Genomic DNA, 72,089 nt, shown 5'->3' on the forward strand with positions numbered 1-72,089 from the left:
GCTATCAAGGCGATGCATTATTTACCTCTTATACCTAGGCTAAAGATGTTATATACGTCGATGAGTTCTGCTCCTCATATGAGATGGCACTTTGAAAATAGAAGACCACATGGTGTTATATGTCATCCTTCAGATGGAGAAGCTAAGAAGCACTTTGATAGGACATATCCAGATTTTGCTAGTGAACCAAGGAACATTCGGTTAGGTCTGTGTGCGGATGGCTTCACGCCTTTTTCTGTATCTGTGACACTGTATTCATGTTGGCCTGTCTTTCTTACACCTTAAAATCTACCAACCGAGTTGTGCATGACTAGTCTATATATATTCTTAAATTGTATTATTCTCGGTCCACGTAAACCGAATAGTTTAATAGATGTATATTTGCAACCTTTGATTGATGAGCTTAAACAATTGTGGTACGATGGTGTTGAAACATATGACATATCAACCAAGCATAATTTCAATTTGCGTGCTAATTTAATGTGGGCAATTAACGATTTTCCAGCGTGGAATGTTGTCTGGGTGGATGATTGCTGGGAAGCTAGCTTGTCCTTACTGCATGGAAAATAGTAAAGCGTTCACTTTGAAACATGGCCGAAAGCAACCATAGTTTGATTGTCATCGTCAATTCTTGCCTAGAAGGATGAAAAATGCATTCAAAAAGAATAAAATGGAATATGATTCTCCACTTCCGATACTTTTAGGTGAGGAAATTTGGGAGAGGGTCCAGAACTTCAGTAAAGTTACTGAAGCTCCACCTTATAGATTCCCCGGATACGGTGTTACTCATAATTGGACGAAACAAAGTATATTTTGGGAGTTGCCTTATTGGAAGGATAATCTTCTCCGTCACAACCTTGATGTCATGCATATTGAGAAGAATTATTTTTACAATTTGTTCAACACAGTGATGGATGTTAAAGGTAAGACAAAGGATAACCCAAAGGCTAGAATGGACTTACAAGAATATTGCAGGCAGCTTGAATTATACTTGCAGACAGCAAACAATGGTAAGATATCAAGCCCAAAGCAAGTTACACATTCACTTTGGAGGAAAGACAACAAATTTGTGATTGGGTAACGAAATTGAAGATGCATGAGGGTTATGCGTCAAATTTTGGGGGAAAAAGTTGATATGGAGGTAGGGAAGTTGAGCCATTTGAAAAGTCATGACTGTCATGTTTTCATGGAGACCTTAATGCCTATTGCATTTTGTGATTTGCCTGAAAGAATCTGGAAACCCATCACAGAGATTAGTTTGTTTTTTAAAGACTTGTGTTCTTCCACATTAAGGGAAGAAAACCTACTCCGGATAGATCGGAACATTCGTGTAACGTCTAGTAAGATGGAAAAGATATTTACATGTGGGTTTTTTGATGTGATGGAACACCTTCCAATACACCTTGTACACGAGGCACGACTTGGAGGGCCTGTTCAATATAGATGGATATATCCCTTTGAGAGGTAATATTATAAGTTTGATGTAATTTTCTGTTTTATTTGAATGTTCTTGGCTAACCTGAAATTATGTAAGACAATTGGCAAATGCAAATAATTTGTTAAGCAGAGGAATATGATTAAAGGATCTATATGTGAAGCTTATCTTGCAATGGAAACTGCTCATTTTTGTTCTAATTATTTTGAGAGTAATGTGCCATGTGCTAGGAATAGGCCCAACAGGCACACGGTCGACCTTATGAATGATCCATTATATCCTTCTATGTCCATATTCAATCAACCAAGCCGATGTTCTAAGGATGTTAGAAAGAGAAGTTTGAGTGATATGGAGTACAAGTCACCTACACTTCATGTGTTGCTAAATTATCCCGAAGTTGTACCATTTCTCAAGTAAGTATTGATTTAGTAGTTATCAAAATATAAAATTTACTGTGATTACATCTCAATGCAACTACTAAAAATATTTGATGTGTCATAGTCATTTCGTGGGTCAATTTGGCCATGATGTTGTATATACGACATTTGATATGTGATTCAAACAATTTGTAAGTTTATCCTTAAAATATTCTAACACTATGTAGGTAAACAATGTTTGGAAGTTATGCTAACTTATGAATTTTTTTAACAATATGTAGGTGAATGATCCAAATAATGGTGTAAATCAATTTTTGAAAGATATATCTTGAGGATCTGGGCTTCAGGTCACAACAATGTCTAATTACGTTGTGAATGGTTATAAGTTTCATATAGAGAATTGCTCTAAAAATAAAAATAGCAACAACAGTGGGGTGTGGGTTCAAGGTGGCGAAGGCAACCAAGTTGGAGATATTGATTATTATGGTGTGCTCAAAAAATAATAGAACTAGAATATACAGGTTGGCCATATAAGAAACTGATACTCTTTGGATGCAAATGGTTTGACCCATATCCAACAAGAGGTACAAGAGTACACAATCAATACAACATAATTGAGGTTAATCATACGAGGGAGTATGATCGCTATGATCCTTTCATAATTGCACATAATGTTAGGCAAGTGTATTATGCTCCTTATCCATTGTGGCAGAATAATTCTGATTGGTGGGTTGTAATCAAAACTAAGCTTGTAGGTAGGGTGGAAGTCAAGAATGTGTTAGATGTTGCATATCAAAACGATATCTCCAGTGTTCACCAAATAGTGGACGAACTTTTAGAAAATGATTTGGAACATCCTGAACACACATTGGAAGAAGTTGATATAAATGAAGTAAGAATTTTTGAAAATGAGGAAGAAGAATCAACTGATGAAGCTCAAACTAGTGAGGAAGAAAATTCTCTGACGAGGAACAATACGTCGATGAGCTTTAAAAAGTTGGTTTCTTTAATAACTATCATTTATAGCTAGTTTCTTTATATGTTTCAATCTAAATATGTATTATATTATGCAGATGACAGGAAAGGGTCGAGGTAACAATGACCCTAGCGGTTCTCGGGGTCGAGAAAAGGCTAGAAAACCAAAGAGGAGGGTAGAAGATAATACTCAATCTTTTCCACCCTCTTCTGATGTGCCTATGCCTATGCCTATGTCTTTGCCTCCACCCCAGGGCTATTCTGAGCTGCCACAACATCACACACCCTATACCTTCGTGCAGACACTGGGTCTTTCGTCACAGGGCCATAGGACTATACGTCCGACATACAGTCCACCTGCTTCACTACCATGTGGATCACACCCATCAGCATCACATGGATCACATCGATCCATGTCACATCCACATGGAACACAGTCATCAGTGTCACAGCCACTCGGGTCACAACAATCAGTATCACATCCACTGGCGGTCCATACAGCTATGTCGCAGTCACATGGATCACAACCATCTTCATCAGGGACTCTATCTATTTCAGGCCTTCGACTGTGAGATACTAGCTCTGACCCTCCTACACCTTTCACACATGCATCTGATATACATGTTTCGGATGGTGATGCTGATGCTGACAAGAAGGTGCATTATGATTAATATGGCATGATCATCATAGTCCCTGAGGGTGATATGTAAGAGTTATTTGTTATTTTTACGTTTATTATTTTGTACAGTTTTTACTAAGATATTAATGTGTTTTTTTATTAAATTGCAGGGTCATCCCGAGTAATATTACTACGAGGATAATCACAAAAGCAACTAGAAAGCTTTATGATGGCCCTTATGCGTCTTGGAGTGAATTTTCATTCTCGCTGAAGGAGCAAATTTTCAATGAATTTAAGGTATAAATGTTCTTTTAAGCAGTATAATTATTTATATTTATGATATTTCCATATAATATTTAACTTTTGAAATACAAAGCAAGTGTGTATGGGAACACCTCTATAGCGCGGACGTGGCTGCAAATTTTCATCTCAAAGCTCGCAAGCGGTTGTCACATACTATCTGTCACACCTCCTTTTTTCCTACACCCAGGAAAGGGTATAAGAGAGTTTTTTCCAACTTAAAGTGACAATCGAAACGGGATTCATTTATTATTAAAAATTCAGAGTCGCCACTTGGGATAATTTATGGTGTCCCAAGTCTATTTTTTTTTACATCTTAATGTTGACAATTTGTTCAACTTCACATACTTCTTTAAATTTCAAAATATGAACATGGTGCTACATGAGCTTGAAATCTAAATGTAAACAAAACAATACCTGCTGGTTACAAGTCATGAGCCAAGAAAAAAAAGAAAAAAAACGAGACAGAGTCATGAACATACTAAAATAACGTTAACATTTGCAAATCTCAATTCACTCAATCAAAGAAACATCATTCATGCGAACAGATTAAATACGAAAGAAAATTTATCAAAAGAACCAAATCAATTTGATTCTGCTTCAATAAAGATGCTCCAACATTTTTTAACTCAAGAGCTTGAATTACATACCTACAAGAGAGTGAATTCAAATGAATAAAATCTGAAGGTTGTAGAGTCAATACAACATCAACAACAAAATCTCTATCAACTCTTCTTCAAACCCAAGATTCAAGGCCCGAAATATTGAAAGAAAAATTTAATGCAAATTTTCAACCTAAATTTCTCTCCTCCCCCTCTCTTTTTTTTTCTTTCTATTCTCAAATTTTCTCTTCTATTTATAGCAAAATTTTTGAGATTTTTTTTTAAAAATATTCTATTATTTTATTATTTTTTAATTAAAAGAAATCCTACTTACAAATTGCTTTTATTTTTTCTTTATAAAAAGAAATCCCACCTTTCTTTACTTTTATTTTTTAAATTCCAACTTTAATTACTTTTATCTTATTTAAAATCCCACTTTTTTTACATTTTAAAAGAGAATTCCACTTATTTAACTTTTCTTAAAAAAACAATCCACTTTCTTTTGCTTTTCTTTTAAAAATGCTACTTTCTTTTACTTTAAATTTTTTAAATTTTCAGATACCTTTATATTTGTTTTTTAATTCCAACTTTCTTTTACTTTTTATTTTTTTAAAATTTCCACAAAACTTTACTTTTATTTTTTTATTTTACTACTTTCTTTTACTTTTTAAAAGAGAATTCCACCTACTTTTACTTTTATTTTTTTTATTCAATACTTCCCTTTTTCTTATTTTTTTAAATCACTCCTGAAAATTTAAAAAAAATTAATATTTTTTCGGAATTTTTTTATTATTTTAAAATAAAAATAAAAATAAAATAATATTAATAGTAATAATTCACCTTTTAAATTTTGTATTTTTACCCTATAATAAAAAGTGTAACAAAACTAAAAATTGTAGGTTAAAACCCCTAAAATATTTACATAGAAGAAGTGATAAAAAATTAAATATCATCAAAAATTAGGTGCTCACACTATCTCCAAAGCTAGAAAGTTGAACCAGAAGCCTGATTGGTTGCTTCAGAATTTATGGGAGGATTTTCAAAGGCAATGGCTTACTGCAAAGTTCTTAGAGAAGAGCGAAAAAAGAAAGAAAGCTCGCACATCTGAGAAGGGAGGATCCTTGCACACTGGAGGTACGATCAGCCTAGGGACAATAAAAAGAAGAATGATACGTAATTGTTTAATTTATTTTAATTTTCAAAGTATATCTATTCTATTTATTAACTAAAATTTATGAGTTTTCAGGAAAAGAAGTTGGGGCGTCCGATGAACCAAGATGAGATATTCAAGGAGACTCATATTGTGAAGAAGAAGAAAGAGACGAATCAAGAAAGGTGGGTCGAGGGACGAGCCTCGACTATACATGTAAGTTTTCACTTTTCATTAAGTATTTTGATTTACTTTTATATAAATTTTGAAATACTAATTCAAATGTAATTTTTCTTATAGGGTCACTTCACAACTGAAGTGGAGGAATTCATACGCAGTCAGCCACCTAATGAGTCGGGTGGGCCAATCCAACCTTCGGACGAGGATGCTAAAAGAATGTGGACGGAGGCTGCAGGCGGTCCAAAATGGGGGAAGGTATACGGGTTTCCTACTAAGAAATTCCATCGTTGTAAGTGTGAAATGCAAGGAATAGGGACTTTCTCGCAAGCCGAGAAACTTGATAGAGAGAGCCTCTCCACTATGCGGGAGACTGTGACAAAGCTCACATCCGAGCTAGAGGCCAAGGAAAGAGAAAAACTTAGAGATGCTCAGTACATTAGCGTGGTCTCTCAGTGCCAGGGCATGCAACAACATCTCAAATCTCTCCTAGCTTCTGGAGGTTTTCCAATTCCCCGGTCTCATGACTCATCGCTAGAGGCTCGCCTTCTCCGTGCTCGTTCCTCCCGTCCTCCCGTAATCATTCTTCCCATACTAGACAAGTAGACCCTCCTGGATACCGTCTTGCTGATGAAAGTTCATCAGACGGTGATGATAATGATGTACAAAATACTCATTGACTTTTATACACTTTGAACTAGACAAATAGAATCGATTTTCGAATTGGCTTGTAATAAGAGTTAAGTTAGTTTGGTTAGCTTAATATGGTAGTTCTATTGAACTTTATACTTTGTTGGTTTTAATGTTGGTTTTAATGTTGTTTTTGTGTTGTTGTTGTTGTTGTTGTTGTTGTTGTTGTTGTTGTTGGTGGTGGTATTGTTGTTGTTGTTGCTTGTAATAGAGATTTGGTATGACTGGCAGGTGGTGTAGCTGCCAAAACATGCAGTTTTTGCCAAAATAATACTCAGAAAAGCGACCAACTTTGGTCGTTTGTTGGTCGCTTTTCTATTAAAAAAAATTATTTTCTGGGCAATAGCGAGCAAAGTTGGTTGCTAATTAACCCAGATTTCTCAAAAAGTGACCAACTTTGCTCGCTATTCCATTAAAAAAAAATCTGGAAATATAGCGACCAACTTTGGTCGCTTATATTTTTTTAAAAAATTAGATTCTTGAAATTAGCGACCAACTTTGGTCGCTTATTTTTTTTTAAAAAAAATTAATAAAAAAGCGACCAACTTTGGTCTCTATTTTCCAGATTTTAAAATATAATATTTGGATTAGAGAACAAAGTTGGTTGCTTTTTTTTTTATTAATAATAAATAAATAAAAACGTATTTTACATAAGAGACCAACCTTGGTCGCCAAAATTATATTATTAAATTATTAAAGCGACCAAAGTTGATCGCTATAGTCTTTACCTAGAATATTTGGTCCCTAAAATAAAGGAACCAGCAATATAGCGACCATGCATGTTTGGATGCTTTTTGGTCGCGTTTAGACCTATAAGCGACCAACGTTGGTCGCTTTTTGTGGTCGTTTTTTACCGAATTTCTAGTAGTGAATACGGTTAAAATTATGGGTCTGAATTTAATATTTTTGAGATTTTAGTAGGTTTTTAGTACATATATATCCATATTTATATCAAAAGTTCTAAGTTCAGAGATGAACTGGCCGTAGCCAAAAAGGCCTCTGTGGTCCGGTCGACTCTGCTCTTGCTACCACTTTGCACACTTAGGAAAATAATTCTTTTTGACAAGAATGGGTTGTTGTAGTGGTGATCAACAACTTCTTGGTTGGAAGAGGTTGTGAGTTCTAGTTACACCGAGAGCGAGGTGGGAATTCTTGGACGGAGGAAGCCGAGGGTCTATCGAAAACAACCTCTCTGTCCCAAGGTAGGGGTAAGGTCTGCGTACACATTATCCTCCCAAGGCCCTATTAGTGAGATTATACTGGATTGTTGTTGTTGTTGAATATACGTCGCAATAAAAACTATGGTCAATCATAATAGGATTTTCAAAAGACCATTTCAATAAGTTTGTTTAGCTGAATAATTTTTCATTTCCTGGTTTAAACCTTTGATTCGAATTTAATTTATTTACACCCTAACCAAATTCACAATTTTCAAATGCCCAAATGGCTGAAATTTTAATGTTGTAATAATTTTATGGTAATAAGTGAGAGAATGATCACTAGTATTGACTTGACTTGGGGCGTGCTAAAATTTCAAAGGCACAAAAAGGGGATTCATATCATTTTCGATGTATAGTGGAGGTAAGCCAACAAATCCACGTCCCATTTGATTTTGAATATTCAAAAACTAAAAATAAGAAAAAACGTCAGCACATTATAAAGCGAAGACTTCAGACTCCATTCTCATGGAAACTCTATTCAATGGAACTACTCGAATGGTACATTCTAAGTACATCATATGTTAGTTAACATTTCGGAATTATTAAACATATTCAAGGCCAGGGGCCGCCGAGCCAGCGTTCTGGCTACTGGTTCGTTCGACGAACTCAAGTTTTAATTCAAACTTTATATTTGTGTTGAACAATTTATTGATTATTTTCTATTTAATAATTTAGAACTCAATAACTTAAAATGCTTACTCGAACCAACAACAATAACAACAACAAACCCAATTTGTTTCCATAAATGGGGTCTAACGAAGGTAGCATGTACGCAGACCTTATCCCTATTTCATAGAGATAGAGAGGTTGTTTCAAGGAACCCATAAACTTAAAATCCTAGTTGCACCTTTGTTGATCAAGGCAGTCTGATCCAGAAATTCTAACCAAATTAAAGGTGATAAAATATAACATCATATGTTTGTCGCTATACTAGAATCTTTTCTTATGTCAAAGGGTTTCAACAATTTGTGTCAATAATTCAAAAAAATTATTTTTGTCCTATTTGCACATTAAAAATTTTCGAGATAAAGGAAATTTAAGAATCCCTTGGGATCATGTAGCTTCGCCTCTCTAGCCAAATCAACTCTCGACGTCATCTTGCCTCCAATCGTCGATGTAGCATATAATAACTATTTTTGTGTGTGTGAAGTTACTAATTTTGAATATTGAACTTATAATAGGTTCAATGAAAAAAATCGAAAAGCTAAACTGGTCCATTAAATTTAAATTCTGAACTCCACTCAGCCTGTGTATGCCTCCTAGTTCATTCATTGAATGTATACTAGGGTCAATCTTTCATCCTATAATATTCCAAGAATAATTCCATCAAGACTTTACTTACTCCTATCCTAATATGGAAACTTAAAAAGCATGACGCACCCAAGTTGGGTTTTGCTTTTTCAAAAGTCTATACCTACTAATTAACTTGATAAACCTGCAACTTATAATCCTTCTAATTAGTTAGAAAAAGTTTGTTATTCTTTGTAGAATCGTGTGGTTCTTCACGAATAGTCATTTCTAGGTAAGCTTCATGGACTCTAACTAGGGTTTTTCTCTTTTACATTAATTAAGATTAAACCTTAGACCAATCAGAAATAGCAATTATAAGCTGTAATTACTGGTGTATATAACTTTCAATGGTTATTCTTTTCTTTGTTAGATCAACTTCCTTAGCTTCTCGTTGAAAATTAGAAGAAAAATTAAGGGATAATATTAATTATCTCTTCTTTCATTCATTTTTTCGTTTATAAGATTTTTAAATTGAATTAATTTTTTGTGCGTGTTTAAAATTAGTATTGTAGATAACCTTGACATATTAGAAGAAAGTATTAATTAGAAGACAAATTAATTTCTGAACGGATAGATGGACATAAGGTATATTTAGCCCTGGCCAATAGTTTAGGAGCAGTTTAGACCTTTTTTATTTGTTTAGCTAGATTGAACTAATAATAAAATGGCATATAGAATTTAAATTTTAAAAAAAATTAAATTCAAATTGACCGTTATAATAAGCCGAAAAGATGACGTTGATGGTAATTTTGGACGGATAGATGAACGGAGGATATATATAGCCTGGCGAATAGTTCAGGTGTAGTATTGATCCTTTTCCGACTAATTAATTAGGTAAACATAAGAAATTAATAATATTTTAATCCAGTTTCTTAGGTGATAAGTAGTAGTAAGATTTTGGATTAAAAATATCACTTCGATGTCTCATTCTGACTGAAATATGGAACAACATGAATCATGAATATAGCAGACAAATCATTCATTAATTCAGAAACTTTTTCACATGCCTCATTATTTCTAAAATAAAAATTCCATGCAAGAAAAAGTTGCGGCTTATTTGGTTAACTGTCAAATGTTAATTACATTCGGGGAGAAAAGATTATTGGTTTAACGTAAAATACAAGTCAAGAAAATGATGGTTCCAATTGTGGGGTAAAAGTGATTAATTCATTGACTCCTTCACTCAAAGATTCCAGATAATAACAACAACAACCCAATATAATCTCACTAGTGGGGTCGGGAAAGAGTAGTATGTATGCAGATCTTACCTCTACTCTGGGGTAGAGAGGCTGTTTCCAAATAGGCCCTCGGCATCCTTCCTTCCAAGAACTCCTCACCTTGCTCTTAGAGTGAAAATAAGCCAAAAAATAATGAAGAAATTAATGGTCCCCAAGCATCACAAATTTGTACGTTAGAAACTCTCAAGTGTGTTGACTCCCAATTATGTGGCTTAGGAAACAAATTTAGTCCCCGTTTGTCCATTAAAAAAATTGAAAATAATTTTTTTTAAAAATGTGTTTGTCCATGAAATTTTACATGTTTTTTAAAAAAATTGGGAAATGAGTTTTTCAAAAATCAAAAAATGATTTTGACCACTTTTTCAAATTTTCAGAAAAAACTTTTTTCCCTACTCATAAAACTGCAATATTTTTTCAAGTGAAATGCATGTCCAAACGTAATTTTAAATTCCAAATACTATTTTTCAACTTAACTCCAAATACTATTTTTTTTCAAAAATTACAATTTTATGTCCAAACTCCTACTTAGTTTCTAGAAAATCAGACTAAAATTAATGTTGTTGTCAATTTAAATTTTTTCCTAAAAAGAACCAACTCAAATTTTCTCCATAAAAACATTTTCTTAAAAAAAGTTCAAGCATACAACCTTTTATCCTCAAAATAAATTTCTTTAGATTACAATAAACGTAATTCATACAACATATTAGATTCTTCTTTTTGTTTTAGAACAGTGTGAAGACAAGAGGAAGATTCCAACGTAGATTGGGCACAAGAGATGTGATAATTTTAATATCCCTTTCATCTTTTATTCATTATTAATTTTTGTGTGGCAATAGTGCAATCAAAGTGTCCAACTTTTGACACTTTTATTTCCCCCATAGAGCCATATAGTGACTGGATTGGACTAACTTATGGAAGAAGATCTCCGTTTAAAAAAAAAAAACTGAAAAAATAGAAAAGAAAATGTACGTGGATGAAGGGATAAATCCTAAAAATAATTACTCGTCTTCTTCCTTTTGTATATTACTAGAAAGAACACGACCAAAAGACACTTCCATATGCTTCGAAATGAGAATCTTGAGAATACGTAATCATTCTCTCTCTAAAGTTTTATGACACTCTTTTCATTTTTAAATATTTCAAAAATTTGACAAATATTACTCTACTAATATTTATAAAACTTTAACAACGATAAAAAAATTAAATTGACTATATTTTAGAATTATAAACTTGATGTATGTTTTATGTGTTAAAATAAATTTAACTATCAATTTAATATTTTTCCCATTACTATAACTAGTATTTACAAAAGTTAAATTATCTCTTAAATTATATGTGTTCAGTCAAACACCGCTATATATTAAATTGGACGAAGGAAGTGCTTTCATCTCTTTGGAGAAATTATAAAATTAAAAGAACAAATTTGAATATCACAAATTGAGCAAAATGCATCATCAAACTAAAATAAAAATAAAAGACATCATCGTTTCTAGCAAATTTACATATTTGTCAACGTCAAGATTGTGGTGAAGTGGTAAGTACTTCTTCATCCTTAAATCAAGATCTCTTGTTCGAGCCCTGAGTGTAGAATCAACTTTGATAGAAAGGATTTTACCTCTAAGGTAGAATTTTCTGGTGTGAATCCAGATAATTAGTCGAACCCTCAAAGCAGATAGCGAACACCAAATATAACACAAAAAAAACATATTTGTTAACCCTCATTAAACACTAGCAAACCACAGATTATAACAAAAAAAAAATGTGAATCTATCTTATCGTCAATGACATTTGGTGAGCTAAGATAAGATCCTTAATTATGCCGATTAATCATAATCACAAAGAAATTGAAGATCAAGAGAGTTGGTGGACGTTTGACACTCTAAAAAGGAATTTTGAAGCTTCCATAATGGGCCCACAGAAAATCGTGGGCTTTGTAGTCACTTGGATTCTAGAAGCCCACCTACTCATGATCAAATTCAAAACTTCCAAACCAAGGCTGATGTAAAGAGTAAGAACAAAAACTTACTGCATCTGCTCCTTTTTTTTTTTTTGTAAAAATCAATGAATATACATATGGGCCTTTTAAATTCGGGTAAAAGTGGGCATGACTCCTATGAATGACAAGATGCGGGAGGCAAGACTCAGATGGTTCGGGCCCGTGCGGAGGAGAAGTCCTGATGCACCGGCGAGGAGGTGTGAACATGGCAGGTACGAGAAGAGGTAGAGGGACGTCTAAGAAATATTGGGGAGAGGTGATCAGGCATGACATGTCACAACTGTAAATTTTTGAAGACATGACCCTTGATAGGAAGGTGTGGAGATCGAGCATTAGAGTTGTAGATTAGGAGGTAATCAAGCATTTTTCTTCTTCGAACCCGGGGTGAGGTTAGTTTGATAGGGTTGATCTTAGACGGCTAGCGATTAATGTTTTGTTCACACTATCCTTCCGTTTTTCATTGCGTCGGGCCTATTTACTGGTTATTGTTATTGCATGCCATTTATTTTATAGTTCTTATGTTGTTGTTATTATGTCTATAGTTTCTGTTGACCGTACTGATATATTGTCACTTCTCGGCTTTTTCGTCTTCTTGAGCCGAGGGTCTATCGGAAACAGTGTCTCTGCCCCACTGGGGTAGGGGTAAGGACTGCATATATTACATTCCCTAGACCCCATTTGTGAGATTTTACTGATTCGTTATTGTTGTTGTCATCGTCGTCGTTGTTATATACATATTTATCATTTATTCATATTTGCGTGTTGAATAATTTTTACTTTAATTTTGACCTACTAAGGTTAAATTGTTGTGCTTAGATGTAAACATCGGATCAGAAGGAGCATTTCTCTTTAGTTAGTTATGACTTAATGACTTAAACTTTTTTGCATGACAAGACAGTTTGAGTGCATGCATTTTTGTATTATTTAGCAACTTATTCAAGCCACTCATTTTGCCTTTCGTTTTCAATTTTCTTTTTTTCTTAAATCAAATTTTGCAGGCCTTTTTGAGCATCTTTATGTAGATCCCTGTATCTTACATTTTCTCGTGATTTAGTATTAAGATTATTCTTTTTCTTTGTCATGTGTCTATCTATGTACATAAATATATGCCGGGGCGGGGTACAGTAGTGTGTGCGGGTTCTCTCAATGACTTTTTCCGGAATTTTATATTTGTATTGAAAATTTACTGTTTCTATATAAATATATCGCGCCGAACCCAATAGGAAAAGGGATCTGGGTTCAATGGAAAGACATGCGGGTTCGATTACCTTGAAAGTAGAGGGTTATTTAATTTTGTGCTTTTTACAACATTATTTTTTTCTTCAAAAACACAAGCTAAACAACAACTCCAAACGAAAAGCCTATTGTTTCCTTTAGAATTACCTTTTTTCCTTATCAATAAGCAAAAAATAAACTTTTTCCTTTTTAATAAACGTTCTATAGTTTGCTTGTCATTGTATATTTGCTTTAGGTCAAGGTCCTTTCTTAAAATTTTGAATCCATACACTTTAAATGCTAGCTCCGCCTCTAAATATATGTGAATTTTTCGTCCTACGATCGTTCGCTACTAAATTTAAAATTAAATTGATGAACTGTGTGACTTTATCATTTAAAAATTTGAGACTCTTAAATAGTATATATTTTTATATACTTAAATAAAACTGTTTAACTATGTGATCATGATGGTGAGAAATAGTGAGGGTCATGATATATTCGTAGTAAAATAGGTAAGAAGATTAACTGTCTTTTATAATGATTGATTAGTCTGCTTCACACTCTTCCTTTTCAAATGTTTGTAATTAGTTTTACATTGAAGTTAGTTTAACAATGTTATTTGTAAGGTAATCTACCAAATTAAATGTTTCATATATACACCCAAGTCAAAGACATGCTACTTTAGTCTTTAGTATCGTTTGATGTCGATTATTAGTGAAGGAATAAGAGGGGCCAAAACTTTGACAGTAAGCCTCAAAATTGAAAATCATCCATTGGCAATTACTTCCTTGGGTTATTTTTACTTGTTCATAACGAATTTTGCATTCTCTTAAGAAATAATAAATGTACATATTTTATTATAATACCCATAATAATAATAGTAGTAATATTTGAAAAAGTCTTTGGGAAAGAATTTAAGAAATGAGTAGTTAACGATAAGAATAAAACATGATTTTTTTTTCTTGATTTTCTAAAATGAGCAAGTAAAAGTGAAATGTATTTTTATTATAGTGGACCAGTAAAAGTGAACGAAGAGAGAGTAGCTTTTGAGAGATCAAATATCTCTAATCAAATCTTATCTCTACTAGGATATTTTACAAGAAAACCAACATAGGGTTGTGCAAGCTAAAAACAGAAAAATTCTGATGCAGTAAAAATATTGACTTATTCATTTATATTTGAGGCACTTGAGACAATTAGAAAGGAATATTGAAAAAGAAGAGGAAAATATAAGCCAGTTGGCCTAAGATGATGACATTATAATACATAAAAGTAGTAAAATTCCACATTCATGAAGACGTACATGCACATGCATTATTATTAGTTGAGGTAAGGTTTAGTAAGTAGTCTATATAGGACACTACGTCATTGAAATGTACAAGTTCATTTAAAAAGTCTATTATTTTTCCTACAAATATTTTTGTCTTGGTAACTAGTTTAATTATTACTTTGACTAAGTACAACTCAAAGGCGACCCTATTGTAGCAAATAAAAGGGTTTAGATAGACCATTACTTGTTTGCCACGGTCTTTTTTAACATCTTCACATAATTTAGAAATTATTTACATGATAAAATCTGTTTTATATCTAAATCATACTGAAATATAAGTATTGTACAACATGAGTAATTAAAGCTCTTGTAACCCTCGAAAAATCATTAAAAACTCCAAAAGACTAGTAGTTTTGTAGCTCTTGATCTCATTTTGTCAATGAATCAATTACACCCTCTCTCTATATATATATTTGCCTTTCTTTTAACTATAAATACAAAAATCAAATATGAAAAGTCTCTTATATTTGCTTCCATTGCTAGTCCTAAATTCAGATAACGGAGAAGGATTGCGGTAGGTTAACAATTAGTATAAAATAAGTCCTCACAATACAACGGTAGGGATACGATAAGACGTTCAAATAATCGTTTTTAGCTTATTTGGGATTGAGCTGTAGTTTTATATGTCAAAGTGTGTTACTACTTCTACCAATCGTACATAAATTCCATTGTGCAAAGTTAGAGTAAAAATAACACGTGTAACTCCAAAGGTTGAGCTGTATAATTTGCCATTTTATTCATAGGTGGAGGTCAGTCTCATATATGCGTAACTTGGTTAGGATTGAACATAAAAACTCAACCTCAAAAAAGCTACGCGTTTTTATGATTAAAGAAAACGATCACATAGTTAGAATCTTTGCAATAATATCAGGAAATAAAGAGATTGACTGAAAACAAAAGCAGAGAGCTCCATAGTCCATATTCTACTTTTAGACACCTTTGGATGTTGCAATTTTGTCTTCATTTGATGGTAGAGACAGTCACTATTATTATTCCACCTATCCTATTTTATTTGGTATTTTTATCTTACTGAAAGTAGTTAATTTAATCAATTCTAGGCGGTCAATTGACTACATTAGAGCATAGAGAAAAATGAAGTCATTTTTTTTAATTGCGTATCTACTAGAAATTCGGCCAAAATCAATCGCAGTCGACCAATTGACTTTAGTCGATAAAAAAATCAGCGAAAAACCGACAGAAAATATTTTATTTTTCAAATTTCTTTTTACGAAACCGACCAAATTTGGTGGATTTTTTTTGGCGTAAAAATGCGGGAAACTATTTTTGCGCCCCGCGAATTTTTTTATTAAAAATAAATTAATATTAATATTCAAAAATCGACCGATTTCGGTCGGTAAACTTTTCTTTTTAATAAAACCGACCGCTATTAGTCGGTTATTTCGTGCAAAAATACAATTAAAGAGTATAAATAAAATAAAAGGCAGTCTTAAAACAAAATGCGCTAATGGTCTAGTGGTAGAATAGTATCCTGACATAGTACAGACCCCAGTTCGATTCCTAGATGGTGCATTTTTTAATTGCATAATTAAAAATACCGACCAACTTCGGTCGGTTATTTCGATAATTTTTTCTATTTTGGAATTTAATTTATCGACCGAAGTTGGTCGGTTGGCTCTACCGACCGCCACGAATCGGTCGGTTTTCGATCTATTTTTGCTAATTATCGACTAACATCAGTCGGTTTTCCCTTTTTTTAGTAGTATATTTGCTGCATTGTTTATTTAACTTAGCTTCTCCTCTTGCTCGATTATTGTAATGATGAAAATGAGATTAGTATAGTCTGAAATCTTGATTATCCAAATCAAAGCAATAGAATGACAGTGTTATTGACAATGCTTTCAATATAACCCCTCCTGTCCTATTTAGTTGTTATGGTTACTAAAAAACTGCTCCAAAATACTTATCATTTTAAAAAATCAAGAAAGAATTAGTTAATATTTACCCTTACTTTAACAAAATGTGGAAATAGGTTAATATAGTGAAAGCAATAAGAGTAATAATTAGAGATCAAAGAATAAATAAGAATAACTTAGTCAATTTATCATCATTTTAATCAAAACAAAACATGACAATAAGTAAGAATTAGAGGATCGAGGGAGTACATAATTATGTGCATAATTCAAAGCTACCACTAGACACAGAAAGACCGTAAAAATAAAATTAAATTTCAGTAGTAATTAGTGTGTCCTTCACCTCTAAGGAGTAAAAAAGACTTAAAAATAATGAAGCAGTCTGAAGATATTCAAATAGTATCTTATGAAGAAGCTAAGGTAAATGCATGTCGGGAGAATCAAGAACAATCCTAAGGATCTTGTTTGTCTATATATAGATATGGTCTCTTAATTATATGAACCAGTATATTTGGCTATATCTAGCAATGACTTAACATTTATAGGTTGATATAATTTACTTAAGCCAACGAATTTGGTATATTATTGGCATATCATTAATTACTATATTGCATTTTCCTTTATAAGGAGGTGAAAACAATATATGTTGAATTGTTGGACCAACGCATAGATCTGTTCTTCAAATTATTTAAATAACTATAACTAGCTAGACTCTCAAGTTCGATATATTCAAATTTCAAATTAATGCAAAGGTAACCATAGTGATAATTCAACTCGCAACATGATTCAATCTTCCTTCCTTTTTATTTTGCTATTTAAAAATATGAAAGTTCATATATTTTATCAAATTATTAGTTTAAATTTTTTCAAGTTTACATAATCCTTAATCTCCAATTTTTATTTTGAATTGTTTAAATTTTAGTTGCATTTTGACCCATTACATTATTTGACATGATTAACAAAATAGCGTTCCAGGGCATGAGTGATCAGCTAGCTAGGCTCCAAGTAGGTTAACACTAATTAAGCGACTGTGGTTTTCTAGCTCAACTTATCTCCTAGTTAATTCGTAAAAGTGACCCCAAACAATCATTATAAAGGGCTACTATATTATAAATTAGTTAATATGTCCTGAATTACATTTTTTTAGTTTAATTTTTCGAGACACAAATATCATGAATTCACATGAAATTAATATTTTTAGTTTAAAATTAGAAAAACAAAATAAGTACTGGCTAATCTTTAAATAACAGTCCTAAGAATGGTTGTTTGTGCACTTCCTCCTGATTATTCTTATGCAAAATACAACTAGTCGTTCAAAAATAGCCCAATTTCAAAAGTAATCGAAATTTAGCCACTTTTTATATAAAGATAAATCTGAGCGAAACCATTGTTCAAAACCCGGAAAATACATCAATATATTATGCTGGAGTTCCAGCATAAGTATACTTGAACTCCAGCATATTATACTGGAGTTCCAAGATAAGTATGCTGGAACTCCAGCATAATATGATGAAGTTCCAGCATAAGTACACTAGAACTCCAGCATAATATACTGGAGTAGGGGTGAGCATCGGTCGATTCGGTTCGGTTGTGAATATTATCGGTTCTTCATATCGGTTATCGATTTATAAATATACTAAACCGATAACCGAACTGATAAGATATCGTTTATTGGGTATCAGTTAGTCGGTTTATAAATCCTTATCGGTTCGGTTATCGGTTTACCCAATAAGAATAAAAACTATCCAAAAATTTATTATAGAAATCGTGACCATACTATTAAGAGAAAGGAATTGAATTTTTGCTCTTAAGAGAAGAGGGATTAAATTTCAACTTAGAAAATAAAACTTTCTTTACATATGAAATCCCAATGAATGATCTCAATTTTCAAAATTATAAGTTAATGAGAGTAAGGATAAGACATTCAACAATCTAATCTTATTAACTATCTCACTGCGGGCAGGCAAAATTCATAGAAAAATAATAAAATTCTAATCTTGTAAATACTAAAGAATCAGTGCAACAAAAGAAACAAATAGAAAAACTAAAAATCTGAACAATTAATTCTCTAAAGTTTAAAACTAAAAAACTTAATTGAAAAATTAAAATGAGAAATTCAGAAAAGTTAAAACTTACTCTAAGGATTAAGGTCAGAAGATGAAGAGTAACTACCGAGAGAATTGAGAGAATGAAGCCATAAGGTGGTTTTATATACTTAGTGGGTAAAATTATAATTTTAATAAAGTTTATGAGGCTATCGGTTAAATCGTTAATAAAATTGGACAAACCGAGACCCGAACCGATAACCCATTAGTCAAATAAGATTAAACTGTTATCGAACTATTTACCCAATAACCCGATACCCATAACCCAATAGCATTTTATCAGTTCGGTTTATCGGTTCTACCCGATATATGCTCAGCCCTATACTGGAGTTCCAGCAAGTATATTGGTCTAACATAATATACTGGAGCCAGCAAAGTATACCGGTCCAGCATAATATGCTGGAGTTCATACACAGGTGCATCGAATTCCAGTATATTATGCTGGACCGATCTTTGTTGCAGCAAAATAGTGGCTATTTTTTATTAATTTGGTAAACGTTGGATGTTTTTGAATGACCAGTCCGTAAATTGGTTATACCGTGCTATTTTTACGATAAATCCCAACCCATTAGCGGAGTCCAGCCCAATTGTCAAGAATATGCATTAGTGACATTACTGTTGTGATATTTGTCTTACAAAATTCTTGTTCATACATAGGTCAAGAATTAAGAGTCGGCTTTGATTTAGACTTGTAACAATCCAATCTAATCCAATCCAAATGATGGGATTTTTTGCCATTAAGTTGTCCCTAGAAAATGAGAATGATATAGGTAAAATATGGTAAAAACAATTTAATCTATTTCACACACCTCTAATAGCATCACATAGTTAATTTTTTCGAATCTTTACTATATTATGGAAAGGATTCTCAATGGAGATCCGAATTTTAAGTCAATGCATCTTGTGCACTTGTGTTCAGACTATCATTTACTAATTTTACTTAATAGCAATGTGTATAAACTTATTATAGGTAAATTTTGGTTTTAAAACAGTTTAGCTACACTCAGGGCGGAGCTAAAGGAACATAAGAGGGTTTATTCATGAAATCCTCTTTGTCAAAAAGTTACATTTTATATATATATAAAAATAAATAATAGTTCAAATTCTATTGCTACTTCATATTACTTGTGTTTTGGTTTCTATTTCCTTGTTGTTGTTATTGCTTCTTTGACTTTTACACTACTTTATTTCTTCTCTGTGCTATTGTGATTTGCATGTTTGTTTGGAGCCAAGGGTCTACCGGAAACAACCTCTCTACCTTTATAAGGTAGGGGTAAGGTTGTGTACACACTACCTTTCAAAGACCCCTATTTGTGGAATTACACTGAGTTTGTTGTTGTTGTTGGATTTTAGAAGACGATTTCAAGTGCTAATAACTTTGTTCTAAATCTAAAATTTGTATATATTTAATTATCTTTTTAACATGAATATACTATTTGAACAAAAACTATTGAGTTCGGCCGAACTAATACTCATACTTCTAGCTCCGCCTTTAAGTGTGGTAGTATTATAATTTCAGTATATAACAATTTATATATTCCATCAATTTTAGGATGTTGCTATTATTAACCTCGTAAACCGTAATAATCACTGTATTATGGCAAAGTTCTACGGTAAAAAAGAGGACCCTAACGGATGTAATGTTTATTACTCCATTATTCATACTAGTAATATATACAAACATCTTTTCACTGTATACGTGTCACTACAACAAGCAAACCCACAATAGAAAGAAAATGCATGGTTCTGAGTTTCCACTTTTTAAATTTATTATTTATAAGTTCTACCTTTTCTCTTAAAATTCAGAAATTAAAGGACCATTTTTACGAAAGCTCTCACCTGCCAAAGCAATTTCTCCCTCCCTCTCTCTCTGTATAGCAAAAGTAAATTGTAGACTATATAGAGAGTGTATAAAATACTAACAAGAAGGAAAGAACCAAAAACTTTCGGTCAGTTTCGGTCCCCTCTTCTTCATATATATCAGAATTCTGCAGAAAACTCCATTGTCTGTTTCTCCTTTCTGCTTTTTTCTCTCTAAAAAAACCCACCGGGTTCATGTCCTTTTTGCTAGATTCAGGACGCGTACCACCACTTCTACATTTCCTTTCTTTATAATAATATTCACCATCTTTCTCACACCCTCCACCATTTTCACATTTTATATTTACATTAATTTGTTTGTTTTTTTTCAAATAATTTTTGTACTGTGATTGTTGTTGAGCTTTGGGTCTAATGAGAGGGTTACCGGGTCATGAACGCCGGTGGACATCCGATACGGTATCTTCCGACAAGGATTTTAGTGGTGAATTATCGCCGGGAGCTGATTCCGGCTATAATTCCGGTTTTGCTTCCGAGGAGTTTGTTGAAGTCACGCTTGATCTTCAGGATGATGATACCATTATTCTACGGAGCGTTGAACCAGCTACTGTGATTAACATTGACGCTCCTGATCTTCCCGCCGGAGTCGGTATTTCCGGAGTTTCAATTGAAACTCCGACGTCAGCATCGGTGTCGGAATCTCGATCGCCGACGATCCGCCGGAGTTCATCTAGTAAACTTCGTCAGTTTTCACAGGAGTTGAAAGCTGAGGCGGTTGCGAAAGCGAGGCAGTTTTCACAAGAGCTGAAGGCGGAGTTAAGGAGATTCTCATGGAGCCATGGACATGCGTCTCGCGCGTTTTCGCCCTCGTCGTTTTTTCAAAACACCGTCGTTGGAACAGGTAACGGCGTGGACTCGGCTTTAGCGGCACGTGCATTACGTCGGCAACGCGCGCAGCTTGATCGGACTCGTTCCAGCGCCCATAGAGCTCTTCGTGGACTCAAATTCATTAGCAATAACAAAACCAATGGATGGAATGAAGTTGAAAACAATTTCTCAAAGCTCGCTAAAGACGGTTATCTTTACCGTTCCGATTTCGCACAATGCATAGGTTAGTACTAACACGCTCAAGCCGTGAAAATGAAACAGTAGTGTAAAATCCTTTAGTAATTTAATTTGTTACGAGTTTCATTGATTACTTACATTTACTTTGATTATGGTTAATTATTTGGTTAAAGGTATGAAGGATTCGAAGGAATTTGCATTGGAATTATTTGATGCTTTGAGTAGAAGAAGAAGATTAAAGGTTGATAAAATTAGCAAGGAGGAATTGTATGAGTACTGGTCTCAAATCACCGATCAGAGTTTCGATTCTCGGCTTCAGATCTTCTTCGACATGTACGCACCATTAACTTGATTAATTAGTATTAAAATAAGAATTATCTTAAGTTAAATTAGAGAGCCAAATTTACTGTTTGTTTCCATGTGGAACACTCGTCCACTGCATGACAACTGACAAAATATTATTGAAATATTTAAATGGCACATCATTATCTACTTAGTATTAAAATATTGTTAATAGTGCTTTGATTTACAGCACGTAACAATTTTTATGGTTTTCACTGTATGGAACAGGGTGGACAAGAATGAAGATGGTCGAATTGCTGAAGAGGAAGTAAAAGAGGTAAATAGTAGTAGGCGTTTGGCCATGAATTCCAAAATAAATTTTTAAATTTGGAGTTTCACTAAAATTTGAATTGAAGATGAAGTTGTGTTTGATTACAATTTTTGCGAACATATTTGAATGTTTTTCTTTGAAAAAATCATGAAATATGATTTATACCCCATAACTTGTAAAATATATTAAAACCGTCCCAATTTAATTATACTACTTGAAATAAACAATCAAACATGCTATTGTTTAGCAACATGGTAGTCGTCACAAGAAAAGAGTTCATTATCCGTTGCAGTAGTTTCATCTGATAGTCGAGGAAAAACACGTGAGTAGTTGTAGGTTAATAATTGATGGAGTCATTTTATAAATTTTAAAAATATAGGGTAAATTTGTAAAATTAAAAACTAGCTAGTGAAAATGCATTTTCAATTGAAAAACCGGTAAGAGCCACTTTTTCAAATTTGAAAATGCATTTTCCCGTGAAATTGAAAAAATTGGTAAGATATGGATAACCAAACATTGATTTCAACATTTTTTTTGGAAAAAAGCAAAAATTTTGTATGTCCAAAAGGGCTCTTAGTTTCAATGAGTTTTAATGAATATAATATTAATGTGAATTTATATATTTTTTTGTATATATATAAATCTACAACTATAGACATTTTTTATACTTTCGTACCAGAAAGAATAATTAAGTTCAGATTACGAGAATTGACTTATCTAAATTTCAGTGTTAATTTTTCATTTTTTGAAGATGTGTTGAGAAATTTTGGTTAAAAAGTTGTTTGTCTCTTCGAATAGTGATATTTTTTTTTTAAAAGGACGAAAATTACCTATTTTAACTTGACTTAACTAGAAAGAAAAGTTTAAATTAATCTAGCTTTGATTAAATAATTTCTTTGAAGAACAGTCTGTCAGGTTGTGATTTCATCAAAATGTATCGCTGACTTTGCCTTATAAAAAGCTTAATGACTTAGATAAAGAATTCGTTATAAATATACATACACATGCATTCTAAAAACGATACTACGAAGTGGTTAGGATTAAGCTTTGTGACCCTATTTTTTCTTGTTTCTTTTTTCCTTAGGGTATAAAATAATATGTTATCGGCGTGATGATTAGGTGGCCAGATAAGAAAATTTCAAGAATCAACGACTCCAAAAATATTTGTAAAAAGTTTTTTTTCTCTTTCTAAAGTAATGCATTTGCATAATCTCTGTAGTCTTGCTGTCTGACGCTACCCATGTTCTCTAGAAACCTTTTTTGTCTGACGAAATATATAGCACCTCGGATAATATTGACCCCTAAAATAGTGCAAATAGTGCCAACATTTTCCTTTTTCTTTTCCCTGACTTAACATCATTTTCAGGGGAGTTGGTGGGGGCATTTTTGTCAAGTAAACCTTATACTATAATTTTCCAATACAAAAATTTGTTCTGTTTTTAATTAATTTGGCCTTCATTTTTTTTTCCCCTTTAAAATGCTTTTTTTGGTATGCCAAAAGAAGGAATAGAAAGAATTTGGATGAGATTGGACATGTAAGTTATGTTGGAAAGTTAAATCGCCTACTACAACCCAATTTTTCAAACTTGTTTTCTTCTTGCGATATAATTTCCATCCTTTTGGTGATCACCTTGTTCCAGCCGATCTTGTCACTCCAATGGCTTATTGAAACAAACTGTTCATGAGTGAAATTGCAAATTCAAATAATGCGCGTTTATGATGCCAAAAAGGCTAAATTAACCTTTAAAAGTAAAACTATCTCTTTCCATTGGTGGAGCTAGGGTGGCGAAAGGGGTTCATCCCCTTCGCCGGAAATTACAATGCATAAAAAAAAGTTGCTATATAAAATGTTGGATTATTTTGGCTTCTTCTCGTTTTTTCCTTTTTTATTTTTTGAATTCCTTTGATGGAAATTCTAGCTTTGTTATTATGGCTCTTTCTATTAAACTTTCTAATGAAAATCATAAACATAAAATATATAACCTTTTATTATTTAATTGGATCAATGTAGATCATCATGCTAAGTGCATCTGCAAACAAGTTATCAAGATTAAAAGAACAAGCAGAGGAGTATGCAGCTTTAATCATGGAAGAATTAGATCCTGAAAGACTCGGCTACATTGAGGTAGGACCCTCTTATTTTTCCCTCTTGAAGGCAGCAAAAGTTACACAAATTATTTTATTTTTGTTGCTTGCACGTCAATTCAACTTTAGCTTTAAATGAAGCATTCTTAAATTTCCACGTCTTATGACTAACTCTTCCTATAAGTAAATTACAACTATTAGTTGATTGGTTATTGACTTGTGTAAAATGGTTGCAACTAATTTATTGCATTAGACTTAAAAAAGTTTTTTAGAGTCCAAGTTGTTAGACGACAAAGAAGTGACACTGGGATACCGTGTTTCAACAAATTTTTATTTCCATATTAGTAATACTATTTTATTTTGGGCTTTTACTGAACACTCAAAGAGTGTTTGACCAAGCTTATAACCTGATCAAACTGGCTTATAAATACTTTTTGGCTTTATCTATGCATTTGGTAAAATTAAAAGTGCTTATAAGTTAAGTGAATATAAGCCAAAAATAAACCAAAAGCCATAAGTTGGTCTTCCCAATTTATCAAATTTCAACTTATAAGCACTTTAGGTTTAACCAAAATGTTTACTATTCTATCCCTAAAATACTTCTTTTTAAAATAAAACTCTTCGTATACCAGTTCTTCAACTGCTTATTATTAATTCCAACACTTTTATCCAAACACGTAATTGCTTATTTTTTAAATCAGTTTCATCACTTAAAAGTACTTTTCAGCTACTCTAAATCAGCTAAGCCAAACGGGCTCTTAATTTTCTAAAGAATGGCCAAATTGTAGTCGTTCAACAGTTTCTCTCTTCTTCTCTTTCCTATTTTCTGCTGGGTAGGGGTGTTCACGGTTTGACGGAAAACCGATCCAAACCAAAAATCGAACCAAATCGATTAAGTAAACCGATATTTTTCTTGATTTGGATTGGTTTTGGTTTTAAATTTTTAAAACCGATAATATTTGGTTTGGTTTTGGTTCTATTTTAAAAAACCGAAAAATAAACCGAACCAAACCGACTAATTATATACAAAATTTAATAATTATTTATATACAATATAATATCTTTTTGTAAATAATTTTAAATATTTTATGCATTTTAATTGTTATTTTGAATTTTGGTTTATCCTTTTATATCTTAAAAAATTGCCTAAGCCGAAAACAATAGGACTCGACCAATTTTCTTTTTATTAAGAGACTCTAATTCTCTAACCCTCCGCACTTACTTTTGCCTAACAGAATAGTTAAAAAAAAAAACTACCACAAGAGTAAAGAAAGCAAATTCAAATTGCAAGACAACAATGGCTAAAGCTTGAGAAAACAAACTTTTAATTTGTTTTTTGTTCATTCTTTTCATATAAACAGGTAAATAAACTTTCAGTTCTGAAAGAAATATATAAAAAAGCATAAATTTAGCAATTTATTTTCAGATTGTTGTCTAGCGTTGTTTTACTATTATCGACTTATCATTAGCTTACTAAGAACCGAAGAACCAAACTAAACCAAATCAAGCCGATGATTTGTATTTAATTTGGTTTGGTTTTGATTTTAAAATTTTAAAACTGATTAAATTGGTTTGGTTTTGGTTTTAATCAAAAACCGATCAAACCGAACCGTGAACACCCCTACTGCTGGGTCGTGTGGCGAGGGAAAAAATAAGAAAAAACCAAAAGTGAAAGTGAAGAAAATATGAAAAGGATTAGGTAACCGAAGTGATGAGGAGGTGATCTGTTCAAACTTCAAAGAAAGACGCTACCTAATTTTTGTTGGTTAATTTCAATATTTTAGGAAGTAAACAATGCTGTGACACTCCTTGGTCAGAAATTGGAGTTTTTACCTCTTTTAATTTGTAAAGAAGAAACCCCGACCAATTAGCATAGCTTAGAAGATCAAATGTGTGCAAATATTTACCGGCGAACATGTCAATTTAGTGGTGGCTATAATTACTTTTTTATAATTAAGATTACTTCGAGTGAGAATCATCGAATAGGGTAGAGAGAATTTAGCATCCAATTAGAGTAGAGATTACTATGAAATGATAGTTGAAGTAAAAAGTCACTAGTAAATTTATGCAATACAATTGTTGGGATGCATATTGATAGAACAAAATCTGAAAAAAAATGCATTCTCACTTTTAAAATTGGCTGTCCTAATTGACTGTGATTATTCGACTTACTTACGGAGTTTGACTAATTTCATTAAATGTTTTAGACTCTCTGTTTATCACAACCGGAACATAATCTATACATTTTAGACAGTACTTTCTATCTCTTAAAAAAAGAAATTTAGTAACCTAAACATGCTTACTACCATTTTCAAAACTTTGAAAATGTCAAGTGAAGTATTAGTTCAAAATTGTCCAATTGGAATAAATAACAGGTAGTATTTTTAATAATACTGCTAGTTTTTCTCTTTATTTTATAGTTTTACTTTCTTTTTTTTGAAATTTAAATTGCAAGCATTGTTTCTACCAACGCCACCTTTTTGTATCCTTCTCTTTCTCACTAGTACAGTGGTGATCCTAATTCAACTTGTGATTCAAACCAATTCTAATTGCATTTAATATATAGAGACTGTTATAACAAAGAATTTAATTTTTAGATTATAAACTTATATTTACTTTAGACAATTATTTAGAATGAGCTATTTTCCGTCAATAAAAAGTCCCAATAAGATGCTTGCACTAGTTTATTGGTTATCAGTGTATGGTTCCATCATTAGAAGGTGGAGTCTGACCATGTTGGCGGTCCTGACATCCTTTCTTAAGTTCCCATGTGGACCTTCCTCTTTGCACATCAAATGCGCGTTTTGAGCACTCAAACACGTGTACTACAGATCTCTTTCGCCAATAGCAAATTTATGAATCTGATTTAATTTATATATAGTCAAAGTGTAAAGAATTAGCGTAATAATCTATCATATTATTTATAATTAACCCCAGAACTTAGTTTATGTGAGAAAGATTGAGGAACTTGTGACTTAGGCCACAGGTTCCAGACTTCCAGTCTTGCCCCATGAGAACTATGCATCTTATTTAAGGGAATAAGGTAAAGAACCGACCCATTGCTCTGGATTTGGAAATCTGCATTTGGTCCGACCTAAAGAGATTTAGGAAAATATAAAATTTACTAGACGATCGAAACTAATTACATTCACTAGTAAAATATATATATATATAATGCATATAAGTATATAATACCCATAAATACAAAAAAAATAAAAAATTATCGGCAATTATTTTTAGAAACTGTTAAAAATATACCTTTCTCGAGAGATTTTCTCGGACATTAAAAAAGGAGTTACTTGTATTACGTATATTCTAAGTGAGGTGGAAATGTAACCTGCCACTGCATAGAAATTGAAATCTTTCATGAATAAACATTTGGTGACGCTATCCTAAATTGATTGTACATGATGCCATGACCCAACTTTCTCATCATGCTTCTTGCATGTTCTGTTTGTCATGATGATAATGCAGCTATGGCAGCTGGAAACACTTCTCCTCCAAAAGGACACTTACCTCAACTACAGTCAAGCACTAAGTTACACGAGCCAAGCCTTGAGCCAAAACCTTCACGGATTAAGGAAGAAAAGCCCAATAAAAAGAATGAGCACAAAACTTGTCTATTCATTGCAAGAAAACTGGAAGAGAATTTGGGTTCTCACTTTATGGATTTTGATAATGATTGGGCTTTTTCTTTGGAAGTTCTATCAGTACAAAAACAAGAGTGCATTCCGTGTCATGGGTTATTGCCTTGTCACGGCTAAGGGCGCTGCTGAGACTCTCAAGTTCAACATGGCTCTTATATTATTGCCAGTATGCAGAAACACTATTACATGGCTCAGGTCCACCAAGTTGAGCCATTTTGTACCCTTTGACGACAACATCAACTTTCACAAGGTAGGTTGATATGCTGCTTTTTTCTTTTCTTTGCTAGAGGTTGATATGGAGCAGCTCCAATTTTGCTTTTGTTTTCTTAATTGAAGTCTTTGATTTAATGATTCACTGTTGTAGGGACTAAACACAGTTCATCAAAAATTTCTCGCGACTGCATTACTGCTTCACAGGATAAATATAAACTAATAATAAAAGAATGTGACATATTCTGGGTCATCTCACTGTTTTAGATGTGTTTGCTAAGATAAGTGGCTAGTCCTATGCAGAAGTAATTCTATACTTCGAGAGTACTAATAATGAACATACCTATGTTACTGTTTTAGAATTTTCCTAATTATACATGTAAGAATGCTAATCATCACAAACTATGTGAACCACATAAGTGATAGTCCCTAGATCTTTTCCATAAAGAATGACAGAGTTTAGACTACTAGGATCAAAGTATAGTATAATAGTGCTGGACTTCCCAAATAGTTAATGCAAATATGGGACAGTGCGTAGTATGATTTCTCAATGAAAGGTTCATTTTATATTTACTCTAATATTCTTACTCCGTGTCTGCAGACTGTCGCTGCAGCCATTGTTATTGGTATCATACTCCATGCTGGTAACCATCTTGTATGTGATTTCCCAAGGCTTATACATGCAGATGATCAAGATTATCAAAGTTTTTTGTCGAATGATTTTGGCCAAAGTAAGCCTGGATACATAGACCTTGTTAAAGGAGTTGAGGGTGTGACGGGAATAATAATGGTAATCCTTATGGCCATTGCTTTCACTCTTGCTACACGATGGTTTAGACGGAGCCTCATTAAGTTGCCCAAACCTTTTGATAGACTCACTGGCTTCAATGCATTCTGGTATTCACACCACCTTCTTGTCATTGTCTACATCCTACTGATCATCCATGGCACGTTCCTCTTCCTTGTGCATAAATGGTACTCCAAGACGGTATGGCTTCTTGCATCTTCTCCTCTTTCTTTTTAAATAATTACGGCTCTCATTTTACTGTTTTCATGCTATTAACATGGTATTTCTTTCCAGACGTGGATGTATCTAGCAGTTCCTGTGCTTCTCTACGCAGGGGAAAGAACTCTTAGATTCTTCCGGTCAGGCTTGTACACTGTCCGGCTTCTGAAAGTAAGCTTCTTAGATTGACCTTTCATTTCACTTTCATTAGGTATTCTGGTATTAGTTGGTTGTTTATGTGGTCTAATTTTGATGTTGGAAATCATTACTAATTTCACACTGTATGCCAACCTACTACAAACCGCCTCCTTTATCTAGACTTGAACAGGCAATATTAGTAAGCTCACATAGGTGGAGTTATAACTTATAAATAGGCAACTTTAAAGAACTAAATTCACCTTTATCTACACTTGGAACCGGCAATATTAAAGAGTAAAGTAGAAAATTTTAGTAGCTAAATTCAACATACCACAAGTCATAGTTAGTAGAACTATTTTAGATAAATTTCACCAAATAGCCCCTTAATGCAAATGCTGAATTAAATGTCATTCTCTCATGCTATTCTCTTATGTTTACTCCTTATCAATTTATTTCAGGTAGCAATATATCCTGGAAATGTCCTCACTCTACAAATGTCTAAGCCTCCTCAATTTCGATACAAAAGTGGACAATATATGTTTGTCCAGTGTCCAGCTGTTTCTCCATTCGAGTGGTAACTGAATCGAAGCATTTTGATTTTAATGAGATTGATTTAACCCACACATCAAGTTTCAATTTTACTAAATTACATGACCACCTGATTTTCTCATCTGCACCAATTTAGAGTTGTTAGGGTACCCTGTTCGCTCTGTTGAATAGTGAAAGCACTCTGATGAAGGTGTAGAATGGTGATAAAATAATGAATTGTTCCGAAATGGAGGGAGGGAAAAGGAGGATAGCAAATCTAAATAGCTTTCAATCTTGTGTTAAACATTTGATAAGACTCAGATTTTACCATACTCTGCATACACTGTTGATCCCACGTATCCAAACAAAGTTTCAAATCGTCAGACTGGCTATTTGGTGGTTATTCTTTACGTATGAAGGAACCTATCAGAAAAGTAGTTAAACAGTTAAATAATTATTCCATCATTTATGAACCTGAGAGTCAACTTTACAGAATTCTTAGGCCGTGGCTTTTTGCTCCTGTTTATTTCTGAAAATTCGTTTCTTCAGTATGCTTATCTGCGGTGATTCTACGTGCTGAATATCCAGGCATCCATTTTCCATTACTTCAGCTCCTGGGGATGACTACTTGAGCATTCACATCCGGCAACTTGGTGACTGGACTCAAGAACTCAAGCGGGTCTTTTCTGAGGCTTGCGAGCGGCCAGAGGCTGGAAAGAGTGGCCTGCTCAGAGCTGACGAAAACACTAAGAAAAGGTATATTTTTTATAAGGACTCAAACTACTACGGAAATTTGTTTTTCGTGTATATTTAAGAAAGAAACGCTTTCAGGTAAATATATGAGTATTTTGGGTGGTTATATTATTATTGATGCAAAAAGTTACTCCTAAATCTCAGTTTGCCAAAGCTATTAATAGATGGACCTTACGGAGCTCCAGCACAAGATTACCGAAAATATGATGTCTTGCTGCTTGTTGGTCTTGGCATTGGAGCAACGCCGTTCATAAGTATCCTGAAAGACTTGCTCGTTAACATCGTGAAAATGGAGGAGCAAGCAGTATGTATCTAAGATTTGATTTGGTGTTACGTTTAACATAATCTTCGCCAGTTTTATTCATCTTTTTGTCACCTTCTCAGGATTGCATGATGAAGCAAGAGGTCTAATGTTCATTTTTCTGTTCGCAGGATTTAGCCTCAGATTTCAGTGGGAACTCAGACATGAGCGTTGCGACAAGTGAACAACCAGCTCTCAACAAGATTTCTCTGAAAAGGAGAAAGAGCACTCTAAGAACCACAAATGCATATTTTTATTGGGTGACCCGGGAGCAAGGATCATTTGATTGGTTCAAAGGCGTTATGAACGAAGTGGCTGAACTTGATCAAAGGGTACTGCAAAATGTCCAATATTCAAACTTATTTGCTGCCTAACTCAATACTTATTGATATTCTCCATGATATTCAGGGGGTCATCGAGATGCATAACTACTTGACGAGTGTTTATGAGGAAGGGGATGCTCGTTCAGCTCTCATTACCATGGTCCAGGCACTTAACCATGCTAAGAATGGGGTTGATATTGTATCAGGCACCAGGGTAAGCCTCTTCATCTCTTGAAATTATATTTGTTGATTCATTCACTCCAGTCTTATCGCAATAAGTTCTTTCCATTTAGACCTTACCCAATAGAACCAATTAGGATATTGTTAGAGATGGAATAACGTATTATTGCCTAATGGTCGACTCAGCCACTTGAACCCTCACTGATTTATTCTTATCAACAGGTGAGGACACATTTTGCTAGGCCAAATTGGAAGAAAGTATTTTCCAAGACCTTAACCAAGCATGCAAATGCAAGAATAGGTATGGATATCGTTTGACCTGTCGGACATGGAAAATTTGTCATTGTTTTACGAAGAGTTAATTGCAATTATGTTAATTTGGAGCAGGGGTTTTCTACTGTGGTGCACCCATATTAGCAAAAGAACTCAGCAAACTCTGCAAAGAGTATAATCAAAAGGGTGCAACAAAGTTCGAGTTTCACAAAGAACATTTTTAGACGGCAGCCCTGGAAAACAATTCTTGCATCAACTGCACACACATTGGTAAACCAGTATTTACTACATCCATCTTCAATACCTGATTGGATGATTCTACTGAAGACCTAACATTAGCAAGCAATAAGTCAAGAGACAAATTGTACATAATAGGAGGGAAGAGTATTTCAAGAGAAAAATACATGCCAATATGATATGTGTATAGGTTATATTGAGTCATCTGTTTACACACCAAATCAGAACTCTAAAAGGGAGTCTCTGCTTGGTCAGATGGCTTAGAATGTGAAAAATACTATGGGAGAAAAATAGGAGGACAAGTGAATGGTCAACACATGGAAGAATGACATTATTGGGAAACAGCTAATAAGAAGTTGACCTTCTTGATAAAGAAACACTGTGAAAATGGAAAGCATGAAAGAACAGACATGCATGGCTTGGATGGGAAAAATACAATTTTGAAAGAAGAAGATAATATTAGTAGGACTAGTGGGGGACTGATAGCTTTTGTTAGTGGAACTTATATTTTTTAAGTGGGCTAGGAGAATCCTTCCATATAATGTCCATGTACTACTATCTACTTTTTCTTCGTCTTTTGCTTTTGTGTATTTTTTTTTGGGGGGGGGGGGGGGGAGAGGGTATTTTAATATACTATTATTAGATAAGAGGATAGAAAATACGTGTATATACAATTCTTGTTAGTAAAGTTTTTGTGTCGTAGCTCTTCAATTTGGACAAAGGTACTATCAACGGAAAATCTCATCAATAATGTTGGGCGCATTTCCTTTTTCTTCTTGTCCGCTCTTTTTGTTCATGATCTTTAGGTTGAAGGAAGGAAAGAGAAATAACTGAGTCATGTAGAAAGAGACTGTTCACCAGGTTTTGAGGAAGTGTGATATTTTGGGTTTAATTGCACGGTCCATATACCCTGGTGTGGCCGTGTGGGTATTTGAGCTTCTTCTGAGCAAGATCCTAGTTCTTTTTCCTTCACATAGCTAAAGTGGAGAAAAACTAACTACAAGTCTGGCCAATAGAATTCAAGCACATGAGATGGCCATTCTTGCTGCGACTCTTTAACTAATGAACTTTTGTTTAGAAACATTTACTTATTGAATATAGGTAGGGGTGCCAAATGGGCGAGTTGGGCGGGTCAAGAAGGGTTAGGTTAATAAATGTGTCGTTGCCTAACCCAACCCAAAGTATACTTGGGCTAAGACGGGCTGGGTCAAGATGGGCAAAACAATGGGTCATAATCCAACTCGCCCAACTTGACCCATGTTTTAGAACCATGCACATCTTGCATAAAAGAAATCTTTTACCTAAAAATGTGTAAGTTGAAAAATATATATTTTTTTTGGGGGGGGGGGGGGGATAGGGTGTAGGGTGGCGCAGAAAAACAAAAAAAATACAAAATTGAAAATACAAAATTTTTTTTAGGGGGTTTGCGGGGGTTGGTGGTGCAGAAAAACAAAAGAATAGAAAATTGAAATTACAAAAAGGGGGGGGTGGTAGGATGGTGCAGAAAAACAAAAAAAATAAAAAATTGAAAATATAAAAAAAGTAATTTTTTTGAGGGGATTTGCGCGAGGGGGGTGGGGGATAGGGTGTAGGGTGGCCCAGAAAAACAAAAAAAAATAGAAAATAGAAAATACAATTTTTTTTTTGAGGGGGTTTGCGAGGGGAGAGGGGGTTGGTGGTGCAGAAAAACAAGAGAACAGAAACTTAAAATTACAAAAGAAGAAGAAGTAAAATTGGGACAATTAAGTAAATTTCTAGATAAGTTGGGTTGAGATCCTTTATTTTGGGTGAGTTTAATGGGTTATATTTGGGTTGCTTAATGGGTTGTATTTGGGTTGCTTAATGAGTTAGTGGACTATAAGAAATAGGGATTTTTTCATTCATATACACTATTTGAAACTTTATTACCCTTAATGTCCATATTTAACTAATTACTTGGCATAAACAAGTTTTGTTTACAAAATATGTACAATTCACCTTAAAAGACTCCCAAATCCATTATTTGTGCCTTCAATCAAGAGATTTAGTTACACCATTTTCCTTTCTTTCCTCCTCTCTCTCCCCTTTCTCTCCAGATCTTTCATTATTTTAAATAGCATACATTTAGTGTTCTATTAAATTGTATTAACTCTTCTATTGTTTTTCTGCGACATAATTTTGTTTGGAGTGTTTTATTCGTTTGAAAATTAAAATCAGCAATCAGAGCAACATGTCTTTTGGTGCAGTAATTGGTATGGAAATATCCAGAAACTGAGTGATATTAACGCGAATACAAGGATGAAAGAACATTAAATTAAATTTGGAAAAAATTTCTCGTTGGAGAAGGAACTCCATAAATTGTTCAATTGGAAAATAATGAGGATTGTTTTGGCCTATAGATGTCAAACCGCAGGCCTCCAATCCCAATAGCATACATTTAATGTTCTTAATATTGAATCATGTATATTTTTTAAATTAAGGTTCACCTATTATTTTTTGCAATTTAAGTGAACTTTTACGCATAAATTATGCACCAGGTCAAAAGTGCTGGGTTCAAACGAACTAATCTATAACTTTTATACATTATTTCTACACTGTTAAATATAACTACAATATCATACAACTTAAATACAATTTTTATACAATATGTCTCTTGTATTTTGTATCTAATTTATACATAGTAAAAATAAATTTCATACACTTAATTATATATTATACAACTTATCTACAATTTTCATACATTATTTCTACTCGGTTATATACAACTTTTATTTTAAAAGGTAGAATTGGGACTCGCCCGGGGCTCTCCCCGGGGCGGAGCACTCGTAAAACGCCCCGGGGCATATGTGTGGGGCTTAGTTCCGTGAGACTAGCGCCTCGGCCATCGGGGCTTACGCCCCGGACACGCCCAACGCCCAGCGTATTGGGCTCGCCTTATAGAACTTTATGCAATTGTATGTAGCTAACCTTGTAAATCCTCAAATTTTCTTATTAAATCCTTGACTATTCAAAATTACTTTTTTCTTACTCATAAATCATTAAGTTGAGAGTATTTTATGTCATAATTAAAATAAAAATTATTGCACGTTATCCACTAAGACTTCTATGATAGTTAATTTTAAATAAATCTTTCATTTAAAAAGTATTTATTTATTAACTTTTGTTTGTCTTTACTATATAATAGTCTGTAATTTTTTATAATTATTTTTCTAAATATTATTTTTTTCACGTTTACGAGATACAATACTTATTAATTTAATAGCCCAGTACTAGTTAGTACAACAACAACAACAACAACCCAGTTAATCCCACTTAGTGGGGTCTGGGGAGGGTAGTGTGTACGCAGACCTTACCCCTACCCTAGGGTAGAGAGACTATTTCCAAATAGAACCCCGGCATCCTTCCCTCCAAGAACTTCCCACCTTGCTCTTGGGGAGACTCGAACTCACAACCTCTCGGTTGGAAGTAGTAACTATTTATAAATAATTTGTTATCATGTTATTGAATGGTGAATTACGTGTCACTTTATTAACTTGTTCAAACTTAAAAATAAATGATACTAGAGAATCATATTTAAATTGTGAATCATGTTTTTATATAAATTCTCTTTCAAATAGAAAGAATATTAAATAAAAGGGGTATTTTAAGAAAAATATCAAATTATAATATTGAAAATTCTTTCAAGATTCATTACTTCTTAAGAGATACACATAAGATTTTACATCAGATACATTACTTTTGATGTTGGAGTTATAACGATATTGCAGCTAATTTACGATATATGTCATACTTTTCGTATTATTCATAGTTGAATTATAAATATTTTAAATAGATTATTTATTATAATTTTATCATTTTAATGTAATTTTTATAATTATATTTTATTTTATACTATCTTAAAATTCTTGAAATTAATAAAATTTAAAGATCTGTGGAACTTACGCCCATGTCTCAGGCCTTACGCCTCGCCTCACGCCCCCACCTTTTAAAACATTGTATATAATTACAATATCATACAACTTAAATATAATTTTTATATAATATTGTTCAACTTTCATACAATAGTTAAATAATAAAAAAAATAAACAACAGAATACAAATTTTCTTCAATATTTCTACAATTTTACTACAATTTCGTAAATAGAATGTATATCATGTCTTCTTCTTCTTCTTCTTCTTCTTCTTCTTCTTCTTCTTCTTCTTCTTCTTCTTCTTCTTCTTCTTCTTCTTCTTCTTCTTCTTCTTCTTCTTCTTCGAGTTTCAATCTGAAATTCAGCCAAATCAAGTTTAATCTTTACCAAAACACTATCAAAATTGAGATATAAACTCCAAACCATATTCCCAATTGTTTGTAACAACACCAAATCCAAATAAATAATGGTTTTTGAAAACCCAAATTCGAATTTAAAGCTTTAAAAGTTTTTAATGGTTGTCAATGGTGGAATTGCTGCTCTCTTTTCCTTTGCTTTACATTACTGAAATTAGGGATTGAGAGATAGAGAGAGACGTAAAGAGAATCACAATTCTTTGCAACAACACCCAATTCAATTTAATAATATTTTTCGAAAGCCAAAATTCGAATTAAAGGGAAACAAACTAAATTTTGTCTGACTTCGAATGTATAGGTGACCATCTAGATTATGCAAAATATAGTAGTGAACTTACAAAACTTTGAACAACTAATAAATATTTTTGTTGATTGATCTTCGAACCATCAGTTAATGAACTTCAAAGCTTTAAGTTTCATAGCATTAAATTGATTCAAATCTTCAAAGTTTTTTAATGGTTGTCAATGGTGGAATTGCTACTCTCTTGTGCAATATACGTGGGGGAGGGGGTGGGATATGGAGAGAGAAATGTGGGGGGGAGTGGAAGATACATTAGAGTGATTTTAGGACACTAATTATTATCATTAATTCTCTTAAAATGTACATAAATGGTAATTGGTATATAAAATGTAATTATAGTAAAACTTGAGTAGGGAGGGTAATATAGTTTCATATAGTGTATAGAAAAAATCTCTAAAAAATAATGGATTAACTTGGACTCAGCCCAAATTAACCCATAAACTAAAATGTTTGTAACTCAACCCATTATTCTCTGGGTGGATCAAATGGATTTGGGCTCAAATTGTCACCCCTAAATATAGGAATGCAGGAGTACACTTATCCAAAAAAGGAAGGCAAAATATTTGGTACCCTTCTAAACTTGACACATTTTATTCGGTGCATACCTAAACTATTTTTTGTCTTGATTACCAGTTTACCACTGAACTTGGCAGTTCGATAATCACAGCTGTTAGACTTTAGATCCAGGCTTCATCATATTAGCATTAGCTTGTATCTAGCTTCAGATGAATGGGCTTTACAGCAAGCTTGGAATAGAAAATAGATTTCGGTGCAAAATCCCAAATAAAGAGAAATATATATTTTTAGCGCTTTAAAAAATAATAGCCGATGAAATATATATTTTTATATTTAGGTATAAAATATATAATACACATATTTTATACTCTTTTCGACTAGCAAATGCAAAATTTCGTCCAATTGGCCAATTTTATATTTTGCCAAAAATATAGAGGAATTTTCAAAAACTACTATTGTTTAGTGGTTATTAACTTCCTATAGTTACCACATACATAATTACTTCCTATATCTATTATTTAGGTGTTACGCGACTATATTCGTGCTACTGTATTCATGAATACTACATAATTCACCTAAAAATAGGGGAGTCTAGCTGTGCGACTGTATTCGCTGTATTCGCGCTACTGTATTCATGAATACAAAATCAAAATTCACCTAAAAATAGGTGAGTCCAGCGGTTTAATAACGGAAAGATGATCAAATAGCGTGTATTACTCCTAATTTAACTCAACAAAATCAATTCTACATAAATTTCGATGCTACTATATTGTATTCCTTGTATTCGCGCGACTGTATTTATAAATACAGTGACGTAATCAAGAAAAAGGCATATACCGTTCTATCCAATTCGACTGTATACATTGTATTCAATTCACATATATTCATTATTTCACTATTATACATTGTATTCAATTCACCGTATTTAATTCACTATATTCAAACAACAAAAAATCACAACATGTAGTGATATTCGACTGTATTTTAAAAATGCGATTCTTCGAAATACATAAATAAAGACAAAAATAATGTATTTGTGATGTTTTATACTTCAATGCTACACAAGGATAGTGATTTGTGTGGTGTCCAATTTTCGCATGCACACATAATAGAAGGACATGGTTCTTCTATGTGTTCCTTAACCTACTATTGCGTAAATAATAAATGCGAAAAGTAAAGAACACAAGTATTTTTAAGTAGAAAACACTCGGCTCAAAAAGTGAAAAAATCACGACCTACTACTTAAGTAGGATTTTTCCCAACACTTCACTAAATCAATGGGCCAAAACGACATTTATAAAAACTCTTTATAAACCTAAGGATTACCTCTAATCCCGTTGTGGCAACTGACCTCTAACTGTTGTGATAACTTCACATTAACTCTAACTTGAATACTCAAAGTACCTATTACAATTGCTTCTACATAAAGCTGAAAGGTATAATATGAAAACACCTACTACAATTGAACTAGAATAAAAGACAGACACTTAGAACTGGTTCTTCTATCTAGTTCATGTAGCTTCAGGTTTGCACACTTGAATCACACACGAATTGCTTGCAAAATGCTTTGGCATTTTGCTCTCAATTCACTTTTAACTTCTGCTTTTTTGCATCACTATAAAGCGAGAACATCCTGTCTGCCCAATCGCTTCATTTTCATGTTCCTGTCTTTCAGAAAGAATGCTAGTTTCATAAAAAAATCACATGTACACTTTCTTCTACACACATAGTTCTTTTGTTATAAGTTTTACTATGTGAAGAATATCCCAGGAGTACTCCCTCATCACTTCCGAGATCAAACTTACCTAGGGAGTTTTTACCATTATTGTGCACAAAACATTGTCATTCAAATGCCCTAAGATGGGATATATTTGGCTTTCTCCCTTTAAGTAACTCATATGGAGTCTTCTCAACAAGAGGTCTAGCCATACACATATTTATGATGTAACATGCAGTATTCATAGCTTTTGCCCAGAAACTATGAGGCATTACTAGAAAGAAGCATAGTCCTAGCCATTTCTTCCAATGTTATATTATTTCTTTCAACTACACCATTTTGTTGTGGAGTCCTAGGTGCAGAAAAGTTATGATCTATGCCATGCACATCACAAAATTTAGAAAATTTAGCATTTTCAAATCAGTACCATGATCAAACCTAATCGATGCAAGTTGATTACCTAGTTGTTTTTGAGTTTTTCTAACAAAAGAAGTGAACATGTCAATTGCTTCATCTTTAGATGTCAGAAATAGAATCCTAGTAAACCTAGAGTAATCATCAACAAGTACCATAACATATCTCTTACCACTTCTGCTCAGAGCTCTCATTGGTCCACAAAGATCCATATGGACCAATTCCATCATTCTGGTGATACTTACCATTTTCTTGCTTTTGAAAGATGATCTTACCTGCTTTCCCTTTGCACAAGCCTCACAAACTTTGTCTTCCTTGAACTTAATGTTAGGCAGTCCTATCACCAAGTCCTTGGAGACAAGTTTGTTGAGTTGACTTAGAGTAGAATGTCCAAGTCTTTTGTGCAAGGGGGGATCTTTATCCAACACACTTAAGCATGCGAGTTCATTATCTGAGAGAGTGGACATATCCACAATATATATATATATATATATATATATATATATATATATATATATATATATATATATATATATATATATATATATATATATATATATATATTTCACTCTTTTTCCCTGCAAAACAATCTTGACAGTGATAAGATTAATCACAAAGCATTTTCTAGAGGTGAATGCGACCATGTTACCTCTATCATACAATGGTGATACACTTATTAGACTGTATTTCAGTCCATCAATTAGGTAGACCTTCTCAATAGAGTGAGAATCATTCTTATCTTCCTTACCAGCCCCAATGATCTCACTTTTCTTCCCATTTCCAAATGAGACATTACCCCCTTTAAGGTCCTCAAGTAAAAGGAATTGGTTCTTGCTTCCTATCATATGCTTTGAGCAGCCGCTATCCATGTACCATATTTGACTACTCTCCTTCACTTGGACCTGCAAAAGAAAATTAAGGGTTAGTCTTAGGAACCCAAACTAGTTTGGGGCCCTTTCTATAGGCAAAAGGATGAATCAAATTCTTTTTAGCTCAACCTGGTAGCTTATTTTTTCCTTGAACAAATTCTTTATTCTTTTAACTAGACTTTTCTTTTAGTGCATTCACTTTTATAGTGACTAGTTTTACCATAATTTGTGTAAATTTTATTCTCAAAGAGTGTGAGGTACTTGCTTTTGGGATCCCACTTAGGTGAAACGGTTCCGTAGCCAAGTCCTCTCTTGTTGCTACTATAGTGTTCGTGTAGCCATGAAAGTGCATCGGAGGACCTGTCCATTTACAGGTTTTGTCTAGCTCATGCTTGACCTTGCTTAGATCCTCCTTTAGGACTCTTATCTACTCATTGTCACACCTCCTTTTTCCGCCCTCGCGGGGGTACATGAGTTTTTTCCAATTAAAGGACAGTCGAAACAGGATTTATTTCTTTATTTCAGAGTCGCCACTTGGGAGATTTAGGGTGTCCCAAGTCACCTATTTTAATCCCGAATCGAGGAAAAGAATGACTCTGTATTACAGTCTGCGCACCAGAAATCCGGATAAGGAATTCTGTTAACCCGGGAGAAGGTGTTAGGCATTCCCGAGTTCCGTGGTTCTAGCACGGTCGCTTAACTGTTATATTCGGCTTGATTATCTAATATAATACGTATTATAAACTTATGTGCAAATTTTATCCCTTAGCCGCTTTTATTATTCTTTTTATTTATTGTTATTATTTTACGAAAAATTGCAACATTGTGAAAACGTATTTCAAATCACGTCGCAATCAATTGCACCCGTGGTTATCGACACATTTCGACTCCGTTGAGATTTAGATTTGGGTTACATAAATGCACACCCGTATTTAAGGAAATAACATTATTAAATACGCGCCTAGAGCGACTAGCGTGTCATTATTTTGGGTAGGGCCGTGAAATTTGCTAAAACGGCTCCTCCCTAATTCTAAGCAATTAACTGTACATTTATTGAGGGCCCCGAAATCTATACATTTCATTAAGCGAGGCTCATCTCATTTATTTTAAATGGACAAATCTTAAAGCGACTACATTTTTTCTATAAAAATTAGTCTCTAAAATAAAGAAAGAAAAATCCTAATTAATTACTAGCTTTTATAATTTTAAGAAAACATGACATGCTAATTGCTTGGTTAATACAAATATTGATGAAAAAAAAGAATTTTACTCTTAATTTCGAAATTTTAAATAAAATAAAAATTCAACAACTAATATTCAAAATAAACAAATATAGCTAGATTAAAACTCAGCATTGTTATTATTTTTTTTAAAAAAATATTATTGAGATTAATTATTCACAATCATTTGAAACTAGATTTAACCATAATTACTAAAGCTTATTAGAAAGTTTATTAGACTTAAACGTTCTTCTAATCTTGCTTAAGCTCAAGTCATGCCTTAATGCCTAATTTACGATGTTTAATTTAAATTCATGTTTTAACTAAATTTAGCTACTTGTTCATGATCAACCTACAATCTTGAAGCCTTCATAGCTAGTGAATTAACCTGTTTTGCCGAACTGATTTATTACAGACTAACTTATGATATTATTTTCTTATTCCAGCTATTATTTAGTAATTCATGAAATAGCTTAAATACAATCAACAAAAGAAACAAAGAAAAAAAAACGAAATTAAAACTTCAAATTTTCATTCTTCATATGTATTCATGCTTCATATTTCGGATTACAATAACCAGCTTTTCAGTTGTGTACCTGATATTGGAAGCAAAAGAAAATGAATATGAGAATCAGCAGCAGCAGTAAAATCAGTACAACACAGCAACAATAGCCCAGCAACAGTAACAAACCAGTGGAGTAGTAATCCAAAAAAAAACAAAATCTTCCAGCTTTGATGAAACAACAATTAATTCTGATTTCAAACAACAAAAGAAAGCAGAATATTTTTTTTTAGTTTTTATTTTTATTTTTTGAAAGCTTAAATATTTTTCGGAATTTTCTATCTCTTAAATGTTCAGCCCTTTTCTCTCTCTTATTTTCAGATTTGTTTCTCTCTCTCGTATCTGTGTATTTTTTCTCTATCTCTCTGTCTATATTTTTTGATTTCAAGACCTCACATATATAACCCATCCCATAAACCTTTCAATTAATTAAAATCCATACTTTTCTCTACCCAACCCATTATCTTTCCACTCATCCCCATTACATTAAATAAACATATCACACCACCCCATTTCATTTTGTCCCCCATGCTTCATTTAAAATAATGCAAGATTCCCCTTTAAATTAAATCTTGTCCCCCCTTTATATTAAATAATCATATCACAACCCACCCCATTTCATTTTGTCCCCCATGCTTCAAATAAACAATTACAAAATGTACAATTCCTAAACTACCCCTTCCGACCTTACTGAAATTACCAAACTACCCCTGAACGTATTACAAATTTACCAAACTACCCATCAGCTATAACACATCAATTAATCAAACTTAACCAAAATATAGACAATATGATCAATTTCTAACAATGTTCAAACAACAATATGAACACGGATGAACATCATAACAACAATATCACATGAACATGATTTTAACAACATTTCAACAACAAATCACATGAACACAAATTGAACAACCAAGAACAACCAAAATTTGATTGAACAATATTTTTGGCAACAACAAACCTATTTTTCGGATTTAAACAACAACAACAATCAAACAAGTATATTTAGATTCTTAAATTCAATAATATTGAACTTAACATCAACTCTAACAACATTACAACAAACAATTCTTATATTAAACTTTAAACAAGATTATGAGACCAATTCAAGAAATAATCACAAATGATAAACAAGAAATAAGAAAATCAAACTATACAAATTTCGGATTCAAGATCAATCAAACAAAGTATGAACATGAATGAAAAGATTCAACCACAATAACAAACTTTATTCAAATTTCGAATTGAACTTAAACAAAACAAATAAACATATTCAAATCACTAATCTTCAAATAATCAATTAATCTTTCTTAATTAAATCCAACAAAAAAAATATAACAAAGATACATGATCATGAATGAAATCTATATTAAACAAACAACGGATTCAAGCGATTTAAACTAAATCTAACAATATTAAACCTAAACTAACAATTCCTTTTTTGCAAAAATTAAATTAACATGAAATAAACTGAAAATCAATTAATTAAATTTTCATTTGAATCTGAAAATTAAACCAACCAAACATATAAACAAACTAAAAAAAAAAATATTTCAATGATGAACAAACAAAACAAGAATTGAATCATTTATCAATTTTGGATCCGAAAAATATCAAACAAATTACGGGCAAAAAATGAAACTCAAAAACCCACTAACCGGATCGAAACAATGACGAACTTGAATGGAAACAAATATGCCCGGAAACAAATATCGCACCAAAATCATTTGACGCCGAAGACGATCACGAACGGACAAACGAAGAGCTTGAAGGAGAGGTAGCAGACAACCGTGGAAGCGATGCCGGACGGGGCAGCAGCAACGCAAAACGTGAGCAGCAGTAGATGCTGGACGAAGCAGTCACGCAGCATCATGAAGTGAGGAAGAAGAAGAAGCAACGATCAACGTGAACTTGAAGAAGAAGAAACACTCGCGATCTTGAAGAAGAAGAAGAAACACGGGCGGCGGGTGTGTGTGTGTTGTGTTGCCGTGGTTGTGTGTGTGTATGTGAAGGAGAAGAGGTGGGGGAAGGGCAGCCATGGATGGGGTGTTTGGATGCTTGAAGAAGAAGAAGAAAAGAGAGAAAGAGAAAGGGGGGGGGGGCGGATGAGAGAGAGGGATTTTTTAGGGTTTTCTTCCTTTTCTTTTTTTTGTTTTGTTTTGTTTTGCTTTGTTTTTTTTTTGAAATGCAAGATAGGGGGTGTTGGGTTATGGACCGGGTTGACCCGGTTTGAAATGGACTGGGTCGTTTGGGAAGATTGGGCCATTTTTTGGGCCTGTGGCTTGAAATCGAAGAAGAGGCCCAATTCCGACTTTCTTTATATTTTCGCTCTCTTTTCTTCTTTTTATTTCTCTAAAACTAAATTATAAAAATACTTAAATTATTATTAAGAACTAAATTAAGTTATAAAAGTGCAAATTAACTTCCAATAACAATTAACGCACAATTAAGTAATAATTAAGCATAAAATTGTATATTTGGACATTAAATGCTAAAAATGCAAACGATGCCTATTTTTGTAAATTTTTATTTTTTTGTAAACAAACTTAATTACTAACAAATTATAGAATTAAATCCTACATACAAAATGCGACATATTTTTGTATTTTTTATTAATTTAGCAAATAAACATGCACAGACAAATACAAATAATTATTCAAAATATCACAAAATATCACAAAATTGCACACCAAGGAAAATTATTTTATTTTTGAATTTTTGGGGAGTAATTCTCATATTGGGCAAAAATCACGTGCTTACAGCTGCCCCTCTTTGCCCGAAGACACGTAGGGTTTTCGTGCAAAGATAAAGCGAGCGATTTTTGCCCATCCGAGTACTCCGTGTGAAGCATTTTTGAAAAAGATTTGACCGAACCTTTGCTTCAAAGGTTTCCTACATATCCTGGGCTAAACAGGAATCAGGTCAATGTAGTTCGGGAAGTTTTTGGTAGCTGGGACTACCGTGGGACTGCATTGTTACTGTTGTTGCATGCTATTACTACTGCTTACCGATCTCCTTGTTACACCTTGCTTAAAAGAAAACAAGAAGCTAGGCTATACTGCAATTTTTCTTGTTGCCTTGCTTTCTTGTCTGCTTGCATTTTTTCCGGTGCTTTTCTTCCGATGCTTTTCTTCCTTTCGACACATGCACTTGAGTTTTTGCTGGGACCTCTTATTGCAACCTTCTGCTTCCTGATGCTGGGGATTTTTATTGTTTTCTGCTGGGGATTCCTGTTGTAACCCTCTGTTTTATTGTCCTGTGACTTGATCTTGAAATGTATGCCTCTGTTCGATGGGCGGGCTCCCAACTTTAATACTTGAAAATTAATGCTGAATGTGTTCCTCTGTTATATGGGCGGGCTCCCAACTTCAACACTTGAAATGAAAAGACTGAAATGTATGCCTCTGTTATCTGGGTGGGCTCCCAACTTCAACGCTTGAAATATAAAGACTGAAATGTATTCCTCTGTTCTATGGGCGGGCTCCCAACTTCAACACTTGAAATAAAAAGACTGAATGTATGCCTCTGCTATCTGGGCGGGCTCCCAACTTCAACGCTTGGAATGTAAAGACTGAAATATATGCCTCTGTTATCTGGGCGGGCTCCCAACTTCAATGCTTGAAATGAAAAGACTGAAATGTATGCCTCTGTTCTATGGGCGGGCTCCCAACTTCAACTCCTGAAATGTAATATCTCTATTCTCCAGGCAGACTTCTGACTTTTAAAATTTAAACTATGTGTCTCTGTTCTTCAGGCGGACTCCTTACACCAAACTTGAAAAGTATGTCTCTGTTCTCCAGGCGGACTCCTGACTTTTAAAATTTAAGCTGTATGTCTCCGTTCTTCAGGCGGACTCCTGACGTCAAACTTGAAAAGTACGTCTCTGTTCTCCAGGCGGACTCCTGATTGCTAAATTTGAAATGAATGTCTCTATTCTCCAGGCGGACTCCTGACTTTTAAAATTTAAACTGTATGTCTCCGTTCTTCAGGCGGACTCCTGACGTCAAACTTGAAAAATACGTCTCTGTTCTCCAGGCGGACTCCTGACGTCAAACTTGAAAAATACGTCTCTGTTCTCCAGGCGGACTCCTGACGTCAAACTTGAAAAATACGTCTCTGTTCTCCAGGCGGACTCCTGACAACTTGCATTTATCCTAATTAGTGCTTGTTTTTCCCTCCTGGAGAATTCCTCTTCAACAACTAATTTTTCTCCCCCTGCTTAATCAAAGAAAATTTCGTCAGTTTAAAACAGTGGTTAGTTGATGGCATTCTTGCTGAAAAATCCTTCCACTGCCTTGCTTTGTGTTGACTAATTTCCACGCACTGACCCTGAACCGCTTGACTTTCTGACCAACTTTTAAATTTCCCAACCTCTGGCGACCTAAATGCTTTACACCCCTGCTGTTATTTCACTTTTCTGACCTTTTATTTGAGCTTTCGCCTTTCCCACGACATTTCCCAATCATTTCACCGATGAAACTTCCGTTAATTCCCTGTATTCCACTTGACATTAAGTTGTTTTTGACATGCTCTGACCACGTTGTGCTTTACAATTCTAGAAGCTGGTAGTGAACTTTGAAGTCCTTTCTGCTTGCATCGAACAAAACTGGCACTGAAACATCTCAGCTAGATAAAAACCCTCAAAAGAAAAATGAAATGATTTTTGAGTTAAGGATAAGAAGAATCCAAAACCAGATGACTGTTTGAAAAGAGAAAGAAAAGAAACTTATCTGAACGAGACAACTAGTACCAATGGTCAAGACATGCATTTTGGATTAATCAGCCCAATCTGTCCAAACAAACAACTCTCAATTGCCGTACCTCATTGCCCAGAACTTCCATCACTTGTTTGATTTATCTAGACCTTAACCTTGTTTCCCTGCGGTACCGCGAAACGGTTTCTATCAACATACCTTTCTCAGTTTTCCATTTCTTATCTCACCTTCGCCTTGAGGTGCCCGTAAAGGTTTTCACCAACAAGACTCTCTCATTTATTTTTCTCTCAGCTCCCGTCGCCTTACGGTGCCCGTGAGGGTTTTCACCCATAAGACTCTCTCATTTATTTTTGTTCTTCTTGCTCGAACCAGAGTGTTGCCCCTGTCGTGGGTTATTCCTACCTGTTCATCTTGGCATTTCTCAAAACTGATCATAAGGTCTTTCTTCGGTCCGTAATGTAGGCTTTTGGATTGATTTAGAAAGAAAGGTATAAAAGGCTCAAAACAATTCCAATGGGTTCAAATTACAACTTTCGGAATCCAACTTTCATAACAATCACCACTTCTGCCCCAGTTTCTTGCTTGGGGATTTTTGGATTTCTATTTGGTATGACTGAACCTTGGAGTAAGGCTGCCTACGTACCCTTTCGGGATCAAGTCAAACGTAGTTCACTTGGCGAGACTACATTGTTATGTTTCTCTTCTTTCCTTTTTTTTCTTCACTTTTCTTTCTTTTCTTTTTCTTCTTTTCTTTTTTTTTGTTCGGCACTTGTGTTCTCTAATAATGCTGCTGATTCTGAAAGAGGTGTATGAAAAATAAGTAAGGCTCGAAGGGGATAACAAGGGATATGAGTGTTTGGATAGCAGAATAAAATGCCTTCATCATTTCAATCTTTAAGATATGCCAAATATGAACAGATACATTCAGAACATAAAGAAATCATACATAATATCTCTTGACCGCATCGGAATTGATGGTCATTTCTACACATTTTCCTTCCACATCTGTCAAATACAATGCTCCATTAGACAACACTCTGGTTACCACAAATGGTCCCTGCCAGTTTGGGGCAAATTTTCCTTTTGCCTCAGCCCAATGAGGCAAGATCCGCCTCAGTACTAATTGCCCGACTTCAAATTTCCTTGGACGTACCTTTTTGTTGTATGCTCTTGCCATTCTTCGTTGGTACAGTTGGCCATGACACACTGATGCCAATCTTTTCTCATCGATCAAACTCAACTGCTCAAGACGGCTTTTCACCCATTCATCATCATCGATCTCAGCCTCTGCAATGATTCGCAGAGATGGGATTTCCACTTCTGCGGGTATTACTGCCTCGGTACCATATACCAATGAGTAAGGAGTCGCCCCTACCGAGGTACGCATGGTGGTGCGATATCCTAACAATGCAAAAGGCAATTTCTCGTGCCATTGTCTAGATCCTTCAACCATCTTCCGGAGTATTTTCTTTATGTTCTTATTGGCCGCTTCAACCGCACCATTTGCCTTGGGACGGTACGGAGTAGAGTGCCTGTGAGCAATCTTAAACTGCTCACATGTCTCCTTCATCAAATGACTATTAAGATTAGCCCCATTATCTGTGATGATTACCTTTGGGATCCCAAACCGACATATGATATTTGCATGCACGAAGTCAACTACAGCCTTCTTGGTCACAGACTTGAATGTCTTCGCTTCCACCCATTTGGTAAAATAATCTATAGCTACCAAGATAAATCTGTGCCCATTTGATGCTGCTGGATCAATTGGCCCAATAACATCCATGCCCCATGCAACAAAAGGCCATGGCGCGGACATCGTATGTAATTCTGATGGTGGAGCATGAATCAAATCTCCATGTATTTGGCATTGATGACACTTACGCACAAAACTGATACAATCTCGCTCCATCGTGAGCCAATAATAACCTGCTCGGAGAATCTTCTTTGCTAGAACATACCCACTCATATGCGGTCCGCAAACTCCGGAATGCACCTCAGTCATGATAGTTGTGGCCTGCCGTGCATCTATACATCTCAACAAACCGAGCTCTGGCGTTCTTTTGTACAGTACTCCTCCACTAAGGAAAAACCCACTTGCCAACCGTCGAATTGTTCTTTTCTGATCACCGGTGGCCTGCGTTGGATACACTCCCGCTTTGATGTACTCTTTGATATCATGGAACCATGGCTCTCCATCGATTTCCTCTTCTATCACATTGCAGTAAGCATGCTGATCACGGACTTGAATCTGCAATGGATCAACATAGGCCTTATCTGGATGGTGCAACATTGACGCCAAAGTAGCCAAAGCGTCAGCAACCTCATTATGAATCCTTGGAATGTGTCTGAATTCTATGGCCTGAAAACGCTGGCAAAGCTCATGCAGACATTGTCGATACGGTATAAGCTTCAAGTCCCGTGTTTCCCATTCCCCTTGAATCTGGTGTACCAGTAAGTCCGAGTCACCCATGACCAAGACTTCCCGTACACCCATATCCACAGCTAATCTCAATCCCAATATACACGCCTCATATTCTGCCATGTTGTTTGTACAGTAGAAACGAAGCCGAGCTGTAACGGGGTAATGCTGACCTGTTTCCGAAATAAGTACTGCTCCTATTCCCACACCCTTCATATTTGCAGCCCCATCAAAGAAAAGTTTCCATCCCGACTTCTCAGCTTGTTCTAATTCTTCAATGTGCATTATCTCTTCATCAGGGAAATAAGTTTTCAAAGGCTCATAATCTTCATCAACGGGGTTCTCAGCCAAGTGATCGGCTAATGCCTGTGCTTTCATGGCAGTCCGTGTCACATAGACAATGTCGAACTCTGTAAGTAAGATCTGCCACTTTGCAAGCCTTCCTGTGGGCATGGGTTTCTGGAAAATATACTTCAACGGGTCCAAGCGAGATATAAGGTAAGTGGTGTAAGATGACAAGTAATGTTTCAATTTCTGTGCCACCCAAGTTAGGGCACAACATGTCCTTTCCAGATGAGTATACTTGACCTCGTAAGATGTGAACTTCTTACTGAGATAGTAGATAGCCTGCTCCTTTCTGCCCGTAACATCATGTTGCCCCAGTACACAGCCGAATGAACTGTCCATAACTGTCAGATATAGAATCAAAGGCCTCTCTGGTTCTGGTGGGACCAACACAGGTGGGTTTGACAAATACCCCTTTATCTTATCAAAAGCCTCCTGGCATTCATCAGTCCATTTGACCGCGGCATCTTTCTTTAACAATTTGAAAATTGGTTCACATGTTGCCGTGAGCTGAGCAATGAACCTGCTGATATAGTTCAGTCTTCCCAACAAACTCATCACCTCGGTTTTGTTTCTTGGAGGTGGCAATTCCTGAATAGCTTTGATCTTTGACGGGTCTAATTCAATACCTCTCCGGCTAACTATGAATCCCAACAACTTCCCAGATGGCACCCCGAAAGCACATTTCGCAGGATTGAGCTTAAGATTGTACCTGAGAAGCCTTTGAAAGAATTTTCTCAAATCTCTGACATGGTCAGATTGCTGTCTAGACTTAACGATCACATCATCCACGTATACCTCAATTTCTTTATGTATCATATCATGGAAGATAGTTGTCATGGCCCTCATATAAGTTGCCCCAGCATTTTTCAAACCAAACGGCATGACCCGATAACAATACGTTCCCCACGGCGTGATGAATGCCGTCTTTTCTGCATCTTCCTTATCCATTAGAATCTGATGATAACCCGCATAACAATCCACAAAAGAGCCAATATCATGTTTGGCACAATTGTCGATCAGTATATGGATGTTGGGCAGTGGGAAATTATCTTTTGGGCTTGCTTTGTTAAGGTCTCGATAATCGACGCACACCCTGGTCTTGCCATCTTTCTTTGGCACAGGCACGACATTGGCTAACCAAGTGGGGTACCGTGTAACCTGAATGACCCTTGCCTCAAACTGCTTGGAGATCTCTTCTTTGATCTTCACACTTATGTCTGTTTTGAACTTTCTCAACTTCTGCTTGACAGGGAGGAGTGCTGGATCAGTGGGCAATTTATGAACCACCAAATCGGTGCTTAGACCCGGCATATCATCATATGACCATGCAAAAACGTCTTTGTACTCATGCAATACTTTAATTATCTCCTCCTTGAGTTGTGGATCCAAATGAACACTTATTTTAGTTTCCCGTACATTATCTTGGTCCCCTAGATTAACTGCTTCTATGTCATTTAGGTTAGGTTTGGGTTTTTCTTCAAAGTGGCTTAATTCTTTACTAATTTCCTCATAAGCTTCATCATTATTAAAATCCATCCCATCATCACACTCGTTCTCTTGTATTATTACTTCTGAACTAGATTGGCTTTTAAAACTGGGCCGAAGATTCCTCATGCATGTCATGTCATTGATATCAGCATAAAAAGAACTGTACAAAGAAAAGAAAAGAAAATGGAAAGAGAATTAGGGACGAAGAAAATTGCATTTCATTAAACGTAAAGACAACAAGGTTTTAACTCATCCAAATGGACGGAACATAACAACTGGATTACAAACCCTGGAATAATCCAGGTGACAAAAAGGAAAACAAAACCCACTACCACGACTCCCTCCGAACTGGAAGAGGAGTAGCTTCCCAATTGCTGATGTTAGCACGTGGTCCGATGTACTGTATGTCTGCTCTGCTTGACCCTTCCCCGGCCTCAACCATGTTTACTTCAACAAATACTTTCTCAAACACCTTATCCAAATTCCCATCCGCCTCAACTAACGAACCCGATATCTTTGCCAATGACTGTTTCTTGATATTCGGCCTGACGAAGGACCTGGACAATCGAGGAATTGGTTTAGGGAGCACCCAAGCTTTCTTCTTCAATTTACGGGCCTTTCTGACATCTGCCGCTGTTGGTTTGAACCCTAACCCGAAGGTGTCCAGATTTTTGGGCAAAGACACAGGTTGAGTAATGCCCTGCAGTTCAACCCCCAAACCCTTCCCGGGCACGAACCCGTTATTCAACATTTCTGATACTACCATGACGGTAGTAGCTGACACCCTGGGACATGGCATACTTTTACCCTCAGGCAACCTGCTCACCGGAACCGTGTCGAGGATCTGATACACCCATGGCCCCTTATCATCTTCGGTCTCTATAAAGGGTACAATGGCATCATTCACGGCGCATGTGGGATCTTCCCCATGTAACACAATTTCTTGTCTGTCCCACTCGAATTTGATCATTTGGTGCAGTGTGGAGGGCACGGCTTTTGCCGCATGAATCCACGGTCGACCTAACAAAAGATTATAGGATACTGCAGCATCCAACACCTGAAATTCCATCGTGAACTCGACTGGGCCAATAGTCAATTCGAGTACAATATCCCCTACTGTGTTTGTTCCCCCTCCATCGAACCCTCGAACACAAATGCTATTTTTGCGGATTCTATCCTCATCAATCTTTAACTTGTTCAATGTGGATAACGTGCAAATATTAGCGCTCGACCCGTTATCGATTAGTGCCCGAGTAACCATTGAACCTTCACATTTGACCGTCAAATAGAGAGCCTTGTTGTGTTCTGTGCCTTCCATAGGCAATTCATCATCAGAAAATGCTATCCTGTTCACTTCAAAGATCTTGTTGGCAATTGTCTCTAAATGGTTTACTGAGATTTTGTCAGGCACATGAGCCTCATTCAATATCTTCATTAAAGCTCGGCAATGCTCATCAGAGTGAATTAATAATGACAACAACGAGATTTGGGCCGGTGTTTTTCTCAGTTGATCAACAATGGAATAATCTTGTCCTTTCATCTTTTTCAGAAACTCTTCTGCTTCCTCTTCCGTTACAGCTTTTTTAACTGGCACTGGATTGTCTTTTGCGCCCTTAGCTTTTCTCAACTCTTCAGGGGCGAAACAACGTCCTGACCGGGTCAGTCCCTGTGCTTCACAACTTTCTTCCTCAATTTCCTTTCCTTTGTATGTCACCACTACTTTGTCATATTTCCAGGGTACGGCTTTGCTATCAACCATGGGTAACTGGACTACCGGTTTTATGACAACCGGCTCTATATAGACTCCCTTCACAACCACCACGGGCGTGGATACTGACCTTGGTACCACTATCTTGACTGGCTCCTGCTTTTTCTCGGCCACAAACGGTCCCTTTCCCATTACTAGCACTGGCTTGTCTTCTACTGCTTTTAACTGAACCACTGGCCTTGCACTCACTGTCTTTTCTTTGGTTTCCGTAGAACGAATCACCATAACCACCTGCGAAGGTTTCTTAGGCTCTGCCCCCTTATGTATCAGTTCGATCATGTTGGCCTCATAATGCGCTGGTAACGGATTTTGATTGATGTTCGGGGCCTCTGGAGCCTGTACCTCAATACGACGATTATCAATGAGCTCTTGGATTGCGTTTTTCAACTTCCAACATTTTTCAGTATCGTGCCCCGGCATCCCTGAGCAATACTCGCAGCTAACAGAGTGGTCCAGGTTTCTGGGAAGAGGATTTGGTGCTTTGGATTCAACTGGGGTCAACATCCCCAACTGTTTCAATCTGTGGAAAAGAGAAGTGTAAGATTCTCCCAGCGGGGTAAATGTTTTTTTGTTTGGGGCCTTCTCATTTCTAAAAGCTTGGTTTGGGCGGAAGCTGGTTCCTGGTCTGTTAGCCCTGGGAGGTGGATAGGTGTTTTGTGGGTGTGGCTGTGTATTTTGGGGACTTGGTGTACGCCATTGCGAGTGCACTGGGGGTTGAGTGTAGGTCTGGGCATGGTGAATAGAAAATTGTGGTTCTGGTGGTGGATAATAGTGTTGCGGTGGACCATATGAGGTATATTGATAGTTTGGGTGATGGGGTCTGGGTTGGTTGTAGTAGAGTGGACGGTTATTGTGCCTGGACCAAACATTAGCTTCAACTGCAGCAACTTCTTCTTTCTTCTTCTTTCCCAGCACACCACCAGTACCGCTTTGGATGGCCTGGGTGGTTGCTTTCAAAGCCGAGTAGCTCAAGATCTTGTTAGATTTCAATCCTTCTTCAATCATGGCTCCCATCTTTACCACTTCATTAAACGACTTCCCGACAGATGTCACTAGATGACCAAAATAGGTAGGTTCCAATGTTTGCAAGAAGTAATCTACCATCTCACTTTCCCGCATGGGAGGATCAACCCTTGCAGCTTGTTCCCTCCAGCGGAAACCAAACTCTCTAAAACTTTCCCCAGGCTTCTTTTCTAGTTTCAACAATGACAGACGATCAGGGACTATTTCGAGGTTATATTGAAAATGGCCGATGAATGCCTGGGCCAAATCATCCCATGTATACCATCGGCCGGGGTCTTGCCTCGTGTACCATTCTAGCGCTGACCCGCTCAGGCTTTGCCCGAAATATGCTATCAACAACTCATCTTTTCCCCCAGCCCCTCTCATTTTGCTACAAAAACCACGCAGATGGGCTACTGGGTCACCGTGCCCCTCATATAAGTCAAACTTCGGCATTTTAAACCCCGCAGGCAACTGTACATCAGGAAAAGGGCACAAATCTTTGTATGCGACACTAACTTGGTTTCCTAAACCATGCATGTTCCTGAAGGATTGCTCCAGGCTTTTGACTTTACGAATCACCTCCTCTTGTTCTGCATTCTTAACCGGTTTCTCAACTTCTCCCGGGATTTCAAAATGGGGAGAGGAGGTATATGGCTCAGGCGCTTTGAAAGTGGGTTCGGGAGGGTAATATTGGGTGTCGTGAGCTTGGAATAGCGGCTCACTGGATGATCTATGTAGTGGAGCTGGGGGAGGTGCCACAAAGACGGGAACATTTGGTGGAGGAGGGTTTTGAGTGGGAGGTGGAGCTTGGGAATCATAAGCCTCTCTTCCCTGATAATAGTGATGGCTTGGGAAACTTGTTGAAGGACCGGGAGAGGGGTATTCCGGCGTGTGTACTGGTTGGAGGGTAGGAGTAACGGGTAGTTCTTGCCCCTTCTGGGTTCTAGCTAAGGCTATCTGCATTTCATTCATTTCTAGCCTCATTTTTTCCATTTTCTCCAGGGCTTCCTTCAGCATCTGATTGGCCGTTTTTTCTGACTCAACGCTGTTGTCTGACCCAGTCATGCTTTCTGGTATAGGACCTTTTGATCTTGTTTGATAATGGTACGGTGCCAGTACGCTCTAACAACTAACTGATATTGGAAAAACAACAAACTTGTCAGTGTTAGAGTCTTAACAGATATTGTAATTGCACGTTAGGGGGATGCAATGCTCCTAGGCATTTAATCATTTCTAACATGCTTTTGCTCTGACCTCCTGCATCATCCCAGCTTATTTTTGCTCTGACAAATATATATTCTTCTTCTTTTTTTTTAAAAAAAAAAAAATTACGGTCGAATCCTATAGAGATTGCCTACGTATCGTAACCCCGCACGAATCAGACCAGGCGTAGTTCGTGCAGATAAATGTAAAAATATGGGTGGAAATAAAATGCTCAACTTTCATTAATAAACAGACTCTTACAAACTCGACATCTTTTGTTTTGGAAAGAAACTAACAAACGCAATCTGAAAGCAAACAAAAACTCTAAGCTGCAAACATACTCAATCCGGACGTACAAAAGACTGACTCGACATGGTAGACACTCAAAGACACGGACTATGCATATTCTAGTGCTTCAAACTTAGGTATCCGCGGGGCGTCGTTCGGCCTCGCCGCGGGTCTAGGATCCAAATCCCTTTCAAGATGCTCTAACTCATTCATGGTTCGCTTCACATAGATCATCACTGCTGAGATAAAAGTAGTACGGGTCATGTCTTCACAAACCCGGCATCTCCTGACAATAGCATGAGCAATGGCTCTAATCCTGTCTTTTGTTTGCTTCTTTTCTATGAGCAAGCGTCTTATCTGATCGCTGCACGTCTTTAAAGCTCGGGAGTCTTGCAAGTGCTGGTCTTGCAGCTGTTGCACTTCTGCCTCCATTTGGGCTAACAAGTTGTAACAATGTCCGCTCTCAGTTTCGAAGTCTCTAGCCTGCCTAACCGCTCTACCTTCAAGGGCAACTACTTTTCTCTTTAAATTGGCAACAATTTTCTCATGGTCCCTCTTCAACTGATTCAAGTATTGGCGACGCTCTTCGGTTCTTGTCGCCCATTGTGCTTTGAGTTCTGCCATGACATTTTCAGCTTTTCCTAGCTCATCCCGCCATTCTCTGACTTCGCTTTCCAATCTTTTTACCAATTGTTCATCGGATCGGCTCCTCGGTTGCTTATCGATGGTTATCTTCAACTGTCGGACTTGGGCTTTAAGAGCGTCATTTTCTCTGGCTAGTCTATTCTTTTCACCTTGATCCTCGGCAACCTGTACACTGCTCTCGAATTTCAGACTCTCGACTTGTTGCTTTAATTTACCAATCTCAACCCGATAGCTTTCTTCCTTTGCTAACCAATCCCACTGCTCTTGGGACGACTTGGCGAAATCTTCGAGATGAGGTCTTTTAGCCGGTCTTCCATATGCCACGTCACCTCTGAACCATTCGTGATACCCTGGAGCAATTTCCCCTCTGACCCTATCAGACACACAAGTGTTTGCCATCAGATATTGACACTCACTCCAAATTTGACGAACCTCTTCCTCGGGGAATCGACCGTCAGGACTAATTTCGATCACTTGGGTACTTAAATCTTCATCTCTCGGTATTACTTGATATCTACCGAGTTGCCTCAGAACCCGATATGGTGCATAAGGTTGTATGCTTTTGAGTCCCATTAACAAAAAATGCGGTCGGGCTGCTGGCATATATATGACTTCCTCGACAGACAACCATCCAAGCACCCACTGTATCTGGCTAGCCTCGAGGTTCCGAAATAATAATGCCCAAGCTGTGACTCCTTCAGGTAGACCAACCCCTTTGATTCTCGTACAAAATTCCCCTATACAAGTTTTCTCAGCCGAGCCATAACTCAATAACTGAGAGCGCGGGCACAAATGCTCAATCATCCATATTTGCAACAATAAGTTACATCCCTCAAAAAATTTGCCCCCAGCTTTGCACGCAGTGAGAGCTCTGAAGATATCAGCCACAATCATAGGTGCTAAAGTGCTTTTCCCCATGGTTTGCAAAGTACTGACGACGCCTGCTATTTTCAAATCAATATTACCATCTTTCCTTGGGAATATTACGAGACCCAAAAAAGCTACCATAAATGCCACTCGCCTGTGTTTCTCCCATTTTTGTCGGCTATTTCTGCTGCAAAGCTTAAAGTCTGGATTATTGAACCCGCCCACATGTCCATATCTATCATACACGAAGCGGAAACTGCAGAAACCCTTTGCAAAATCTGGGTGATGAACTGTCCGGGGTACTTTCAAGGAATCCAGGAATCGATGTATGGTAATGGCTCTAGGAGCAATCAAGTATTTGAATCTCAATGGAGCTTGGTCACTTCCAATGTACCCCGCTATTTCTTCTATTGTTGGGGTGAGTTCAAAGTCTGAAAAATGAAACACATTATGTGCCGAATCCCAATGGGCGACCAATGCCCTGATGATATCCCCCCGAGGCTGAATGTCTAATAAATCCGGAAGGTCTTTCAAATATTTTCTCACTTCGTCTTGCCCTTCTTTGCCCAAATCATTCCACCACAATTGCAGCTCAAAAGGGATTTTGGTCATTATTGAAAAAGGCTCATTTATTGTTGTGCTCATCCTGCACATTTATTAAAGCGTTTAAGCAAAAGAAAACTTTTATTTAACTCCAAAAACTACTATCTATATTATCGACTCAAAATTAACCCTATATTTTAAATGAAGAACTCAATTCTTAATTCTAATATTTTTAGATAAAAGACCCGATATTGCGACACGGCCTTCCTGCGCCTCAGGGGCAAAAATTTTAAGGCTGTGAAGGTCAAAAATCAAAATACGACCAAAGGTGGTTGTTTATGCAAAGTCAGCCCTCCGGCGTCCCCTTCGGGAACATTCGGCTATGTCTTCATAAAACAGCGTCACCCGACTTCTTAGAAATTTGACATATATATTTTACTATTATTAGCAAAAGGGGAGGTTGGACACCACCCGACTTATTTATGGCAAAATTAAAATTCTTGACATGTTTTTTTTTTTTTTTTTTTTTTTTGGCTTTTTTTTAGCAAAAAGGGGGGTTGGACCCGATGAGGGTTGCCTACGTATCTCACATCCGGTGAGAATCAAACCCGCGTAGTTCGGGCAAATTAAACGAACTATTTTAAAACATGACTCTTTTTCATTTTTATTTCTTTCCTGGCAAGACAATCTATTTTCCTTTTCTATTTTTGAAAAAGACAAAATAACGATTTTTTTTAATAAAACAATCTATTTTTCCGGAAAATAATAATAATAATAAAAGACTCTTTTTTTTTCTATATTTTTTAGTAAAACAAAATAAAATATTTTCCTCTTTGTTTTTCTTCAAAATTTCGGCAGAGCTTCGCCAGTAATTGATCATTGATTTTTTTTTTAAAAATAATCAATTAACTCCCTAACTGATATATTCTTTTTCCCTCTTTTTTTTTTCAATTTTCCAACATTCCCGAGATTCAGAAACCGGTCAACATGCAAGTTCGAAACAAATATATGTACAGAGCAAGTAGGATGCATCAGAATGGTCTTTTCATTTCAGGTTGCTAGTCCTAGACGGACCCAACCCCTGTGTTGAGTCCCCTAAGTCAAATGTAACGTGATGCAAATAATCGTTCCTACTAGGGATCCGGCATGAGGTTTCGTTATACTAGGTTTATAACCTGGGTATATGTTCTAGACTGTGTACCCGAGCGGACAACTCGAGTCGAGGAGGGGGCAACTTACCGGGAACCAAAAGGCCATCCGGCTTCGTAACTTATCCGTCCTCTTTCTTATTTCAGGTATTGACACTAACAGAATAGGGAGCCTCGACCAGCGAGCTTCTCCCCGGAGGTAAGAAGAGAAGGGTTTCGGCACAGTTTATATACAGTTCAGATAATATCAAAGCGGTAAAAGACAACATTTAGTATGTTATGTCAGAACATGCAATATATATCAGATAATAAAGCCAAATATAACAATTATTCTAAGCTCGAATTCTTGAACCCTGAACTAGTGGTTCTGGGTTATCTTCCCCAGCAGAGTCGCCAGAGCTGTCACACCTCCTTTTTCCGCCCTCGCGGGGGTACAGGAGTTTTTTCCAATTAAAGGACAGTCGAAACGGGATTTATTTCTTTATTTCAGAGTCGCCACTTGGGAGATTTAGGGTGTCCCAAGTCACCTATTTTAATCCCGAATCGAGGAAAAGAATGACTCTGTATTACAGTCTGCGCACCAGAAATCCGGATAAGGAATTCTGTTAACCCGGGAGAAGGTGTTAGGCATTCCCGAGTTCCGTGGTTCTAGCACGGTCGCTTAACTGTTATATTCGGCTTGATTATCTAATATAATACGTATTATAAACTTATGTGCAAATTTTATCCCTTAGCCGCTTTTATTATTCTTTTTATTTATTGTTATTATTTTACGAAAAATTGCAACATTGTGAAAACGTATTTCAAATCACGTCGCAATCAATTGCACCCGTGGTTATCGACACATTTCGACTCCGTTGAGATTTAGATTTGGGTTACATAAATGCACACCCGTATTTAAGGAAATAACATTATTAAATACGCGCCTAGAGCGACTAGCGTGTCATTATTTTGGGTAGGGCCGTGAAATTTGCTAAAACGGCTCCTCCCTAATTCTAAGCAATTAACTGTACATTTATTGAGGGCCCCGAAATCTATACATTTCATTAAGCGAGGCTCATCTCATTTATTTTAAATGGACAAATCTTAAAGCGACTACATTTTTTCTATAAAAATTAGTCTCTAAAATAAAGAAAGAAAAATCCTAATTAATTACTAGCTTTTATAATTTTAAGAAAACATGACATGCTAATTGCTTGGTTAATACAAATATTGATGAAAAAAAAAATTTACTCTTAATTTCGAAATTTTAAATAAAATAAAAATTCAACAACTAATATTCAAAATAAACAAATATAGCTAGATTAAAACTCAGCATTGTTATTATTTTTTAAAAAAAATATTATTGAGATTAATTATTCACAATCATTTGAAACTAGATTTAACCATAATTACTAAAGCTTATTAGAAAGTTTATTAGACTTAAACGTTCTTCTAATCTTGCTTAAGCTCAAGTCATGCCTTAATGCCTAATTTACGATGTTTAATTTAAATTCATGTTTTAACTAAATTTAGCTACTTGTTCATGATCAACCTACAATCTTGAAGCCTTCATAGCTAGTGAATTAACCTGTTTTGCCGAACTGATTTATTACAGACTAACTTATGATATTATTTTCTTATTCCAGCTATTATTTAGTAATTCATGAAATAGCTTAAATACAATCAACAAAAGAAACAAAGAAAAAAAAACGAAATTAAAACTTCAAATTTTCATTCTTCATATGTATTCATGCTTCATATTTCGGATTACAATAACCAGCTTTTCAGTTGTGTACCTGATATTGGAAGCAAAAGAAAATGAATATGAGTATCAGCAGCAGCAGTAAAATCAGTACAACACAGCAACAATAGCCCAGCAACAGTAACAAACCAGTGGAGTAGTAATCCAAAAAAAAACAAAATCTTCCAGCTTTGATGAAACAACAATTAATTCTGATTTCAAACAACAAAAGAAAGCAGAATATTTTTTTAGTTTTTTTTATTTTGAAATCTTAAATATTTTTCGGAATTTTCTATCTCTTAAATGTTCAGCCCTTTTCTCTCTCTTATTTTCAGATTTGTTTCTCTCTCTCGTATCTGTGTATTTTTTTTTCTCTATCTCTCTCTGTATTCTTTTTTTGATTTCAAGACTTCACATATATAACCCCTCCCATAAACCTTTCAATTAATTAAAATCAATACTTTTTCTCTACCCAACCCATTATCTTCCCACTCATTCCCATTACATTAAATAAACATATCACACCACCCCATTTCATTTTGTCCCCCATGCTTCATTTAAAATAATGCAAGATTCCCCTTTAAATTAAATCTTGTCCCCCCTTTATATTAAATAATCATATCACAACCCACCCCATTTCATTTTGTCCCCCATGCTTCAAATAAACAATTACAAAATGTACAATTCCTAAACTACCCCTTCCGACCTTACTGAAATTACCAAACTACCCCTGAACGTATTACAAATTTACCAAACTACCCATCAGCTATAACACATCAATTAATCAAACTTAACCAAAATATAGACAATATGATCAATTTCTAACAATGTTCAAACAACAATATGAACACGGATGAACATCATAACAACAATATCACATGAACATGATTTTAACAACATTTCAACAACAAATCTCATGAACACAAATTGAACAACCAAGAACAACTAAAATTTGATTGAACAATATTTTTAGCAACAACAAACCTATTTTTCGGATTTAAACAACAACAACAATCAAACAAGTATATTTAGATTCTTAAATTCAATAATATTGAACTTAACATCAACTCTAACAACATTACAACAAACAATTCTTATATTAAACTTTAAACAAGATTATGAGACCAATTCAAGAAATAATCACAAATGATAAACAAGAAATAAGAAAATCAAACTATACAAATTTCGGATTCAAGATCAATCAAACAAAGTATGAACATGAATGAAAAGATTCAACCACAATAACAAACTTTATTCAAATTTCGAATTGAACTTAAACAAAACAAATAAACATATTCAAATCACTAATCTTCAAATAATCAATTAATCTTTCTTAATTAAATCCAACAAAAAAAAATATAACAAAGATACATGATCATGAATGAAATCTATATTAAACAAACAACGGATTCAAGCGATTTAAACTAAATCTAACAATATTAAACCTAAACTAACAATTCCTTTTTTGCAAAAATTAAATTAACATGAAATAAACTGAAAATCAATTAATTAAATTTTCATTTGAATCTGAAAATTAAACCAACCAAACATATAAACAAACTAAAAAAAATTATTTCAATGATGAACAAACAAAACAAGAATTGAATCATTTATCGATTTTGGATCCGAAAAATATCAAACAAATTACGGGCAAAAAATGAAACTCAAAAACCCACTAACCGGATCGAAACAATGACGAACTTGAACGGAAACAAATCTGCCCGGAAACAAATATCGCACCAAAATCATTTGACGCCGAAGACGATCACGAACGGACAAACGAAGAGCTTGAAGGAGAGGTAGCAGACAACCGTGAAAGCGATGCCGGACGGGGCAGCAGCAACGCAAAACGTGAGCAGCAGTAGATGCTGGACGAAGCAGTCACGCAGCATCATGAAGTGAGGAAGAAGAAGAAGCAACGATCAACGTGAACTTGAAGAAGAAGAAACACTCGCGATCTTGAAGAAGAAGAAGAAACACGGGCGGCGGGTGTGTGTGTGTTGTGTTGCCGTGGTTGTGTGTGTGTATGTGAAGGAGAAGAGGTGGGGGAAGGGCAGCCATGGATGGGGTGTTTGGATGCTTGAAGAAGAAGAAGAAAAGAGAGAAAGAGAAAGGGGGGGGGGCGGATGAGAGAGGGGTTTTTAGGGTTTTCTTCCTTTTCTTTTTTTTTGTTTTGTTTTGTTTTGCTTTGTTTTTTTTTTGAAATGCAAGATAGGGGGTGTTGGGTTATGGACCGGGTTGACCCGGTTTGAAATGGACTGGGTCGTTTGGGAAGATTGGGCCATTTTTTGGGCCTGTGGCTTGAAATCGAAGAAGAGGCCCAATTCCGACTTTCTTTATATTTTCGCTCTCTTTTCTTCTTTTTATTTCTCTAAAACTAAATTATAAAAATACTTAAATTATTATTAAGAACTAAATTAAGTTATAAAAGCGCAAATTAACTTCCAATAACAATTAACGCACAATTAAGTAATAATTAAGCATAAAATTGTATATTTGGACATTAAATGCTAAAAATGCAAACGATGCCTATTTTTGTAAATTTTTATTTTTTTGTAAACAAACTTAATTACTAACAAATTATAGAATTAAATCCTACATACAAAATGCGACATATTTTTGTATTTTTTATTAATTTAGCAAATAAACATGCACAGACAAATACAAATAATTATTCAAAATATCACAAAATATCACAAAATTGCACACCAAGGAAAATTATTTTATTTTTGAATTTTTGGGAGTAATTCTCATATTGAGCAAAAATCACGTGCTTACACTCATCTCTTTTGTACAACTCATCTTTCATTTTTTCTACATTTTCTTCTAAAGTGGTTGTGTGTGATCAACTGTTTTTTACCTGTTTCTCCATTCAGATCTTTCCTTCTTCCATTCAATTTCCCATTGAGGGAAGTTCTTGATTGGTGATTAGTCTTCCGACACTTGTAGCATCCTTCATTGGTTTGCTTTTTAGGGACCTTGGGCTTGTTGTAGCTTTCACATTTTGAAGGACCCTTTCCTCTCCTTAGCTACTTCTTGAAGTCTTTTGTGATCATAGTCATTTCATCATCTTCTAGATCAGAATTTTCAGTGATTCTGAGTGCCAGACTCCTTTCCTTCTTAGATACATCCATCTTCATGGTTTGCCTCCTAAGTTCATAAACAGTAAGATTTTAAATTAACTCATCCAATAGGAGGGTAGAAATGTTCTTTGATTCCTGAATGACGGTGATTTTGCTCTCCCAAGTAACAGGCAGAACCCTTGTCAAAATCTTTTCAACTCTGTCTTCTTCAGGAATAATCCTTCCAAGAGACTTCAGTTTATTTGTCAATGTAGTGAACCTTGTGTACATCTCTTGAATGGTTTCACCTTCCTTCATGGTAAAATTATCATATTGAGAATGCATTAGAGTTCATCTGGACCTCTTCACTTGAGGTGTTCCTTCATGGGCCACTTGTAAAGTGTCCCAAATTTCTTTAGTAGTGGTATAGCTTTGGACTCTAATATACTCATCTGGACCAAGTCCACAAACAAGCCATTTATTGGCTTTGGCATTCTTCTCCCATTTTCTCAAGTCTTCAGCAGTGCAGTCAGCTCTTGTCTTTGGCACATCTACTCCTTCAACATTTTTGTTCAACGTAGCCAATAGAACATCGGTGACAATGTCCCATAGCTCATAATCTTCTCCTATGATGTGATCTCTCATCCCGTTTTCCACCAAGAGTAGTGTCGATGCCCCCTTTTCCTCTAACTGTAGGGCCAGAAATTGGGTATACGACATTGGGAGGACAACTCTATTCCCTTTCGAGAATTGGGTTTGGAAGTTGAAGAGTCGCCACCTAATGATTATAGTGTATTAGGACACTTTAAGAAGGATTTGAGATGAAGAGACCAAAGATTAGGGTAAGTGCTAGAAATTATCCCGAGGGGAAGGTGTTAGGCACCGCTCAAGATCCACTAGTGTGGTTCCCGACCATGTTGCAATTGTGACTTTACAAGTAAACAATCAAGGCTCAAATAAGGATTCGCACATAAGATTGCGACCAAGTTGAAAATTTCAAAGATAAGTAGAGAGGGCAGAAATTCAAGAAAAAAGAGATTTGAACAGTTTTACAAGAAGAGATGAAAACAAATAAAGGGAGAGGAGTCCTAAGTTTATAATTAATATGGATCACTTCAATGCAGTACCCAGCGATCACTCCTCAGAAGAGGTGTCGCACGTGATATTAGCTCATCGGTCATCATATCCATATCTACCCTTCCCACCACGTCAAGGTATTTAAACGCGATCAGTCTCATTTACTTATTGCATGCTAGTACCTGTCCCAACCTACCAGTCCCGGGGTATCAGGACTTCTAATCCTAAAGGGGAAGGAAAGGAATATAGGCATATATGGGGTTCAAAGGTTAAAATTCTAATTGCGGCATACAAAACAAGTAACAAATATAAGGATGAACAAAACAAATAGGTAAGGCTCAAGTAAACCCCTTAATCAAACAAACACTTGGTTTAGCATGTCTTAGCATATACTGATTTGGTCTTAAGTTAAAAAATTAAGCGGCGAGCGGACTAGTTCAACACATACATTTAGACAGAAAGTCTACATTAGGCAACTCGTATCCGATTGTCAGAGATTAAGGTATTTCAAGCGAGTGATTTAAAAGGTACTGATTTCAGGAAAAAGTAGTCTAATGCAGAGGAGTTTTGAAAAGAAAGTACGGACTGTAGTAAAAATAAAATACAGAAATGGTTGTGAAAGAGTTTCAGAGATAGAAATATCCAAGGAAAGGGTAAGTTGCAACTGTTTTAAAAGACAATTTCAGGGTCTGAGTAAAACGTTTAGACAGAATGTTTAGAAAGAAACTGTTTCAGAAAAAAATGTCGATTTGAGGGATTTAAAAGCATACTGAGTCAAGAGAGTTTTTGTCAAAGAATTAAGACTTCTGAAATCGTTGATGTATTAAGACGTTAAGGACCAGTTAATAGATTATTGTTACTTTAAGCGAATCAGACGAGTTTGATGCTGATCCTATAGGCATGATATCTATTTTGATTTTTTTAAAACCTGTTATTGAACTTGTAAAAGATGATTGGGTTAATTAACCCTATAGTTTGCCTAATGCATATGCATTCCTTATAGGCATGATCTCTATATGAATTGATTACATGAACGTTAAGTCCTATAGGCATGATTTCTATGTGATTTGTAACACAATGAAGCGTTAACCCTATAGGCATGGTCTCTAGGTGATGTGGAACCAGAAATATTGAACAGCCCTATAGGCAGGATTTCTAAAAAAAATTACAATCCTAAAGCATGGTTTCTACCCCTACTGATGCAAGAATGTAAAACCCCTCCCACACCCTTTTACAATATTCCCCAAATCCTTTATACAAATTATTACAGACCAAAAGAAAGAAAATAAATACATTAAAAACTAACAGCTAGATCTGAGTACCCTAATTCAATCTTAATGTCCAACAACATGTGATTAACCAATTCTGAATTTCCAAAGCCTTCTCTTTATCCAAAGTGTTTCAAAGTTCCAAAGAATCTCAAGGATTCCCGGCATTGCTTACACTCAGGATACCATTTAGAATTAGAAGTGCAGTGCGGAATAGTCAGCCCTCAGGCCTCCAAGTTCAGTGGGAGCTCAAGGGTCCCAAAACATGGCTTACCAGAGAGGGGCAGAACTTAGAACTAGGAATCAATGCAAAGTGAAATAGGGATTGGGGAGCCATAGCAAATGGTGGTCATACCCAGCCATAGGTGTTGACTGACACACCCCTGACCATTTGTTTGGTCCAAACAAGTTAAGAGCAATCCTTAGAGGTCAGACCTGAGTCTAGATGGTGATTAGGACACCACCAGACCCAAATCAGGCTCAGCATATACATGGGAAAAGGGAAGTGAGAATTGATTAGAGTAAAAGGTTCAAAAGAACCTAGTTCAAAGTCATTGGCAGCAATAACAGAGTGCTGTCATGGCTAGAACCGTACTCTCATACAAAGGGGTAAAAGTAAGGGATTCACATGAGAAGAGCACATACAGAGTTGCAGAAACATAAGGAAAGACAGCATAACAGACTAAGATGCAAACACATGGTAGAAGAGAGAGTATGACAGGCTAGGAAATAAACACATAGTTAAGGGGGCATTATTTAACTAAGAATGACATACCAGTTGCAAGTACTAGAATAGGAGAATAACAAAAGCAAGTAAACAGTCAGAAGTCAGCAGGAGCAAAATCGAGTCTTCAGCAAATACTTGAGAGTTCAAAGAGAACACAAGAATGTTTCAGAACATAGAAAGAGAAGAGGAGCAAAGTGCTCAATACTAGAAGTTGAGAAAGTAGTAGTAGAGAAAAGTTCGAAGTCTTTCTGTGTCTCTCCTTTTTAAGTGCAGAAGGGGTAGCCCCTTTTATAGTGCAGGAGACAAGTGAGAAGAAGGTAAGAAAATAATTTTGAAAGTCAATCACACAGATTTCCCTTCAGCCAAGGGATTGATTTCAAACGGGCATGACAAATAAGGAAATGATTTTGATTTTAAATATTTTCTAAGGCAGTATAACAGGGGTAAATACATGAAAATCCATTTAAGGAAATAGTTCAACATTACACGGTTTGGGCTAAATAAGGGAAAGCAATCAATCACAACCAGTGAAAATTAAGGTTTGAGCCTTGGCATGAATGGATCCAACCAAGAAGAGGTGACGAAAAACTTAATTTGAGGAAAATCATTGACAATCAATCATACCCTTTTGAAAAGGGACTCCGAATCAATCACACGCTGGCCAAAGGCCTTTTGATAGAAGAGAAAGTCATATAAAAACCATACCGATACAAGAGAGAGTTGTTGCAACACTAGCAAAGAAATCAGAGTAGCAAGGAAAGTTAGGTTCATAGACTCAAAGGGAGTCTTTGAAAGAGGGTCAGGGTTCTGAATGGAACCCTAGCCCAAGCACACAGCCAAACTTGTCAAAAACCTCAAACACTAGGGTTTTCTGACTCAAATCAGATACATAGGCGAATAATAATAAGTAGAATAGGCTCAATAACCTCTATCAGAAACTCATGAGAGAATAAGCAGACAGAGAGAACAACAAGCTTGAAACACAGGAAATACATTTAGGCAAAGCTTTGTTGCTTAAACAAGTTCAGGAGAGACAAGCAATACAGGTTTAGGAACACAGTAGAAGAATCATGCTTAGGGCTTTAAACAAAAAAAATCCAGTGAAGGCAGACAAGGAGAAAAGGCTCAGTAAAAAATATAGTAGAGGGATATGCGAGGGAGACACATAAAGCATGCTTATAGAAACCAGTAGGAGAAAGAACAAAACACAAAACAGAAGAACATGCGTAATAACGACAAAACACAAGAACATAGAAGAAGACATGCGAGGAAAGAACATAAGACATAAGCGAAAAACTCGTAAGAAACATGGCATATATGGATTCATACAAAGAAAAGAAGAAGGGGAAGAGACAGGAGTCGTTTTAAGATTTTTGAAAACCCTAAATCGAACAGACTAGTTTTAAAAAAGAAAAATTGGGGAAAAGTTTTAAAAACTTCGAGTATAACACAGATTTACCACAGATCTAAGAAAATAAAAGAAAAAGGAACCTCGAACAACTTTAGGGTTTCTCAGAAACCCTAGAAACAAGAAGGCTTGGAAAGGGTCTGGTCTCGAACAGGTCTGAGCTGTAGTTATGCTTTTTAAGGCTCGAACACGTCGGAACGGAGCCGGAGAGGCTATAGGACCTCAAATCTGTGGAGGATCTGAACGGGCATTGTTGAGGTCTAACCTCGAAGTCTCGAACAACCATGATTTGGGGGTGAAGGGAGGTGAGCATAGCCCGTCCATGGCCTGAGAAGCCATGGACTCTGGTGAGATTTGGTCGGAGAAGACGAGGAGGACGGCTAGGGTTTTTAAGTGTTAGAGAGAGTTTGAGAGAAAGGGAGGGTTTGAGGGCAGCGGTCGAAGAGAAATGAAAGATAGGGTTAGGTCGTTCGAAATTAAAAGGAAAGGAGGGATGAGGGCCGTTGATCAAAATGATCAACGACCAGGATCTGAAGATACAATGGACGGGTTTAGTTAATGGGTCAGGGGTCGGGTTAAATTTGAATTGGGCTGGTCCAATTTGGGCTTGAAATTGGCTAAGATTGAGATGGAATTGTGGTTAAAATTGAAACGAATTGAGGCTAAAATTGAAATAGCCAGTTTTCCCCTATTATTTTATAAAAATAGTAAAAATGTTTTAAAAGAAAATTAAAGGTACTGAGTTAATAAATAATATGTAAACCTTAATTTAAAATATTGGGATCAATTTATATTTAAGAAAAATGCTATTAAATCTTAAAGAGGCTAGCATGACAATTACATGCAATTTAGTTTTAAAATACCAAACGAATTTGTAAAAATATGCAAAAATCATGCCAAATATATTTGAGGTAATTATGAGAATAAATTTTCCAAAATGGCAAGTTTTGGGATTAACTATTGGGTATGATGTAAAAATAGGCCGTAAATTGATTTAAAATCATTAAAAATGCCAAAACCCTTTGGGGTGCTCATATATGCACATATATGTCATTTTGAAAATATATAGGGAAAAATTGGGTGTCAACAACTGCCCCTCTTTACCCGAGGAGGATGAAAGAGTTGTCGGGTAAAGACAAGATGGCCAATTTTGACCGGATCGGCGATTGAAAAGCGTTTTAACCAAGATCTGGATTCGGAGCCGCCTACATATCCCTGATTTTATCGGAATCATGCCATATGTAGTTCAGGAACCATTGATGGAGTGTGTTGAATGGGGGTTCGAAAAGAACAGACGTGATGATTAGATTTGGAGTCGGACAGATTGTGGAGAACCGGAACGGGATCGCTCCTGTTGAGATGGCCGTTTGCTAGCCGGTGTACCTGCAAGTGAGCAATGTATCGTGTATTGTGCATAATTTAAACATGATGCAAGTTCCTATTGGACCATGGATGTTGTCTTCGGACGGTTAGGATGACGTCCTCGGACTATGATGTCCTAGGCCCTAAAGAGCATAAAAGTAAAGATTCGCAGGCCATGAAATGGTGTTCTCGATCTATGCCGATGGTGCCTACGAACTATGACACCTTTGAATAAGTTGGCGATCTTTCAGCCCATGAGAAGGTGGCAATTTTTCAGCCAAATGAATGCAAAGGGTGACAATCTTTTAGCCAAAGCGAGAATTTAAATGCAGGTGGCGATATTTAAGCCGTTCAAAAAATAAAGTGGCGATGTTTCGGCCATGCAAGATGGATACAATGCTTAGTCTCGTAAGGCAGAAGAGTAGCCTTATGCAGAATGGAAGTAGAGCTTAACATCGAAAGGCAGATAAGTAGCCTTATGAAAAAATGCAGATGGAGACAGAGGTTAGTCTCGAAAGGCAGATAAGTAGCCTTATGCAGGATGGAGGTAGAGCTTAACCTCGAAAGGCAGATATGTAGCCTTATTCAAAATGCAGATGGAGACAGAGCTTAGTCTCGAAAGGCAGATAAGTAGCGTTATGCAGGATGGAGGTAGAGCTTAACCTCGAAATTCAGATAAGTAGCCTTATGCGAAATGCAGATGGAGACTGAGCTTAGTCTCGAAAGGCAGATAAGTAGCCTTATGCAGGATGAAGGTAGAGCTTAACCTCGAAAGGCAGATAAGTAGCCTTATGCGAAATGCAGATGGAGGTAGAGCTTAACCTCGGAAGGCAGAAAGGTAGCCTTATGCAGGATGGAGGTAGAGCTTAACCTCGAAAGGCAGATAAGTAGCCTTATGCGAAATGCAGATGGAGATAGAGCTTAGTCTCGAAAGGTAGATAAGTAGCCTTATGCAGGATGGAGGTAGAGCTTAACCTCGAAAGGCAGATAAGTAGCCTTATGCGAAATGCAGATGGAGGTAGAGCTTAACCTCGAAAGGCAGAAAGGTAGCCTTATGCAATGCAGGGAAATGCGGATGGAGACAATGCTTAGTCTCGAAAGGCAGATAAGTAGCCTTATGCGATGCAGATGGAGGTAGAGCTTAACCTCAAAAGGCAGAAAGGTAGCCTTGTGCAAGAATGCAGATGGAGACAGAGCTTAGTCTCGAAAGGCAGATAAGTAGCCTTATGCAGGATGGAGGTAGAGTTTAACCTAGAAAGGCAGATAAGTAGCCTTATGCAGTGCAAGAATGTAAAAGGATGATCAGTAGTAAGATCTCTTAGCTGATAGCCGATTACGACAATATGACTGCTGGGGAGATTGGGTACGGATAGCAATTGCGGGCAAGTGATGATTCTGAGAAGTTGCATCCTTGGGAAAGTATGCGTACATAAATATACCTGACGATATTGCAAGTCGAGTGCCTGCATCCAAAGAAAATCATGAGTTTTGTAAGGGGAAAGGTTAGTTCGTATTTCCCGGGCTCTTGACATTGTGTCTCATTGGGGTAGCATCGCTAAACAACAATAATTCGGATAATAGTTATGCATGATTTAGTAAATATAACGTATATAATCAGAAATAGTTTTCTTTAGATAAACCAACGACTGCGACGTGGTTCAGGACATTGAAACCTCTTTTCTCCGGAATTTTGAGGGTCCTCCTCAAAATTCTGCCCTAGTTTGCTGATCGGGCATTTCTGACGGCTGTGCTAAATGACTAAAAAACATCTTTGGAATTTTGAGGGTTCTCCTCAAAATTCTGCCCCAGTTTGCTGGGCTGGCGCTTCTGGCGATGCGTGAACTAAAATTAACCTCGGAATTTTGAGGGCCCTCCTCAAAATTCTGCCCCGGCTCCAATAGCGGAGGAAAATGGAATTTTTATTAAATTATGACCGAACCCATAGGGCTGCCTACGTATCCCCTCTTAAACGGGAATCAGGTCAGGCGTAGTTCAAATTACATCATTAAGGGAATCAATAGTGTTTACACATAATATTGTTTCACTACATCTGAATTGGTTGGCTTTGGGCAGACCTCTCCATCCATCTCCGCAAGAATAATGGCTTCTCTAGTTAGAACCCGGTGAACCATGTACGGACCCTGCCAATTAGGAGAGAACTTCCCCTTGGCCTCATCTTGATGTGGGAAGATTTTCTTCAACACCAGTTGCCCCGGTGTAAACTTCTTTGGCTTAACCCTTTTGTTGAAGGCTCTGTACATTCTGTTCTGATACAACTGATCGTGGCAAACCACATTCATCCTTTTCCCATCTATAAGGGCTAACTGCTCGTAGCGACCTTTTACCCATTCTGCATCATCCAATTCTACTTCTTGTATGATCCATAAGGAGGGGATTTCTACCTCGGTGGGGATGACCGCCTCTGTACCATAAATCAACATGTAGGGATTTGCTCCGGTTGATATGCGGACTGTAGTGCGGTATCCCAATAAGGCGAATGATAACTTCTTATGCCATTGTTTGTGCCTTTCAACCATCTTCCTTAGCATCTTCTTGATATTCTTGTTGGCAGCTTCCACAACTCCATTCATCTGAGGCCTGTAGGCTGTAGAGTTCTTGTATTTGACCTTGAAAGTTTCACACATTGCTTTCATCAAGTCGTTGTTGAGATTCGAACCATTATCGGTGATGATTGATTTCGGAACCCCGAGCTGACAAACAATGCGGCCGCGGACGAAACCCGCCACAACTTTCTTAGTGACCGCCTTGTATGATGCTGCTTTGACCCATTTGGTAAAATAATCGATTGCCACTAGGATGAACCTATGCTCATTCGATGCGACAGGCTCGATAGGTCCGATAACATCCATTCCCCAAGCGACGAATGGCCATGGTGAGCTTATGACAGTAAGCTCATTTGGAGGCGCCTTTATCATATCTGCATGTATCTGACAGTGATGGCATTTGCGAACATACTGGATACAGTCTATTTCCATAGTCATCCAAAAATACCCTGCTCAGAGTATCTTCTTTGCCAAAACAAAACCATTCATGTGCGGTTCGCAGGTCCCTGCGTGCACCTCATCCAATAGTTTGGTTGCTTCTTTTGCATCGACACACCTTAACAAACCCAAATCGGGAGTCCTCTTGTACATGATTCCTCCGCTGTGAAAGAAATTGTTGGATAACCTCCAAAGTGTGCACTTCTGAGTAGCATTGGCAAGTCCCGGATATTCCCCTGTTGTCAAGTACTCCTTGATGTCATGGAACCATGGTTTCCCATCCGCTTCTTCCTCAACGTGGGCACAATAAGCTGGCTGATCATGAATCTTTACTGGGATGAAGTC

General features: G+C 35.9%; 2 protein-coding genes across 2 annotated transcripts; one reads left to right on the top strand and one right to left on the bottom strand.

The window, feature by feature from the left end:
* The first annotated feature begins 20,416 nt into the window (after positions 1 to 20,416).
* LOC104233213 (respiratory burst oxidase homolog protein A) lies at positions 20,417 to 32,492 on the top strand. The gene is made up of 14 exons (XM_070153047.1): positions 20,417 to 21,519; positions 21,647 to 21,806; positions 22,044 to 22,092; positions 24,098 to 24,211; positions 27,646 to 28,068; positions 28,630 to 29,016; positions 29,110 to 29,205; positions 29,631 to 29,746; positions 30,289 to 30,456; positions 30,598 to 30,757; positions 30,886 to 31,086; positions 31,163 to 31,291; positions 31,480 to 31,558; positions 31,645 to 32,492. The coding sequence occupies exons 1-14, from the start codon at positions 20,823 to 20,825 to the stop codon at positions 31,752 to 31,754; spliced, it is 2,889 nt and encodes a 962-aa protein (XP_070009148.1). The 5' UTR covers positions 20,417 to 20,822; the 3' UTR covers positions 31,755 to 32,492.
* Positions 32,493 to 63,011: 30,519 nt separating this feature from the next.
* Positions 63,012 to 63,620, bottom strand: LOC138876376 (uncharacterized). The gene is made up of 2 exons (XM_070155289.1): positions 63,270 to 63,620; positions 63,012 to 63,212 (listed from the first exon to the last, which is right to left on the bottom strand). The coding sequence occupies exons 1-2, from the start codon at positions 63,618 to 63,620 to the stop codon at positions 63,012 to 63,014; spliced, it is 552 nt and encodes a 183-aa protein (XP_070011390.1).
* Between the last annotated feature and the right edge of the window lie 8,469 nt (positions 63,621 to 72,089).

Source organism: Nicotiana sylvestris, chromosome 8 (genome assembly GCF_000393655.2).
Source record: "Nicotiana sylvestris chromosome 8, ASM39365v2, whole genome shotgun sequence".
In the NCBI taxonomy this organism is placed as follows: domain Eukaryota; kingdom Viridiplantae; phylum Streptophyta; class Magnoliopsida; order Solanales; family Solanaceae; genus Nicotiana; species Nicotiana sylvestris.

Coding starts and splice junctions, on each gene's coding strand:
- LOC138876376 (XM_070155289.1), bottom strand. CDS start 63,620: ATGTCGTATACCCAATTTCTGGCCCTACAGTTAGAGGAAAAGGGGGCA. Junction 63,213..63,269: donor CCCATGAAGGAACACCTCAA/GTGAAGAGGTCC, acceptor TTTACCATGAAG/GAAGGTGAAACCATTCAAGA.
- LOC104233213 (XM_070153047.1), top strand. CDS start 20,823: ATGAGAGGGTTACCGGGTCATGAACGCCGGTGGACATCCGATACGGTA. Junction 29,017..29,109: donor ATAAATGGTACTCCAAGACG/GTATGGCTTCTT, acceptor ATTTCTTTCCAG/ACGTGGATGTATCTAGCAGT. Junction 29,747..30,288: donor GCTGTTTCTCCATTCGAGTG/GTAACTGAATCG, acceptor CTGAATATCCAG/GCATCCATTTTCCATTACTT.